A 72089-nucleotide genomic window follows, 5' to 3' on the forward strand; every position below is an offset into this window, starting at 1 on the left:
TCATGCAGGTGTTGAGAGACATGCCAAAATTTGGACTCCAAATTTTTGACCAATGATTGACAAGCAGTTTTATGCAAATTGATGTCTGTGTAAGCTCTCAGTCGTACAGGAGTGGTCCCTCGATGAGAAGGTTTCTTCAGCCGTCATCTGTACAAATTTGAAGGTTTCGGACGTTTCGCCTCCTATCCAAGAGGCTTCGTCAGCGAACTAGGGTCTGACTGGTCGTATTGATGATCTGTGCAATGTCCAAGAGGGATCGTGTTCCGCGCAAACACGTTCCCAATTGACAAATTGAGACTTTTCATGTCTCAACAGGGGGGAATGGCAATAGCCTAGATCATCATTGCCAAAATTTTAACTTTTGGTGTTGAGTGATGTTAGCTGCAATATCATTCCCACAAGAAAGTGGTGCCCTCCAGAAATGCAGACTCACTAACAACTAACATACACTAACCAACTAAAATCTAACAATAACAATGTCTGCCATTTCTGTGAGAGAATGCATTACAGAGCCTAAACGATGAGACAGATTTTGATAGGGAAAGAAACCCCAAGAAAGTGATGTGCAGAATGATACCATCCTTTCGACATGTGACTTGGCACAAGTCTTCTTTTAGTCTCCACAGGACAGAGCTGCGGTTTGAAGAAGATGACGTGGGCCACGCCAAAGTGGGATGGACCGGTTGCGGAGCTGCTAGCCGTCTTAGCAGCTACAAGCTTCATCTGGATTCGCGAGGACACCACACCGTTCGTCAAGAAGATTCCCGATGCACAACTGGAGCCGAAGATCACACACCTTTTCCCATTCACCAGCTCGTCTGTACCACACCCTGGGGCCTGCTTGCGACAAATGCTACAAACAATTTTGTTCCTACTCGTCATCCTGGTGATCACCATCCAGGATCCCATGAAGATTTGACTATTGTAGCTAGAGAATGACATGACTTTGATTTGAGAATGTTTCCATGATGATTTTCTTTTCTGTTCACCTCGACCGATGTTAAAAATGTTCGTCAGGGGGGAGATGTTAGGGTAATTTGCCATACAAACATCTCTAAACATCGCTCTGTAATCTTTGTTTACATTTTGAACTTCCTCGTGTGTCATATCCTGCCTTCCTTTACACGATGTCGCATTTTATTACGTCACATCCTGTCGCGTCATTACTATGCGCCGCATAAATACTCCTGCAGCCCGTTCGTCTCTCTCTCTCTCTCCATGCTCGCTCTTCCGTCCGCACCACAATGCCCGTGCTCTCCAAATTAAATCAACTTTCTGTTCAAGTCCTGGCTCCCTGATGATTTAACCATCGATCTCCATCAACACCCGTCGAAGCAATGAACCAAGGGCGAACGATAAAAAATAACCCAACAGGAGGAGTTTCTTTATCAGCGGCTATCATTGAAGATAGCTTTTTCATTTTTCCCAGTTTGCTTAAATTGGTTAACATATGCGGAATCCTCATCAGCAGATTCAGGAATACAGCTTGGGTTTCTGAAAACACTTTCAAAGCGTCCTCTGAAAATGTTTTACATCTTCCCCACTTTTTTTATGAATTTCGTATCCTGGTGGATTGGGGTTTTCTTAGAAAAACATTGCACCCATTTTTTTAATTCACTACAGTTCACTAACAATTCCTGCTGTTGCCTTAAGTCCAAGCAAGGCACACAACCGCTGTGTTAACTCAAACCTCAAAGAAGACTCCGGCTGTGTCAACGTCTCCAACCAAGAGACACACTCACATACACACACAATGAATGCACATACACACAAACGCATACGCGCACGCACTCATACGCACACACTCTCACAAATGGCTCGAATGGCCCCACGCCCAACCCCCTTTGTTCAAGATATTTCTCTCAGACAAACTTTTGTAGCTCACCACAAATCAGCCAAAATGAATGTATTAATATCACGGAAAATCTATGATCAATTGCAGCTGCATTTAAACAAAAAAATGAACATATAATCCCCTGGGTCAAAATTAATAAATTTTTCAGATTTGGAATTTTTCTTCCCAGTCCTCGCGCAAAAGTAAATTCCAGGAGTTCACCCCTCGTGAAGAATCTCTCACTGGAAGATTCCAGTCTTATATTTCTTTCGCCGGCGTGCGGCATCAGACACAGTGATCCGTGAAGGCGTCACTTGTCACGCGCCAAAACGATGTTTTACGCATCGGCTCGAATTAAGGTGGTCCGCCGTGACCTGACGAAAAGTTGATTACTCGCCTTAGATACGTGGATTAACCGTGAATAGAATACTTCTGGCCACAAAGAATCCCACAATACATTCAAACAAAATGGCTGCGTACTGTCGTCACCCACCTTGAAAAACTCGTGAACTCGTCCGTGCGGTCAGAACAGGATGAAGAGGAGAAAGCCCACCACCTCACCACAAGCAGGTGCCACCAAAAAGAGAAGAATCGTATTGTCTCCTGATGCCATAATCTCAACCAAGCCTCTAAGCAATGGGAAGAGAGTTGGGAGAACATTAGACTGAAAATAAATACTTGTTACACTCTACATACGCAACAAGTTAACTCATAAGCTACATACATCCATATAGACTAAACGAAACATGAAATAACATAGGATGTTTACGGATGTATATAAAAACACAATCGAACACAATCAAAAATATCTCTCCAGGTCACCACCGTATAATTCTTAGATTCTAGTCACAGTATTGTATTTGATCTTACCTTGGTTTTCTGATGAACCCCATTTCCCCCGTCTGGAGTCTCAAACCGTTGATACAAACCTTCCGTCCCTGGCCACTCAGTCTGCAGTCCCCAACTCAGGAATTCACCCAAACGGTCGGCAAGAAGGTGGTTAACGTGGAAAAATAAAAAATAAAACAACAACAAAAAAATATATGCTATATTTCCCCTTAAACATTAAACATCTCCAACTACATCGCCTGAATCAGCATAGGAGTTGATCTCCCAACAACTGCTTTCTCCAGCAACTTCAAAAACCCTTACCATCTCTTTGGCTAACCCGTCTCCTTCTAATATTCTAATCAGGAAACAATTCATACACAACATCAACAACTGTTCATCCTACTTGAATATCATCGACAACTGCACCCAATCTCCCCTCTAACTGTTGCAACTTTAGAGTTCAAATTGATAAGCACCTCTCGTTCTACCATTCCACCCAACACCCAACTTACCAAAACCGCATTCTTCTACCTTAAAAAAAAACCTTTCTCATCTCCGCTCCCTGTTTCCTCACACTGCTGCACGCACCCCCATAAATACCCACACAATCAAGGCCTCATCTGATCTTTCCTGACCCCCACCAAAACAGTCTGCAGCCCCCAATCCTCTAACACAAATCTCACAACTGCCTCAAAACAAAACGTCTGCGGAAAAGTGGTCAACATCGCTTCTCTCTATCCCCTGTGATTGAAAGGGAAAAAAATGCAACAAGTTAAGTCAAACCTCAAAACATCATTTTTTTTACACTTTCACTTTACCAAAGCATCCCGTCCTCACATCTCTTCCCACTGAGGCAATGATGAATTATAGACCTTGTCTTTGTTGCTATCTTAGCTGCCCAAGAGAGGCAGTCAAAAATCAACAGTACACAAAAACATTCCAGATGAAACGAGGAAAACACAAATAAAAATGCCTTCCCCCAAAAATAATTTCTAATTATTCATCGTATTGTTTACTTTATTTTGGAGCATATTTCCTCGAACCATCATTATCCTTCTCCATGTATCAATATCTATCACAATTGCACACAACACGCATTCCAATAGAATGCCATCCATCACTAATATGATTTGTGTCTCTCTCTTTCCTGATATGAAATGTAAAATCTAACTCACGTTACCCTCAAATCTGAAACCAAATACATTGGGACTTTTTTGGACTCAGCTTGCATTTCTCTCAGTGCGAAAATGCGGTCCGTGTCCGTTTCAAAATAGTTTTGGAAGTTTTCTTGCCTTCGGGCACTTCTCTTTGCTTACAACCATACGGCCATAATATGCTAAATTTTCTTTTTGCCCAATCTTTATATTTTAATAATGTTTTAGTTCCGCCAACATCTCTTTCAGAGTAAAGTTACTCTCTTTTTATAGGCACAATTATATCGCATTATCGATTTTGTGTTTGCCATCGACGAGCATTAATTCATCAACCTTATTTCGGCACCTCAAATCGAAGGCAGTTTCATTTCGAATGTCAGAGTAGGACTGACCACATTCCAACACTTCGTCCGTCCAAAGCAGAAACAACTGTGTTGTCAACTTTTTATACATTCGGGGCGCCCCTAAATACTGCCTGAGATCTGCGGGCCGAAACACGCATCGGGCAACCTTTCCCCCCTTTTTTTCTTGTCTGGTCTTCCATCTCTTTTTTTTCGGTCTCGTAAATATTTACTTGAACAAACAGTGTCGATCGTTCAACGTCAATATCAACCAATCGTTTTTCTCAACAAATTCTTCTTCATCGAGGCAGACTGGCAACTGATATGACTTAACTCGTTGCCCAAAACGGGAAGACTTCCGTGTAGCCATGTCGGTGCCTCGACTTCACTGTAATTTACATCAAATCGATATCTCGTTCCGGCGTGGTTTTTTGAAATAAATTATTTAGGTGCCGGCGCCGAATTAAATTTTCATTAATACTATCGAAGCAGAGCGAATTATTAGCGTTCAATTTTCATGACGTCCCCCTTCTCTCTCTCTCTTTTTTATTGCTCATATGAATTTGGTCCAGTACTTCAACGCATAGGGCGGACTCTACAACTGGGTACGTTCAGTAGGACAGCAATTCAAATTTACATTTGTGGTTTCTCCTTCTTCAACCCCCAATCGGGTGAGGAGAACTTGCGTATTGCATCCACAAAAGTCTGCTGTTTGAATCCCACTGTATATTATATGAATTACGACACGTTATCGCAATTCCAATCACGCACGCGACAGACACAATCAAGCTCGCAAGCTTTACTCACAGACCCGCATGCTCACACATTGACTCACAGAGGCACAGACACACGGACACACAAACACAAGGATGACCAGTCCTTGTGTACCCAAAAATTAAGCTCAGTTCAGCACTCTCACTACCACATAAACTAGCTTAATTTTTCTGAGCCAACCGGCTCTTCCTTTTTCCTAAAATCAGTATCTGACTGACCTTCCGTACGGTTTTTCCATGGCGCACTGGCCCTTTAAAACATTCTCATTTTCCTTAAATCAGTATCCGACTGACCTTCTGTACGTTCTTTTCCATGGCGCACTGGCCCTTTAAAACGTTGTCATTTTCCTTAAATCAGTATCCGACTGACCTTCTGTATGTTCTTTTCCCATGGCGCATTGGCCCTTTAGAACATTCTCATATACTTCCAAGCTTGGACTACTTTTTTCACTCTTCCCGCTGTACTGTCGTTTATCTTCCAAGACCCAAACAAAAGAACTTGTACTATCTTTTATTCTTCCAGCATTATCTTCCAAGACCCAAACTAAAGGGCTTGTACTATCCCAAATCAGACTGACCTCAATTTTCGGAGAAGATCCTTCCGGTCCGTAGCCCGCCCAGGTTCATTGGGAGGGCGTTTGTGTCTCACCCAGCGAGCAGGCCTGGCTTTTGGCCCCAAGAAAAGGAGGTCCTCTCGAAATCTTGATGGCTTCGCCGGTGCACTGCTTCTTGACCGTCGCCGTAGACCCTTCATCGCAGGAGACGCGTTGCCATCCCGGATGAGCCCCCAAAATGTCAGAGATATGATAGTCAGACACCGTGGACAGAGACTCGGAACCAGAAAGATCGTCCCCACTGCCGGCAGGAGACGAAGTCATCAAATGACATACGTCTGAATTCTGCGCCTCTTTGCCAAGCTATTTATTGAGAGTATATGTAAATTAAAGTGATATATTAGTAAAACAGTTTTCTTTATTTTAATGCCACGCCTCTGGGCGTTCTGAGCAGCTGCAAGCAGTAAAACATAGACATTTTAATTGGTTGTCTTTTCCATGAATTGATAAGTTTGTAATCTGGCGCGTGTGCAGGATGTTTAAGCCGTAAATAACTTTGGTGAAAAAGGAGTATCTAAAGCCCTAAATTCTGTGCAAAGCCGGACCTTCTAGAATCTAGATGGAGACGACAGTTCACCTTGCCGTGTCTGTTTCACTCAGATTCACTGTGGCCACCTGCGCTTTGACTGTGGGCCCATTGTTTAGTTGGTCAGCAAAGCACGGCACTTTTAAACATGATAAATTATTATTCTCCATCATCCCGAGAAGTGAGAGGGTTGTAATTGGTGGAGACTTCAATGGACATGTTGGCGCAAGAAACAAAGATGATGAGGAGGTGATGGGCAGGTTTGGACTCCAGATGAGGAACGCTGAAGGTGGTTAACTTTGCTAAGAGAATGGAAATGGCTATTGTGACAGGAACATAGGGTGACCTATAAGAGTGGAGGCAGAAGTACACAGGTAGACTACATTTTGTGTCAACGGCGCCATCTAAAGGAAATCAGTGACTGCAAAGTAGTGGTTGGTGAGAGTGTAGCCAGACAGCATAGGTTGGTGGTGTGTAGGATGACGCTGGCAGTGAGGAAGACGCTGGCAGATGAAGAAACTAAAGGCTGAAGTGAGGACAAAATGGTGGAAGTTGAAAAAGGAAGAGTGTTGCATGACATTTAGGAAGGAGGTAAGACAAGCACTGGATGGCAAGAGGTCCTTCCAGATTACTGGCAAACTACAGCGAACATAATCAGAGACACAGGTCGGAAAGTACTTGGTGTATCGAGTGGAAGAAAGGCAGATAAGGAGACTTGGTGGTGGAATGGGGAGGTGCAGGAGTGTATACAGAGAAAGAGGTTAGCAAAGAAGAAGTGGGACACTGAGAGGACGGACGAGAGTAGACAGCAGTACAAGGAGATACAGCGCACAGTTAAAGTAAAGGTGAGAAGGTGAGACTGATATTTACAGGCTGGCGAGACAGAGAGACAAAGATGGTAAGGACCTGCAGCAAGTTCGGGTGATTAAGGATAGAGATGGCAATGTATTAACACGTGCGAGTAGTGTGATGGCAAGATGAAAAGAGTACTTTGAAGAATTGATGAATGAGGAAAATGAGAAAGAACAAAGAGTAGAAGATGTGACTGTTGTGGACCAAGACATAGCAAACATTAGCAAGGATGAAGTGAAGAGGGCGCTGAAGAGGATGAAGAGGAAAAAGGCACTCGGGCCTGATGATTTACCAATCGATGTATGGAAGTGTCTTGGAGAGGTGGCAGTGGTGTTCCTGACTGGGTTATTCAACAAGATCTTAGATGGTGAACAGAAGCCTGAAGAATGGAGACGAAGTGTACTCGTGCCCATTTTTAAGTACAAAGGAGATGTGAAGAGTTGTACTAACTACAGAGGAATAAAGTTGATCAGCCATACAATGAAACTCTGGGAAAGAGTAGTTGAAGCAAGACTAAGAGCAGAAGTGAACATTTGTCAGTAGCAGTATGGCTTCATGCCAAAAAAGAGTACGACGGATGCAGTGTTTGCTTTAAGAATGCTGATAGAGAAGTACAGAGAAGGTCAGAAGGAATTGCATTGTGTCTTTCTAGATCTGGAGAAAGCGTATGACAGGGTGCCCAGAGAAGAGCTGTGGCATTGCATGAGGAAGTCTGGAGTGACGGAAAAGTATGTCAGAGCGGTACAAGACATGTATCATGACTGTAAGACAGTTGTGAGGTGTGCTGTCGGTATGACTGAGGAATTCAAGGTGGAGGTGGGACTCCACCAGGGGTCAGCTCTGAGCCCCTTCTTGTTTGATATGGTGATGGACAGGTTGACAGACGATGTTAGACAAGAATCTCCTTGGACCATGATGTTTGCAGATGACATTGTGATCTGTAGCGAGAACAGGGAACAGGTGGTGGAGAAACTAGAGATGTGGAGATATGTCCATGAAATGAGAGGAATGAAGATCAGTCGCAGCAAGACGGAATGTGTATGTGAATGAGAGGGATCTAAGTGCAAGAGTGATGCTACAGGGAGATTAAATAAAGAAGGTGGAGGATTTTAATTACTTGGGGTCAACTGTCCAGAGCAATGGAAAGTGTGGAAAAGAAGTGAAAAAGCATGTCCAGGCAGGCTGGAGCGGCTGGAGAAAAATGTCAGGTGTGAAGTGTGATAGGAGGGTTTCAGCTAAGATGAAAGGAAAAGTGTAGAAAACAGTGGTGAGACCAGCCATGATGTTGGACTGGAGACATTGCCACTGAAGAAAAGACAGGAAGCAGAGCTGAAGGTGTTGAGGTTTTCTTTGGGAGTCACCAGGTTGATAGGATCAGGAATGAGTACATTAGAGTGACAACTCATATTAGAGGCTTTGCAGAGAAAGTCAGAGAGGCCAGACTGAGATGGTTTGGACATGTCCAGAGGAGAGAGAGTGACTATATCGAGAGAAGGGTGCTGAGCCTTGAACTGACAGGCAGAAGACCGAGAGGAAGACGGAAGAGGAGGTTTATGGATGTGGTCAAAGAGGACATGAAGGTAGCTGGTGTGAGAGAAGAGGATGCACAAAACCGGGAAATATGGAGGACAATGATTCGCTGTGGCGACCCCTGAAGGGAAAAGCCAAAAGGAAAAGAAGAAGAAGTGTTAAATACTGACGCATCCAATGAAGGTCTGGTGGCTGTGCTTTATCAGCAGCAGGAAGATAAACTTTGCGTTGTTGCTTATGGATCCAGAACACTCTCACCTTCAGAAAAAAAATACCATATCCATTCTGGAAAGCTTGAGTTTCTGGCGTTTAAGGGAGCAATCTGCGACAAATTTCGAGATTATCTCTACTATGCGCCCACATTCACTGTGTACACAGACAATAACCCCCTCGCGTACGTCCTAAGCACGGCCAAACTCAATGCTGCCGGACATCGCTGGGTGGGTGAATTGGCGGATTTCCACTTCACAATAAAGTACAGGCCAGGCAAGGCGAATGCTGATCCTGACACACTGTCGTGATATCCAGTTAAGCTGGAGGGACACACAGAGGAGTACACTGAAACTTTGCCCCCAAACGTAGTTTCCACCAGATGGCAGGGGGACAAAGCTGTGGCTGAAGAGGATGTGCCATGGATGGCTGTGTTGCAACTCACCTCTGATGGTGAGGATGTTCTTCCGGTGACAGTCCCCGTTCCCACTCCAGATGACATCAGAGCTGTTCAGGAAGAGGATGCATCAATCTATGAGGTAATAACAGTGAAGAGGAGGGGAAGGAACACCAATGACAAAGATAAAAGACGAATGGGACCAGAGGCAAGGAGACCAGTACACGAATGGAATAGACTTAAACTGGACACGGGAATTTTATACAGGCAGTCGGGGAAATGGAAACAGCTCGTTGTCCTTAGTAAGTTGAAGTCGACTGTGCTCAAACACCTGCATGATGGATGGCATGGCTCATGTCGAAGCTGACAAGGTGATCAACCTTACAACGCAGAGGTTCTATTGGCCATTCATGCAGCACGAAATAGAAAACTACGCAATTCGCCAGTGTTCCTTCATTAAACAGAAATGACCCACGATTCCGGAAAAAGCACCCATGCGCTACATCACTACTAGTGCCCCATTTGAGCTCATTTCTATTGATTATCTCCATCTTGAGCCAAGTAAAAGAGGCTACGAGTATTTTCGAGTCCTGGTAGACCACTTTACTCGTTTCGCACAAGCCTACCCGACTAAGAATAAGTCAGGCAAGACTGCTGCTGAGAAAATCATTACTGATTTTATTCCACGGTTCTCTTATCCAGAGAGACTACATCATGATCAAGGTCGGGAGTTTGAAAACAGTCTATTCCAGCGGCTTCAACAGTTGTCCAGCATTGCGCATTCTCGAACCACACCATACCATCCACAGAACAACCCTGTAGAACACAGGTGTCAAAGTCAAGGCCCGCGGGCCAAATCTGGCCCGCCACATCATTTTTTTCGGCCCGCGAAAGCAAATAAAACTTGTTAAATTCCATGATGATTGCTAAAATCTGAGCCAAAATTTCATATTTTGGATGTCAACCACAATAAAAGTCATTATTCTTGACTTCAGATTTTAAAACGAGTTATTCATTAATTTGCTGTGTGCTCTATATGTAATATTTGTAGGGATTTAAACATTCTAATGGGTTCCCCAAATTCATAACGGCACTCGAGAGGAAACCATAACTACAATGTGGCCCGCGGCAAAAAATGACTTTGACACCCCTGCTGTAGAATGTCTGAATAGAACACTGTTACAGATGCTCCACACTTTCCAAGAAGAAAGGAAAGCTGAGTGGAAAGACTATTTGCCTCATGTAGTTCATGCGTACAACTGTATGAGACATGAGTCCACTGGCTATTCGCCATTCTTCCTCCTCTATGGAAGATCCACCCGGTTGACCATCGACTGAGAGCTGACCAAGAAGTAAAAAGCCGACAGGAATATGCACGTAAGTGAGCCTGTCAAATGCAAGATGCTTACAGCCCTGAAAAAAGGAAGAAATACTATGACCAGGGTGTCAAAGGCATTGCACTTCCGCCAGGGGATCGTGTGCTTGTCAGGAACCTATCTGAGAGGGGTGGACCTGGCAAGCTCCGGGCTTATTGGGAGGAAAGAGTCCACAGGGTCGTTGAAAGAGTGGGAGATTCAGGTTCGGGCAGAAAACGGAGACAAAACTATCCGGGTGTTGCACCATAACCTCCTGCTTTCTGTCAATGATTTGCCAGTTGAACAGCCCTGTAATGTGCAAAATAAACACAAACACAGGGTGCAAAATAAACAGAAAAAATGACTAGACAGACAGGCTTATAGCGGAGAAGCAGTTTGGCAGGAGTCTGAATATTCAGATGAAGATGAGGGATGTTCATACAATCTCCGACGGCTACCTGTGTATACAAGGAAGACAGTCAGTGATCAGGCGTCTCCACCTGAGCCGCACAATCTCAGAGCTGTAGCACCAGAATTCCAACCCCAGGCACAAACTACGGAAGCAGAGGATGTGCAGCAGCTAGAGGAAGCTGTTCCATTGGTCATACCAGCACCATTACCAAAACCAACACCAGCTGACACACTGCCCGCTGAGGACACAGAGTCACAAAGTGGAATGGAATCGTTTGCAAGAAGGTCTACTCGTACTCTAAGACCCAGAGAAATATTCACATATGAACACGGGTCATCCATCATACCAGCCCTGGAGACCTGAAGCAAATGTCTTGTATACTTGCATGCCTTACCCCATGACTTATTATCCAGTGCGACCTGAACCGTATTACTACCCTACCCCAACGGTATGGACTTATTAGACAGCAGACTTGCACTTGACTGTGACTGACACCACACGACAGAGACCAGACAGATGACTGTTCTTTTACTTGTACTTGACTACTACTTTTTGTTGGTGTAGTTCCAGATGTCGGGAGACATCTCTTAAAGGGGAGAGTGTAGGGGTCTAGAAACGACCTCCGTTATTGTATGGTTATTCGATTCGACTACCAAGTCAGTAGAGGGCGCTACGCGCCTGTGAATGGATCAAAAGAAGATAATGTTGGCTCAGCTCACGCATGCGCAGTCAGTCATAAATCGCTGTCGCTGTGTAAAACTGAGTAACACACATTTGTCTTGTGTCGTCGCTTCCTTGTCGTTCACAGGTATTCAAAATAATTTCTAGACATCCTCATGATGCTAAAGTAATCGGGGACATGTTGGATGATGCTACATATGAAACTGTAGTTTTGTGGCTTTGATGAAGTTGGGTTTTGGATGTCGATTGGTAGTTCACAGCACAACACACACGAGCGTGCAGACGTACATACACATGCGAATAAGGAGGATATATACTATGGATAGATGTTGAATGTATAGACCTACACAGGGATGTTATATTGACATTAGGAGCCGGTATTATTGCAAGTTGAACCGAATTGTATTTTGACATTGAGATTGCCGAATTGATGTGTAAAGCTGAGTAACACACGTTTCTCGTGTCGTCTCTTCCTCGTCGTTCAGTGCTACCTGCTGAGGCCAGTTACAAACGCTTTAGCTCACGAACCTTTGGCCTAACGAACATTAAATTGGCGAGAATATAGTCTTGGTTGACAAAGTAGTTTTTGGCGGACGAACCAAACCACACAGCGCAACGGTGGCTGGCGAATTAGTTTTCGGCGGATGTAAATGCTGTTGTTACATTTGACTATAACTGCTATCCCATAGTTGACCAGCAGGTGGCTGTGCATTATTTTCATTATAGTATCAGTTTGTTGTCACCTCCAGTACAGGTTTTACTTTCCGCGTTTCTTTACTTAAAGGACAACCGACGTCTCCGGACAAGATTTGTCCATAATTTGTAAAATTACTTCAAATGACTTCTACTGAGCGTATTTTACAAAGATTCCATCGCATATATCTATATTTTACGTTTTAAGACTCGCGCTAAATATTAAGTAAGTCTTGTTTTTGAGTTGGTGACGAAGATGGCGGCACGTGAACACGCAGCGGCTCCCCTCTCCCGGCAAATTGGCATTTTTATGTTTATTATGTTTGTTAATGTCATTATAAGTGCCTTGCGTGCTGGGTCCGAGAGCACAGTAATGTCATCTGTGCTGTATGTCATGCATATTAGCATATTTGACAATAAAGCTGACTTTGACTTTTGACTTTGACTTTGAGTCCTCACCCTACGTCACTGAAGGAACGGCCCTGACCGAGAAATGACATACCTTGTGTTGGGGTAATTCGCTATACAAACATCTATAAACATTGTTGTATTAAGTTCATGCTGTCTACTTGATATATAATGTAAAACAGATTCTTATCTTACAGACAGTGTATTGTCGGTGTTCAAAAACCTGACATGTTTCATGTTTCTCTGACGAAGGCGAAAGTAGACGGCGAAACATGTCAGGTATTTGAGCACCAACAATACACTGTCGGTAAGATAAGAATCTGTTTTAAATGGCAATTTTTAAACATCGCTTCCTAATCTTTGTTTACGTTTTGGACTTCCTGAAATGTCATATCCTGCCTTCCTTTACATGACGTTGCATCTACATTACGACACATCCTATCGCGTCACACACTGTGCGCCGTACAAATGCTCTCCCATTGCGTTCGTCTCTCCCTCTCCTCTCTGCCCCCCACCTTGGCCGACACCGCAATGTCTCCGCTCTCTTCAACATTAAACCAACTTTCTGTTCAACCCCTGGCTTCCTGATGATTTAACCATCCTCTGCCATCAACGCCCGTAGAAGAAATGAACCAGGGAAAAACGATTAAAAAAAACCATTATTATTGGTGCCTTTGACCCGGATCCTAGCTGCTGGGTTTAAGAGGGGGGGGAAGGAGTGGGTCATGTGTTGCTTCCAGTGAACTAAGCTCTGTTTTTCCTTTGAGAGTGTTCGAGTGGGCAGCCCCTCCCTTCTGGTGTCCGTAATTCAGGGATTGTTTTTACAGGTGAGTTTCACCGCTAGCATGCAGCTATGTTGAGTGAATGTATTGTGGAATTCTTTCGGCAAAAAGTAATTCTATTTACGGTTAATCTGCGTATCTTTGGCTAGTAATGCGAATTTCGATCGGGTCAAAGCGGACCATCCTAATTGGAGCCGATGTGCGGAGTTTTCGCCGTTGACTGATTGATGCTATTTCGGGTCATATCAAGTCTGATGCCGCACGATCTTCCAGGAAAATATTTTTCAGAAGGGGTGAACTCCTAGATTTTTTTGTTAGAGGGCTGAAGAAAGATTTATTTATTAATCTGATTCGGACGATTATGTGTTGTTGTTTTTTTGTTTAATTGCAGCTGCAATAGATCGTGGATTACTGTAACATTAATGCATTCACCAACACTAGTGCGTGCTCAGCACTGCTAGCCGTTGCTACGAGGTTTCCCAGGGAGTTTCATTGTCCAGGTGACAGTCCGTGGAGACAGAGAGGGGTCGGCTGAGGGGGGGGGGGCTTTGGAGGAGCCGTCTTTGTGTGTGTCTTTTGTCTTCCCTTTTGTGTCCTTTGTTTTTTGTCTTTTTGTGTTGCATTGTAATTGTGTATTTTTGTGTGTGTGCGCACGTTGTGTGAGCTTTGCTAAAACAAAGGGGGGGGGGGCTGCCAGCAGAGAGATCAGGCAGCCCAGTCCTCCCTCCTTCCTTCTCTGCCTGAAAGAGGGGGGGGGTAAATTCACAGCCGCATTCTCGGATCGGCAAAATTGATTCGTTCGCGAATAGGTTAATAAACAGAAATAAAATGAATAAGGGTTGTGTTAACATTCACAAACGTATTGTGCAAAAACATTGTTCCAGCCTGCATAAAATCTGCCGCGCAGTTCTCTTTTCTCCTTTCACAGGACGAGAGAATGTGCCTTGGGGAAAGAGCATTGTCATTACAAGAGGACTTGATGGGGGTGCTATGCAGACGACTATCCTGTCTCATCGGGAAGCCTGTCCGACCATGCAGCGAGGAGACTTTCGTCTCTGCTCGACGTCCTCATGAATGACATAACACTGTTTTTCCCATAGCTTCTTGAAACATCTGTGAAAACTCTCAGTCATACAGGAGTGGTCCATCGATGCGAAGGTTTCTTCAGCCGTCATCTGTACTTTTTTTAAAAAAAGTACAGATGACGGCTGAAGAAACCTTCTCATCGACGTCGACTTTAAACAAAAAACTGAATTAAATAGGCAGGCAGATTAGACTGAGTGAGCACATAAATAAGCCAACAAACAAATGAATAAACAGAAGCCGAATTTGAGTGAATTTGAAGGCAAAAGTAATTTGTTAGATTGGATAAAGTGTCTTCACTAAGAGAATTGAACACCTTGAAGTCAGAATTCCAATGTTTTTGTCTGCGATCGGGACAACTAATGTTGAAATCCTGATTTGGGTGAATGCAAAATGAAATGGATATTGTATAAAATGACATAGTCAATAGAGTGAATTTATAAAATTATAGGATTAGTTTTGTTATATTGAGCTAAACCTTGTTCTGTCTACAGCTTGTTTATGCCATTTAAAAGAAGCCAGTTATTTACGATGCCTCGAAAAGGGTTTTGTCAGCACAAAACGTCAAAGAGGGGTTTAAAACGCAGCGGCAATTCTGTGAAATACCACATTCCACTGTGTTGACCTCTCGTAAATGACAGTTCAATTGGAAAAAGTAAATAAAATAGTCAGTAAATTAGGCTAAATGACAGGAACGTTTATCTTGAATCGGATGAAATTGGCAAGGTAAATGTAACTAGATTCGCTGGTGATTAATTACTTGAAAGAGCTTCACCAGTTAGTATTGGACTTTTCACAAAGAGAAGTTTATGGATTTAATAGATTTATTGAAATAATTATTGTGACATGATCATTTCACTTGTTTTGACCTGACAATTGTCATGCCCCTGAAATCACTGAACGGATGATTTGATTCATGTATATGATATACATATTGAATTTGATGATGATAACAAATTGGATAAGGTTGAGTTGCAAAATTTGATGACTAAACTTTTTTTTCATTACGCTTTTATGCAAATGATGTGGACCGCAACAATTCGCAAACAGACCTGGGATGGTGGTTGAGAAATTCTTCAATTTGCAGGACGAATTGATGAATTGTGAGATGCACAAGCCATTTGCATCCACCCATCCTGTGATTTTCTAGGCAGACGCTGCTGAATCACAGTCGTAGCATCGAACTGCATTTTGATTCTTGATGTTTTTGGAAACAAAATTTAATCTCTGTTTCCATTGTCATAGGAGATCCAACAAGAGAAGCCGCAACAGCTGGTGTAATTCACTGGCACATCTGGAGTTTGGCACACTGAACTGATGATTTGGGATCGATGACAAAGCCCCTATTGATAATAGTTTTGATTTCCATAAGTATAGTTTTTGTCATTTATTCAAATGCATGACAATTTTTATTTTGCACATATTTCTCATCCGACCCTCTAGCGAGCAAGGAATTGTTACAATTCGGCTTGATCGTACGAAAAATATTCTACGTTGGAGATGCGATGGCAGAAATCCAACGTTTATTAAGACAGCCGCAAATGCTAATTTATCTTCTGGCTGCCTTTGCATACAGTGATGACATTTGTCTGTTCAAAAGTACTTTATGTTTACGACTAAAAAGGCAGGGTAACCTGTTGAGATTAATTTGATTATGAGTTATCATTATTATTATGAATTGAATGCAGTGCACATTAAAGTAATTTACTGCGGTGCACATTAGAGGAATTTCTCGTGGTTCAGGTTGGTAAGATTGAAATTGGCAAATGAGTTGAGTGGGCACCGATGTCAGTGAGAGATTCAGGCGGAATCAAATATTATATTGTATAGGGTCTGTGTTGCTTTGTGTAAGCGGGTTTGGTAAATGATACAACTTCTGGATAGAGTTGAGGTTCTTTATTAGGACGGCTGTGTTGGTTGGAGGGAGAAGGCAATTGACATGTGTGGCTCTCATAGGCTCTCATCAGACTGACTTGCAGCAGCGCGCATGCTCCTTTGATCTAAAGCCAGGCATCACTAGTAGAACATGCAAATACGATTTGCTCATATCATTAAATCTCCCTTTCTTAATTGAATTCTTTACTTTTAACAAATGTAATGAATTTAATTACGTCAGTAATTAGCAAACTTAAACTTGAATAACGTCTTTCTAAATTTTGCAACAATAAATGAAGCATTCACATGAAACATTCACATCATTTTTTTCACCATGATCACTTAGGAAAACATGTTAAATGGTTTCAATCAGTCTCTCAGGTGGTTTCACTTTCCTTGAGGATTTTCGGATAGCATGTCCTGGGTTTAGAGGTGTTACAACAGTCTCTGTTACAGTCTGTTCGTTGACTTGCTATGGTTGGTTCTTTGAGAAGATCTCGGCGGTTTCTTCTTAAAACAGCACCTTCCTCTGTCTGAATGTTGTATGACCTTGTTTGGACCTGACACAGAACAGTTCCTTTCTGTGACCATGTGTCTGTTCTGTCTTTGTTCCGTACTTGGTCACCGGTGTGTAGTTCAGGTAGGTTCCGTGTTCCTCTATCATGGTAGAACTTTTGTTTTTGTTTCTGTTGTTCTTTGATCTTCCTCACTTTCTCCCCTTCCTTTGTCTTCACCAGGTTTTCCGGGACGGGTAAGTTGGATCTCAGCGCGCGTCCCATGAGTAGCTGGGCCTGGGACATACCACACTCGAGCGGCGTTGTGCGATACACCAGCAAGCTATGGTAGAAATTCGTTCCACTGTCTGTTGCCTTGTACATCAGCCTTTTCACAGTCTTGACAGAACTTTCCACCAAGCCTTTGGATTGTGGAAAATGTGGACTTGAGGTTATGTATTTAAAGTCCCACTCCTTCGCAAATTTTCTGAACTTCTCATTGGCGAATTGTGGACCGTTATCAGAAAACACTTGTTTTGCAATCCCGTTTCTAGCAAATATGGCCTTCATGTATATTATCACTGCTTCTGCTGTTGTACCTTGCAATCTGCAAACCTCTGGATACAAGGAGTAGTCGTCTGTGACCAAAAGATAATCTTTACCTTTACACGAAAACAGGTCAGCACCAACCTTCTGGTATGGTCTTTCTGGTGCTTGGTGTGGGTGTAGTGGTTCTGCCGGTTGATTTGCTTGATATTTGAGGCAAATTATACATCTCGACACTTGATCTGTGATGTCTTGATTTATTCTAGGCCGGAACATCAGTTGTCGTGCTCTTTTCTTGCACTTTTCAATTCCAAGATGTCCTTCATGGATCTTTTTGAGCATTTCACTTCTCAAAGTCTTTGGAATGACAATCTTACTGCCTTTGTATATGATGTCATCCACTACAGATAACTCCATCCAGTAGTTCCAATATTCTGCTGCGTCTGGTGAACAATTTTGTTTTACTTCGGGCCATCCATTTTTGATGATTTGTTTCATCTTTGTTTGTTTCCATCCGTATAATCTCCATCTTTGCATCTGCAACTGGCAATGCACTTGTGATCATGTGTACGTAAGCTTCGACTTCTTCATCCAGTTTAGCCTCCGAGTGCTCTTTCGGGTCAACAGCTCTGGATAGCGTGTCAGCTGTATACATCAGTTTTCCAGGGGTGTATGAAACCTTCAGTGAGTAACGTTGCAGCCTGATCATCATTCGCTGTATACGGAGTGGACAGTCATTTAGTGGCTTTTGAAACAATGCTATTAAGGGCTTGTGATCAGTCTCCATGCTGATTTCTTGTCCGGACACAAATTGATGAAATCTCTCACAGGCATACGGAATGCTGAGCAGTTCTTTTTCAATCTGTGCATAACGTGTTTCCGGATCCGTCATCGAACGTGATGCATATGCTACGGGTTGCCAGTCTTTATGTTTTTGTAGAAGTACTGCACCAAGCCCACTCTGTGATGCATCCGATGATATTTTGATTGTTTTTTCTGGATCATAGAATTTCAGTACTGGTTCCTCTGTGAGCAGCTTCCTCAGTTCATTCCATGCCTTCATGCTTATGATTCCATTGCCATTCTATCTTCTTCTCAGTTAGTTGTCTCAGTGGGGGCATCTTTTCTGACAGGTTGGGTATGAATTTTCCCATTAAAGTGATCATCCCATTAAACCGTTGCACATCTTTTTTGCATTGAGGCCTTGGCATGTTTTCTATAGCAGACACTTTTCGTGGGTCTGGTCTGATACCTGCACTGCTTAAGATATCTCCCAGAAATGTCAATTATGTTGCACCTAGCTGACATTTCTCTTTATTCAGCTTCAGGTTTGCTTTTCTTGTTGCTTCTAGCACAACTTTCAGTCTCTCGTCATGTTAAGCTCTGGTGGCACCCCAAACGATGATGTCATCCATCGAGGTATCAACTCCTTCCAAGTACTCATATATCATGTTGATTGTTTTGTGATAAACTTCAGGAGCTGAAGCAATTCCAAAAGGTAGTCTGAGGAATCTGTATCTTCCAAACTGAGTGTTGAAAGTACATAGTTTGGAACTTGGCTCATCCAGCCAAAATCCTGAAGAAGCATCTAGCTTGCTGACATACTTTGCCTTTGAAAACTGTGCCATAATCTCTTCACAAATAGGTAGCTTGAAGTGTTCTCTCTTGATGGCTCTGTTTAGATCTCTGGGATCCAGGCATATTCTGAGTTTGCCGTTCTTTTTCTCTACGACAACGAGGGAACTCACCCAGTCAGTCGGCTCATCAATTTTCTTAACACATGCCTGCTCTCCATGTTGTCCAATTCTGATTTTAGCTGCTTTTGAAGAGCAAATGGGACTTTCCTGCATGAATGTATCACTGGTGGCACACTCTTGTCCACTCTGATTGTGTTTTTTCCTGGTAGGCAACCTACCTTGAAACAAGTCTTTGTACTGCTCCATCAGTTGATCATATACTGTCTCTTTTTGTCTATCCACGACAAAAACTCTCTTCACTAGGTGTAGTCCCTCAGATGCTGACAATTCTAGTAGACCCTGCACATCCTTTGGAACTATGATGAAATATAGCTTATGTAATTGGCCTTTATGTGTCACATTCACAATGCATTTTCCTTTCATTGGTATGACTGCACCCGCATAAGCTTTCATGTTTGCTTTATGTATTTTTGGTCTCGGTCTGATCTTCATGAAATCAGTCTCTGAAATGACATTCACATTGGCTCCAGCATCCAATTTGAATTTTAGATGAATGTTGTTCACTTTCAGCGTAGTGATCCAATCTATTTCTTCTCTTTCATCTTTTACAGCATTCACATAAAATTCCTCTACTTCATAATGATCATCTACTGCATCTACCTTGCCTTTGATTTCTTGGTTCCTGCAGCAACGAGCATAGTGATTTGCTTTGTCGCAGTTTTTACATATTTTCCCATATGCTGGACATTGCTTTGGGGGATGTTGCGTACCACGAGTACAACATTTTTGTTTGAATATCCTATTTTTGTTGGGTTGTCTCACTCTTGCTTTCATCTCAGCAGTCTTGTTTTTGAGGAATCTGTGTGCATTTCTTTCCACTGAATCCACGTTGCAGCTAGCGTCATTTAGCAACTCTTTAACCTGTGACTTAACAGTCTCAGCGGCTCTACACAGTGCTAAGGCTTTTTCCAGGTCCAGATCTGATTCTCTGAATAGCCTTTCTCTCAGTTTATTATCTGTAATGCCACACACTATTCTGTCTTTGATCAGTGATTCTGTTAATCCACCGAACTCACGTGTCTTTGATCTGTTTCTCAGCTCATTTGCATATTGGCCAATATTTTTCCAACTGTCTGTACACATGTGAAGAATCTGTGCCTTTCAAACGTCACATTGCGTTTCGGAATGCAGTAAGCTTCAAACTTTTCCATTATTTTTGAAAGCTTCATCTTGTCATCCTCAGCATCAAATGTGAAGTTATTGTAGACCTCTAGAGCTTCCTCTCCCACAACGTGCATAAACATGGATGCTTTCATCTTTGAATGGCTTTCATCAGCTCCAATTGCAGACAAATACAGTTCAAAACGTTGCTTAAATCTCTTCCGATTTTCAGCCACGTTACCTGTTAGCTGCAGAGCTGTGGGTGGACGTAAAGCTTCCATTTCTGCCGTTTCCTGCCGTGGGTGGTGCTCAATGTCTTTCCTCCATGGAATCTCTCTTTCCAAGTCCTTTTATCGTCCTCTTGTCTTCCAGACCAGATTGCCATAATGTTGTCCATAATGTTGCTGACCATGTCAACTTGTGTTAAAGAATTGTGGAAGGCTGTCCTCCATCCAAGCAATGTGGCGACATGCCAAAATTTGGCCTCCAAAATTTTGGAACAATGATTGACAAATGGTTTTATACAAATTGATAATCTGTGCAATGTCAATGATAGATCGTGTTCCACGCAAACACGTTCCCAGTTGGCAAATTGAGACTTTTCATGTCTCAACAGGGGGGAATGACGATAGCTCAGATCATCATTGCCAAAATTTTCACTTTTGGTAGTGAGTGATGTTGGCTGCAACGTCATTCCCCAAGAAAGTGGTGCCCTCCAGAAATGTAGACTCACTAACTACTGACAACGTACTAACCAACTAACATCTAACAATGACTTACTGCTATTTCTGTGACAGAATGCATTGCAGAGCCTAAACGATGAGACAGACTTTGATAGGGAAAGAAACATCAAGAAAGTGTGATGTGTAGAATGAAACCATCCTTTCGACATGTGACCTGGCACAAGTCTTCTTTTGTTCTCCACAGGACGGAGCTGCGGTCTGAAGGGAATGACGTGGACCACACCAACGTGGGATGGACCGGTTGCGGAGCTGCTAGCCGTCTTAGCAGCGACAAGCTTCATCTGGATTCGCGAGGACATCGTTCGTCAAGAAGATTCCCGATGCACGTCACTGGAGCCGCGTCGACAGATCACACACCTTTTCCCAGTCACCAGCTCATCTGTATCACACCCTGGGTACTGCTTGCGACAAATGCTACAAACAATTTCATTCCTCCTCCTCGTCCTGGTGATCACCATCTAGGATGCCATGAAGATTTGACTGATGTTGAAAATGACATGACTTTAATTTGAGATTGTTTCTATTTTGTGATTTTCTTTTCTTTTTCTTTCTTCTTTGTGTTCACCTCCACCGATGTTAGATATGTTCGTCAGGGGGGAGATGTTGGGGTAAATTGCTATACAGATAAATAAAGGTATATAGGTAAGGTATAAATAAAGGACGAATAAAGGTATTCTGATTCTGATTCTGATTCTGATTCTGATTCTATACAAACATCTTTAAACATCGCTTCCTAATCTTTGTTTATGTTTTGGACTTCCTGATATGTCATATCCTGCCTTCCTTTACATGATGTCGCATCTACAATACGTCACATCCTATCGCCTCACACACTGTGCGCCGTATAAATGCTCTGCCATTGCGTTAGTCTCTCCCTCTCCTCTCTACCTCCCTCCTTGGCCGACACCGCGATGTCTCCGCTCTCATTAAGATTAAACCAACTTTCTGTTCAACCCCTGACTTCCTGATGATTGAACCATCGTCTGCCATCAACGCCCGGAGAAGCAATGAACCAGGGACGAACGATCAAAATAAACCCATTACCTTGCCTTACCTCAATGCATTTTGCGGTACTTTGTTTGGTCTGAGAACTTCGTGTTGTTCCGTGTTGATGGCGAAATTAGAAGGAAAACATAAATAATGCAATGGTGAATCGTTCTATGTTACAGCGAGACAACTCTGATATTCGTTGACAAAAATTCCAAGCTGAAAAATAAGCCCATTTCCAACGGAGCTCTGGCGCCATCTTCTGCACGTTCTGTGATGCTACACATCAGTCTTGATCCCTCAAAATGACCCGGAAGACCTTCTTTAATCGATTGTAAACATTTATACTCTCCTCTTCAGAACTATTTGAATCATATGCATAACTGGATGTGTCACAAGAAAGCATATTCTCCAAATCTGAAGCCATTGTTTTGATTCTCCAGCAATGCAAGACGTGGCATCACTAAGTGGGGGCGGGACTTTCTGAAAATGCCCAATTCGCAGCTCAATTTTTTTCAGATTTTGGACACTAAGTCATTTTTATTGGTGTTTTGCATTTGAATAAAAATATCAGCCTGCATTTTTTGGGTATTTTAGATGCTATAAAACGTTTCTCTGATGTCAGTTAGGAAACAAAAAAGTGACATCGGTTGTCCTTTAAAGCAGGTTACAGCAGCAGCGCCACTGGCTCCCTGTTAAACATCGAATTAAATTCAAAATACTTCTGTTTACATTCAAAGCCATCCATAACCTTGCCCCTCCCTATCTGTCTGACCTGCTTCAAATATCCGTTCCCTCTCGGTCCCTCAGATCCCGTGCCGTCTGCCCGTCTCACCACAATGGGATGCAGAGCTTTCAGCCGCTCTGCTCCCAAACTCTGGATTTCATTTCCACCAACATCCGTAATATTGACTCCCTCCCTGTTTTCAAGTCCCACCTTAAAACCCGTCTGTTTAAAATGGCTTTCAATGTCTCCTTCAATCTGCTATTTTATTATTTATCATTTTACTTATGGTTTTATTGTTGTGTGCTTTGTTTTTATTGTTTTTATTGTAAAGTGTCCTTGGGTGTTTTGAAAGGCGCTTGAAATTAAATATAATATTATTATTATTATTTCAGTAGGTCTTCCTCACAAAGCTCGATCATCTCCAACTCAGCTTCATCTGTGAAGCCATCATTGTTTCTTTACATCTATGCCACAGGTTGTCTTTGAATGGCACAATAGCAAGGAGTTCTTCTTGGATCACACAATCCTTTTTCACAGACCATGCAAATATTGCTAAGTGATGCTTGTCTTGTATGTCACAACTTTCATCCAATGCGACACTTAAATACTCATACGCTTGAAGGTCAGAGTGTAGCTGTGATTTAATAGCGGTGATAATGTCTGATATAGGGCGGCCCGGTAGTTCAGTGGTTAGCACAACGGCTTCACAGTGCAGAGGTCACTGATTCGCGTCCCGGTCCGGCCTCCCTGTGTGGAGTTTGCATGTTCTCCCCGGACCCGCATGGGTTTTCTCCGGGTCCTCCGGTTTCCTCCCACACTCCAAAAACATGCATGGCCGGGAGATTGACAACTCCAAATTGTCCCTAGGTGTGAGTGTGAGAGTGACTGTTGTTCGTCTTTGTGTGCCCTGCGATTGGCTGGCAACCAATTCAGGGTGTCCCCCGCCTCGTGCCCGAAGACAGCTGAGATAGGCTCCAGCACCCCCCGTGACCCTAATGAGGAATAAGCGGTACGGAAAATGGATGGATGGATGTCTGATATTCTGCATTCAACAGTATGGCGGGACAGTTAGACATCTGTTACCATTCGTTTTAGTTTGTCGTTTTCAGGAGACAAGATTTCAACAGCGTCACTGAGGCATTTCTTAATAAAGTCCCCTTCGTTGTATGGCATTTTAGCCTGTGCAATGTTCCAAGCCAGTTGGTATGATGCAAGTGTTATGGTCTCTGGGTGCTTCGTAAAATTGCGGGAAAAAATTATCTGCTTTTCGGTCTGAGTTTTCAAAGTAACCAACTTGTGCTTGCGAAGTTCAGTCCTTTTGGGAAATTCCTGGTCGCCTTTCGCGTGGAGTGAGCTGAAGTGGCGCTGAAGATTTGACACTTTGAAATGTGATAATGATACCTGACAGATAAGGCAGAATGGCTTGCCTTTACGCTGAACAAAAGAGATGACGTCTCCCACTCTATTAAAAACGTCCTGTGTTCGTCTTCATATTTTCGTTTAGATGTGCATTTTTTTTCCCTGCCATTTTGAGAGCGAACGTGACACAAATTGTTTACGTCGTAAATCATTTATGTCAAGTCTGACTGGTTGGCCAACTCTGGTTTACGACATAGATGATTGATTTTCATCCCACGTTCATGCGTGTTGATGTCACATGGTCAGCTTGATAGCGTATTTTCACGACTATAAGGTGCACTTAAAAGTCTTCACGACTATCGGGTGCACTTAAAGGACAACCGACGTCTTCGGACAAGTTGTGTTCATAATTTGTAAAATGGCTTCAAATGACTTCTACTGAGTGTATTTTACAAAGATTACACCGCATATAGCTGTATTGTACGTTTTAAGACTTGCACTGAATATTCCGGAAGTCTTGTTTTTGAGTTGTTGACGAGTCCTCAACCCACTGAAGCAACGCCCCTCAGCGAGAAAGGACATACCTTGCATCACCTCAATGCATTTTGCAATACTTTGTTTGGTCTGAAAACTTCGTGTTGATCCGTGTTGATGGCGAAACTAGAAGGAAAACACATAAATAACGCGATGGTGAATCCTTGTGTGTGGCTTCGTGTTGATCCGTGTTGATGGCGAAACTAGAAGGAAAACACATAAATAACGCAATAGTGAATCCTTGTGTGTGGCATCAAGCATCTATTTGATATTTAATGAGAAAAATTGTAAGGAATTAATCAGCCCGCTTCCGCGTAGCTTTCCACGGGGCTTTGTCGCCCTCTTCTGCCTCTTTTCGGTGCTACATCACCCCCCCCCCCCTCAGATGACACACATTTAGTGCTACATTTCCCCCCTCAAAATGACATGAAATAAATTCTTTAATCGATTGCAAACATATTTTAAACCAGATTCTTTTCTTCCAGACAGTGTATTTTAGGTGTTCAAATACCTGACATGTTTCGGCGTATACTTCCGCCTTCGTCAGAGTGTCACGGAAGTTGTTGTGGCGGCCTTTTTCAGTTGGTGTTACTATAAGGGCGTGACCAACCTGTCAGATGTTGACGAGTGGACAGTGGGGGGCGTGACGCCCCCCGCTGTCCACTCGTCCCTCCCTGATGCTTCTCCAGGTGGTAGACATCATGTAAGTTCCCTCATCCCTGTTGATGGTCCTTGGTTCTCGCTTCCGGATTTCAATGAAGAAGTCACACAAAATGGCAGAGAGTGGGTCCCCCATAGCGAACCCTTCTTTTTGTCTGTATATGGTGTTTCTGAATTGGAAATATGTGGATGTGGCAATGAATCAGAATCAGAATAATCTTTATTGCCAAGTATGTAGAACATACAAGGAATTTGTTTCCGGTAGAACACGCTGCACTAGTATCGTCATCAAAAAAACTGCTAAGTGGCACTATACAGTTCCATTTTGGCTACTGTTGAAGAGTTCAAAGAGTTAATGGCTTGGGGGAAGAAGCTGTTTAAATGTCTGCTGGATTTGGTGCGCATGGATCGGTAGCGCCTGCCTGAGGGGAGTAGTTGGAAAAGGTGGTGGGCAGGGTGCGGAGGGTCCAGTAGGATTTTCCGTGCCCTTGTTCGGATTCTTGCAGTGTGCAAGTCCTCGAGAGTGGGTAGGGCGATGCCAATGATTTTTTCCGCCGTCCTAACTGTCCGTTGAAGTCGGATTTTGTCCATTTTTGTGGCGGCCCCGAACCAAACGGTGATGGAAGAACACAGGATGGATTCGATGACAGCCGTGTAGAAATGTTGCAGCACCTCCTGTGGCAGGCCATGCTTCTTTAGCAGCCTCAGAAAGTACATTCTCTGTTGGGCCTTTTTCAGGATAGAGTTGGTGTTGACCTCCCACTTCATGTCCTGGGAGACTGTGATTCCCAGGCACTTGAAGGTCTCAACGGTTGACACCAGGCAGTTGGATAGTGTGAGGGGTAGCTGTGGTGATGGATGTTTCCTGAAGTCCACGATCATCTCAACTGTCTTGAGCGTGTTCAGCTCCCGGTTGTGACGGCTGCACCAGAGCTCCAGCTGCTCCACTTGTTGTCGGTACGCAGACTCGTCGCCGTCTTTGATAAGACCGATGACCGTGGTGTCGTCTGCAAACTTTATGAATTTGACAGCTGGGTGCGTTGAGGTGCAGTCGTTCGTGTAGAGAGAGAAGAGCAATGGGGAGAGGACGCATCCCTGCGGGGCTCCAGTGCTCGTGGTTCGTGTTGTGGATGATATATTTCCCAGTCTGACCTGTTGTGTCCGTCCTGTCAGGAAGCTGAGGGTCCACTGGCAGATCGTGGGGGACACACCAAGCTGGAGAAGTTTGGGGTTGAGGAGTTCTGGGATGATGGTATTGAACGCAGAGCTGGAGTCCACAAACAGGATCCTTGAGTAGGTTCCTGTGTTGTCAAGGTGTTCGAGGATGTGGTGCAGTCCGATGTTGACTGCATCCTCCACAGACCTGTTTGCCCGGTAGGCAAACTGAAGAGGATCTAGCAGAGGTCCGGTGATGTTCTTTAGGTGGTTCAGCACGAGGCGTTCAAAGGACTTCATGACCACAGACGTCAGAGCGACAGGTCTATAGTCGTTCAATCCCGAGGGTGCTGGATTCTTTGGAACTGGGACGATAGTAGACTGTTTGAAGCAGGATGGGACTTCACACTGCTCCAGGGATCTGTTAAAGATTTGTGTGAAGACCGGAGCCAGCTGGTCAGCGCAGACTCTCAGGCAGGAGGGGGACACTCTGTCAGGTCCTGCAGCTTTCTTGATCTTCTGCTGCTTGAAGAGCCGTCTAACGTCCAGTTCGTGGATCTGTAGGGCAGAGGGCGGAGATACGGTAGTTTCTGGTAATGGTGGGCAGACCGGGGAAATGGTGTTGTCCTTTTCAAATCGGCAAAAGTATGTATTTAACTCATCAGCCATACTATTGTTGTACACTGCTTGGGGGGAAGGTAAACGATAATTTGTTATTGCTTTCAGGCCATTCCACACCGATGCAGAGTCGTTAGCGGAGAACTGTTTGTTAAGCCTCTCCGCATAACTTTTCTTTGCGATGTTAATTTCCTTCGTCAGCCTGTTTCGGGCGAGTTTGTAAACTGCTCGATCGCCGCTTTTAAATGCGGATTCTTTCTCTTTCCTAAGTTGCCTGAGTTTGGGAGTGAACCATGGCTTGTTGTTGTTGAATGAGCGGAAGGACTTTGTTGGTACACACATGTCCTCACAGAAACTGATATATGATGTTACAGTGTCTGTGTATTCATCCAATGTGCCCGTTGAAGTTTCAAAGACGCTCCAATCAGTGCAGTCTAAGCATTCTTGTAGCGATAACTTTGCTTCATCTGTCCATTTTTTAACTGTCTTGACTACCGGTTTTACACATTTGAGTTTCTGTTTGTATGTGGGAATTAAGTGGATTAAATAGTGGTCAGAAAGACCCAATGCTGCATGCGCAACAGACCGGTATGCGCCTTGAGTGCTGTGTAACAATGATCTAGAATGTTTTCTCCTCTGGTGAAACAGTCAATATGAATGAATCTAGCTGGCTTATGTCATGTGCTGTTAGATTTGTGCGTTTTTTTTTAGTGTCCTGTCTGCTTTTAGTCTGTCCTGTACAATCTGAATGGTGGCTTTGGTGGGTGTTTTAGTGAAAAGTGAGATGACGTCAAGTGATATGAACATTTCATCTTTCTGTACTTTTATGACGGAGAGTACTGTAGCGAGCTGCTTTGAGTTCTCGCAGTGTTGGTCCGTGTGTCCCAGTAATGGTTTTATTATTTCTAATAGTGCTTTTGAGAGGTTGTACGTGACTGATCGATCCTATGCTGTCTACCATGGGGCGGAGAGGTGTATCTGGTTTGTGTACTTTTGGTGTGCCATAAATCCCGGAGAAGATGTTTGCTGTGGGTACCAGGTGGTTGTACGACTGTTTGTTTATTATTATTTTTTTTTGATAGGGGTTTGAGTAGTGCTTTAAGTTTGTTTTTCTTTTCTTCTGTTGGGTCTTTCTTTAATATTTCATAGGCGTCATCCTGTAATAACGGCTGCATCTGTTTTTCGTATTTTTCCGTGTTCATAATGACGGTTGTTCTGCCTTTGTCTGCAGGGAATATTGTGATGTATTTTGTTTTTTGATAGTGTTATCATGGCTCTTGCTTCCTCTTTAGTAATATTACTGGGTGGTGGTTTGGCCGATTTTAATATTCCTGCTATTTCGTTGCGTAGTGCTGCTTTTTGTCCTGGGTTCTGTATTTTTTCACATGCTAATTCCGTTGCGAGAATTAATTCGTCATATGGTATTTTCTTGGCGGTGACTGCGTAATTGAGTCATTTTGATAATATGCTGCGTTCTGCCTGTGTGAGGTTGTAGCGTGACATGTTATGTATCCATTTACCGTTTGTCTGAAATTTGTTTAATTCGTTCTTTTTCTTTTGCGCAATGAGTTTGTCTAAGTTCCGTATGTGTCGGCTTTTGGTCGCGGTGAATTCCTGTTCGTGTATGTTGTCCAAATGTTCGGGTAGTGTTGTTTTTGGGTCCTTGTCTAAGGGGAACCGGAGTTCGAATTGCTCCGTTTGCTGCTGTAGATCACTGCTAATGTTGTTGAGTTTGTTTGCTGTGCATCGTATTCGTTCTTTGATCGGAGTCATCTTTGGTGATCCGTTCCGTGTTCCTGGTTGGGATCGGGTTTTTAATCCTCAGACTGGCCGGTACGACTTCTTCGTCCTGGCAGCGCAGGTTGAATCTCAGGTGGTTTCGATAGCGAGCCCATTTCCTTGACAGCTTTTCTAGGAGGCGAAACTCATTGACGCAGGTCTCTCCAAAACGTTCGCGTAATAGTTGTGTTAAGTTCATCCTGTCTACTTGATATCTAATTTAAACCAAATTCTTTTCTTCCAGACAGTGTATTATAGGTGTTCAAATACCTGACATGTTTCGGCGTACACTTCCGCCTTCGTCAGAGTGTCACGGATGTTGTTGTGACGCGCCTTTTTTAGCTGGTGTTACTATGAGGGCGTGACCTACCTGTCAGATCTGACAGGCAAGTGACGCCCCCCGCTGTCCGCTCGTCCCTCCAGGATGCCATGGAAGCTCCCTCATCCCTGTTGATGGTCCTTGGTCGAGAACCAAGGACCATGACAGGATTCAGACAGGATGAACTTAACACGATTGCAAACATGTATGCTTTCCTCATCAGAACTATTTAAATCAGATGCATAACTGGATGAGTAACAAGAAAGCATATTCTCCGACTTTGAAGCCATTGTTTTGATTCTTGAGCAAGGCAAGACGTCTTGCCGTGACACCACCAACATGGGGGCGGATCCTTCTGAAACTGGCCACATCCAGTTTCAAATTGAAGTTCTTTTTAGTCAATTTAAGTCATTTTTATTGGTGTTTTGCATTTGACTAAACATATCTTACTGCATGTTTTGGGTATTTTAGATGCTATGAAACGTTTTTCTGATGTCAGTTAGGAAACAAAAAAGTGACGTCGGTTGTCCTTTAAAAGTCGTAAATTTTCTCCAACATGCGCAGCGCGCACAATGGTCGTGAAATTACGGTGCATAGGGGATGAATGGCAGCGCCTGCGCCAAACATTTTTATACTTGTCATGTGGACGCCCCTTAAGAGCCGCATGAAATAAGCCAAAGAGCCGCATGCGGCTCGGGAGCGGTGGGTTGGCCAGGCCTGGTTTCGGTTGTTAATGATGATGGGGGAAGAAACTGTTGAAATGTCTGCTGGTGCGCATGGATCGGTCGTATCTGGAAAAGGTGGTGGGCAGGGTGCGGAGGGTCCAGTGGGATTTTTTCCGCACTCATCTTGATTCTTGCAGTGGGCTCGTACTCTCTTTTTCATCAGAATCAGAATCATCTGTAAAATGTGTCTCCGTTAGAACACGCTGCACTAGTATTATTAGAAAAATGGAGGCACTATCCACAGGTTACTATTTAGAGTTAATGGTTAAGGGAGAAAAGAAGCTGTTTAAATGACTGCTGGATTTGGTGCGCATGGATTGGTAGCGCCTCTCTGAGGGGAGGAGTTGGAAAGGTGGTGAGCAGGGTGCGGACGGGCCAGTAGAATTTTCCGTGCCCTTGTTTGGATACTTGCAGTGTGCAAGTCCTCGAGAGTGGGTCAATGATTTTTTTGTCCTGCCGCCCTAAATTTCCGTTAAGGAGGTATTTTGTCCATTTTTGTGGCGGCCACGAACCAAATCGTGATGGAGGAAGACAGGATGGATTCGAAGACAGCCGTGTAGAAATAATAATAAATTTCATTTTAAGCCCCTTTCAAAGCTTTCAAGGACACTTCACAGTCACAGACGATCATAGGTACTATAATAAATAAAATACAATCACAAATAGAATAAATACAATACGTTGTTTGTGAAAACACTTGTTTTGTAAAAACAAGTGAAAGAGCTACACAGAAAATGTGATTTTAAATAGGTGGGTTTTGAGAAATTGAACACAGAAAACAATTCAGTATTCAGGTAGCGCGTGCCCCAGGGTAGTGGCTGGAAAAGGTGGTGAGCAGGGTGCGGAGGGTCCAGTCGGATTTTCCACGCTCTTGTCATGATTCTTGCACTGTCCAAGTCGTCGAGAGTGGGTAGGTCAGCGCCAATGATTATTTTTGCCGCCGTCCTAACTGTTCATTGAAGTCGTATTGTGTCCATTTTTGTGGCGGCCCCGAACCAAACCGTGATGGAAGAAGACAGGATTGATTGCATGACTGCCATGTCAAAATGTCATAGCAATGATTTTGCTGGCCAGCTAAACACACATGAAATAGTACCCCTGCAGGATCACCTAGGAACTACAGAGGACTGTGGGGCTGATTTGCCGAATAAAGAATAATAATACATTTAATTTCTAAGCGCCTTTCAAAACTCTCAAGGTCACGTTACAGGATAAGTTTTTCTGTGGGTGAGCAGCGGCAGCCACACGCGCCAGCGTTCACTCAACACGGAATAACTCAAATAGATCGAAAGCTAGCTAGATAGCTAATAGATAGTTAGATAGATAGCTAATAGCAAGATAGATAGCTAATAGCGTGCAAAGAGATAGCCAGTAAACTAGCTAATAGCTAGTTAGCAAGCTAGCTAATAGATAGCTCAGTAGATAGCAAGCTAGCCAGATAGATAGCTAATAGCCAGCAAATATATAGCCAGCAAACTAGCTCATAGCTAGTTAGCAAGCTAGCTAATAGGTAGCTTGCTAGATAGCCAGCTAAACTGCTAATAGACACCTAATACATAGCTACCTAGATAGCCAGCAAGATACCTAATAGATAGCTCGCTGGATAGCCAGCTAGATAGCTAATAGCCAGCAAATAGATAGCCAGCTAGGTAGACAGCCAGATAGTCAGCGAGCTAGATATCCAACATTGGAGATGCGATGGCGGACATCCAACGTTTATTAAGACAGCCACAATTGCTAATTTATCCTCTGGCTGCCTTTGCGTACAGTGATGACATTTGTCAGTTCAAAAGTAGTTTATGGTTACAACTAAAAAGGCAGGGTAACCTGTTGAAATTAATTTAATTATGAATTATCATTATTATTATGAATTGAATGCAGTGCACATTAAATTAACAGACTGCAGTGCACATTAGGGGAATTTCTCGCCGTTCAGGTTGGTAAGAGTGAAATTGGCATATAAGTTGAGTGGGCGCTGGTGTCAGTCAGAGATTCAGGCGGAATCAGATATTATATTGTATAGGGCTTCCACGCTAACCATCTTCTTTCAGAATTGGGTGTCACGTCCACTCGAGGCGTAGTGACAAGACTCGAGGGACGACGGAAGGCGGAAAGGGTTGGATCCAAAATGCACGGTGAGACAGAGTTCCAATAAAGAGTCTTTTAACAACGAGGGCAATAAACGATCAGACCGGGTGGTGTGGTAGTAGCGGGGAACTTCCTGAAATACTCCGACAAAGACAGTAAGCTAGCAGTGGCTTTTATAGCCAGAAGGCACAATCAAGGGGATAGAAAACAGGTGCGGGACCCGGGTGGGTCAGGAAGGGAGGGGCGCGCTCAGGGCGGTTGTTCGTTTCAAATTCTTGTTTCTCTTCTGGTTCGGTGTTCAACGAAGTTCAGTGATAAAAATATCAGTGATGATGATAGATGGTGAACAAAAACTACTTTATTCTAGTGAGACAGAAAAAGCACTTCTATCGTCTAGGCAGGAGCGAAGTCCGAGCACACGAACGAAGATAGGAACAAAGAGGGGAGAGCTCCCGCTCTGACTAGTTTTTGAACGTCCACAGCAGCGATCTGTTGTCCAATCAGCTACGGACAACTCAGTGTTGGCTGGACATAGACGGAAACTTGTTACATCCTGTTTTCATACGGTTCGACTGAATTGAACATGCAATAACATAATATGTACTAAACTAACATGGGATAACATAATACGTTTACTAATGTGCATAAACACTCTATCATTCCCTCCTGTTGCACATTTCAACATCAGTTCATACGTTTCCAAAAGTTTTCATGCATGCACGTCATACTAACTGCACAGGGAACCACTTTATTTTTACTTTACTCATCTAGTCTAATCTAATCTATCTAACATTATCTAATATTATCTAACCTAATCTAACTAACACCATGGAGAAGGCGAAAAACCTCTATCACAATTTTGCTGCTGTGATATATAACCTCTCCATTTGTGAGGGTTTTTAAATTTTAATGAGGAAAACTCCTTCTCGGCTCTCCGTTTCTTTTTTTGCTTTTGTTTGTTGGAGCAAGCACACTCTGGCCATGGTGTACTATTCCTAGCTACAACACAGGGCCCCCTTCACGCATTTGTTGATACAAAACCTTTGCGTAATTCACCTGAGAATTCGTTATCATATTCATTAGCATTGCTATTGGATCCAAGATGGCGCTGCGGATGGCAGCCTCGGTGACACGCTCCCTAGTATTGTTCCTGGTTTTGTCATTTTCATTTGTTTTTTGCGATCCTACGCGACTCAGTTACACGAGGGAAGAGTTACTGAGCATTGGGGAATCCACTCTTGGACTATTTTCACCGACACACCAAAATCTACAAGGTTTTTCGGGGCTGCTCGCGAGCGGCGTAGCAGCTCTGTACGGAGCTTTGAGACGCCGGCGTAGGAGGGGGAAGCGAGCCGGCGTTCTCGTCAAGCTTCGGCAGCGTGGATTTCGAACGCCGCTCCCATCGATCCACCTCGCTAATCTACGCTCACTACCAAACAAGATGGACAAACTTCTGCTTCTCACAAAGACCAATAAAACGTTTGCCCGCTCTGCTGCGCTGTGCTTCACTGAGACTTGGCTCAGTGACCGCCACCCGGATTCCGCACTACACCTACCCGGATTCCGTCTCCTTCGGGCCGACCGTGATACGGAGCAATCGGGGAAATCCAAAGGCGGTGCACTATGCTTCTACATCAACGAAGAATGGTGCACCGATGTCACGATGCTCGACGCACACTGCAGCCCTGGTTTGGAATCGCTGTCTCTCAACTGCAAGCCATCTACTCGCCACGTGAGTTCGCTTCCTTTATTCTCGTTGCCGTGTACATCGCGCCACAAGCTAATGCTAACGCGTGTAAACAAACGCTAGCGGACCATGTAAACCATCTCGAACTAAAATATCCAGAATCACCCCTGATCATTTTGGGCGATTTTAATCAAACACGTTTCAACCGTGAACTTCCCAAATATAAGCAGCATATTGACTGTTTCACCAGAGGAGAAAACATTCTAGATCATTGTTACACAGCACTCAAAGGCGCATACCGGTCTGTTGCGCATGCAGCATTGGGTCTTTCTGACCACTATTTAATCCACTTAATTCCCACATACAAACAGAAACTCAAATGTGTAAAACCGGTAGTCAAGACAGTTAAAACATGGACAGATGAAGCAAAGTTATCGCTACAAGAATGCTTAGACTGCACTGATTGGAGCGTCTTTGAAACTTCAACGGGCACTGTAACATCATACATCAGTTTCTGTGAGGACATGTGTGTACCAACAAAGTCCTTCCGCTCATTCAACAACAACAAGCCATCGTTCACTCCCAAACTCAGGCAGCTTAGGAAAGAGAAAGAATCCGCATTTAAAAGCGGCGATCGAGGAGTTTACAAACTCGCCCGAAACGGGCTGACGAAGGAAATTAACATCGCAAAGAAACGTTATGCGGAGAGGCTTAACAAACAGTTCTCCGCTAACGACTCTGCATCGGTTTGGAATGGCCTGAAAGCAGTAACAAATTATCGTTTACCATACCCCCAAGCAGTGTACAACAATGGTCTGGCTGATGAGCTAAATACATACTTTTGCCGATTTGAAAAGGACACCCTCTGTTGTCCAATCAGCTACGGACAACTCAGTGTTGGCTGGACATAGACGGAAACTTGTTACATCCTGTTTTCATACGGTTCGACTGAATTGAACATGCAATAACATAATATGTACTAAACTAACATGGGATAACATAATACGTTTACTAATGTGCATAAACACTCTATCATTCCCTCCTGTTGCACATTTCAACATCAGTTCATACGTTTCCAAAAGTTTTCATGCATGCACGTCATACTAACTGCACAGGGAACCACTTTATTTTTACTTTACTCATCTAGTCTAATCTAATCTATCTAACATTATCTAATATTATCTAACCTAATCTAACTAACACCATGGAGAAGGCGAAAAACCTCTATCACAATTTTGCTGCTGTGATATATAACCTCTCCATTTGTGAGGGTTTTTAAATTTTAATGAGGAAAACTCCTTCTCGGCTCTCCGTTTCTTTTTTTGCTTTTGTTTGTTGGAGCAAGCACACTCTGGCCATGGTGTACTATTCCTAGCTACAACACAGGGCCCCCTTCACGCATTTGTTGATACAAAACCTTTGCGTAATTCACCTGAGAATTCGTTATCATATTCATTAGCATTGCTATTGGATCCAAGATGGCGCTGCGGATGGCAGCCTCGGTGACACGCTCCCTAGTATTGTTCCTGGTTTTGTCATTTTCATTTGTTTTTTGCGATCCTACGCGACTCAGTTACACGAGGGAAGAGTTACTGAGCATTGGGGAATCCACTCTTGGACTATTTTCACCGACACACCAAAATCTACAAGGTTTTTCGGGGCTGCTCGCGAGCGGCGTAGCAGCTCTGTACGGAGCTTTGAGACGCCGGCGTAGGAGGGGGAAGCGAGCCGGCGTTCTCGTCAAGCTTCGGCAGCGTGGATTTCGAACGCCGCTCCCATCGATCCACCTCGCTAATCTACGCTCACTACCAAACAAGATGGACAAACTTCTGCTTCTCACAAAGACCAATAAAACGTTTGCCCGAAACGTTATGCGGAGAGGCTTAACAAACAGTTCTCCGCTAACGACTCTGCATCGGTTTGGAATGGCCTGAAAGCAGTAACAAATTATCGTTTACCATACCCCCAAGCAGTGTACAACAATGGTCTGGCTGATGAGCTAAATACATACTTTTGCCGATTTGAAAAGGACACCCCCATTTCCCCGGTCTGCCCACCATTACCAGAAACTACCGTATCTCCGCCCTCTGCCCTACAGATCCACGAACTGGACATTAGACGGCTCTTCAAGCAGCAGAAGATCAAGAAAGCTGCAGGACCTGACAGAGTGTCCCCCTCCTGCCTGAGAGTCTGCGCTGACCAGCTGGCTCCGGTCTTCACACAAATCTTCAACAGATCTCTGGAGCAGTGTGAAGTCCCATCCTGCTTCAAACAGTCTACTATCGTCCCAGTTCCAAAGAAACCAGCACCCTCGGGATTGAACGACTATAGACCTGTCGCTCTGACGTCTGTGGTCATGAAGTCCTTTGAACGCCTCGTGCTGAACCACCTAAAGAACATCACCGGACCTCTGCTAGATCCTCTTCAGTTTGCCTACCGGGCAAACAGGTCTGTGGAGGATGCAGTCAACATCGGACTGCACCACATCCTCGACCACCTTGACAACACAGGAACCTACGCAAGGATCCTGTTTGTGGACTACTGCTCTGCGTTCAATACCATCATCCCAGAACTCCTCATCCCCAAACTTCTCCAGCCTGGTGTGTCCCCTACGATCTCCTCAGCTTTCTGACAGAACGGACACAACAGGTCAGACTGGGAAATATATCATCCACAACACGAACCACGAGCACTGGAGCCCCGCAGGGATGCGTCCTCTCCCCATTGCTCTTCTCTCTCTACACGAACGACTGCACCTCAACGCACCCAGCTGTCAAATTCATAAAGTTTGCAGAAGGACACCACGGTCATCGGTCTTATCAAAGACGGCGACGAGTCTGCGTACCGACAACAAGTGGAGCAGCTGGAGCTCTGGTGCAGCCGTCACAACCGGGAGCTGAACACGCTCAAGACAGTTGAGATGATCGTGGACTTCAGGAAACATCCATCACCACAGCTACCCCTCACACTATCCAACTGCCTGGTGTCAACCGTTGAGACCTTCAAGTGCCTGGGAATCACAGTCTCCCAGGACATGAAGTGGGAGGTCAACACCAACTCTATCCTGAAAAAAGCCCAACAGAGAATGTACTTCCTGAGGCTGCTAAAGAAGCATGGCCTGCCACAGGAGGTGCTGCAACATTTCTACACGGCTGTCATCGAATCCATCCTGTGTTCTTCCATCACCGTTTGGTTCGGGGCCGCCACAAAAATGGACAAAATCCGACTTCAACGGACAGTTAGGACGGCGGAAAAAATCCTACCCACACTCGAGGACTTGCACACTGCAAGAATCCGAACAAGGGCGCGGAAAATCCTACTGGACCCTCCGCACCCTGCCCACCATGTTTTCCAGCTACTCCCCTCAGGCAGGCGCTACCGATCCATGCGCACTAAATCCAGCAGACATTTAAACAGCTTCTTCCCCCAAGCCATTAACTCTTTGAACTCTTCAACAGTAGCCAAAATGGAACTGTATAGTGCCACTTAGCAGTTTTTTTTGACGACGATACTAGTGCAGCGTGTTCTACCGGAAACAAATTCCTTGTGTGTCCTACATACTTGGCAATAAAGATGATTCTGATTCTGATTCTGATTCTGACAAAGAGGGAAGAGCTCCCGCTCTGACTAGTTTTTGAACGTCCACAGCAGCGATCTGTTGTCCAATCAGCTACGGACAACTCAGTGTTGGCTGGACATAGACGGAAATTTAATACTCGTTACATCCTGCTTTCATACGGTTCGACTGAATTGAACATGCAATAACATAATATGTACTAAACTAACATGGGATAACATAATATGTTTACTAATGTGCATAAACACTCTATCAGCGGCGACGACGATGTGACAGTGCCTCGCCATCAACGGGCGCCTCTTGGCGGCCCACCTGGTTTGGAGGGGTGAGTCGCATGGAATGCCCGGGTTAGAGATGGGTCGAGGATCCAGGAACGGGGGACCCACTGACGTTCCTCTGCCCAGGGGTCGGCAACCTTTACGACTCAAAGAGCCATTTGGACCCATTTCCCACAGAAAAGAAAACACTGGGAGCCACAAAATCCTTTTGACATTTAAAATGAAGACAACACTGCATCTTTTCATCATAGTTTTTTTACCTTTATCTATGCATAAACAAACTATAATGTGTTGCATTTATGAATCAATGAACTGTTACAGAGAAGCAACATTACATTTCTGCACACAACAAAAACATTTTAAACTCCGAAAAAAAGACGTTGGGTTGAAGATTACTTTGAAATACAGTGAGACCTCAATTTACGAACTTAATTGGTTCCCAGACAGTGTGTAAGGTGAAAAGTGTGTATCTCAAAAAAAATTCCCATAGGAAACCATTAAAATGGGAATAATCCGTTCCCAGGTTTCCATAAAATATACTTTTCAACTAAATAAGCCTTAAAACTCTGGAATTCTCTTCCACCCAACATCCGCAATATTGACTCTCTCCCTATTTTCAAGGCTCACCTCAAAACCCACTTGTTTAAAATTGCTTTCAATGTATAGTTCTATCTGCTATTTTATTATGTATCATTTTACTTATGGTTTTATTGTTATGTGCTTTGTTTTATTGTTTTTATTGTAGAGTGTCCTTGGGTGTTTTGAAAGGCGCTTGAAATAAAATGTATTATTATTTATTATAAAACTACACACAACATACCTTATTCTATGTATAATAAATGTGCTATTGCATTGTAATGAAAGAAATACACTGCATTGTATCATAAAGTCACTTTATTTACATCATTTATGGCTTGATGGAATGGCGTTGAAGGTCAAAGGGAATTGCTGTTTGGAAAGAGGCGCATTACATGTGGACTATAATTAAAGAAATAAACTGTGCTGTAAAATAAAGTTTTATTTACCCTTTTGATTGTCGTTGATGGCTTATGGAAGGAGAGTCACCTTCCATAAGGACTGTTGGTAACTTAACCTCTGATGCTGTTCGGTCGTGTGCTTCCGCCGAAGATCACTCCGCCAGCCGTGGTGGGTGTGTATTATGAAAATAGTGTTTATTATAAGGTTTAATTTTCATAAATTTGACATTTGTAAGACGAAAAGTTTGTAAGATAAGGTGTTTGTAAGTTGAGGTCTCACTGTATAATACTCAATGTCTATTTGAAAAAAAAAAGAATATTTGCAAAATGGCAAATACAATATTTATCACCTGGTTAATGTTATTTCTCCTCCTGCACCTCAGTGCACAGCCTCTGCACATCAGGGCTGTATGACATTACCTTCATCTTCACACAGGACTGTAAGCTGTCGTCTGTCAGGTGTGAGCGATGTCTGTTTTTAAGGGGAACGAATCTGCCCACGTATCATTAAACGTTCTGTTTTCTTCAGACACTTTTCTTTTCTTAGATGTATCCATAGTTGGCCGACCTGGGGGTCGAAAAATTCAAGAAACCATGCGCAATTTGGCGGTTGTGACCGGATATACGTCCACTGTCGATGGTTGTGATGTATATTATGAGCGTCAAAAAAATTTAATACGTTTTATTTTGTATTATTTATAATCACCATAATCCTCAAATTTAGAATTACATTTTAAAAACGAACGAACTAAAATAATATACATTGAATTAAATACTCATTATTTATTTTCTGAAGCCGCACGGAGCCGCAGCAAGGGGGTGAAAGAGCCACATGCAGCTCTGGAGCCGCGCGTTGCCGACGCCTGCTCTGGCCCATAGCCCTCCCAATCGACCGTGTACTGCACTCCCCTGCCCATGCGTTATTTATATATCCCTAATGTCCTAGATGGTGATCACCAGGATGACAAGGATGAACGAAATTGTTTGTAGCATTTGTCGCAAGCAGGCCCCACGGTGTGGTACGGATGAGCAGGTGTCTGGGAAAGAGGGTGCGATCTGTCGGCTCCAGTGATGTGCATTGGGAATCTTCTTGACGAACGGTGTCCTCGCGAATCCGGACGAAGCTTGTGGCTGCTAAGACGGCTAGCAGCTCCGCAACCAGTCCATCCCACGTTGGCGTGGCCCACGTCATCTTCTTCAGACCGCAGCTCCGTCCTGTGGAGAACAAAGGAAGACTTGTGCCAGGTCATATGTCGAAAGGATGTTTTCATTCTACACATCACACTTTTTGGCGTTTCTTTCCCTATCAAAATCTGTCATAATTTAGGCTCTTCCAATGCATTCTCTCACAGAAATGGCAGACATTGTTATTGTTAGATGTTAGTTGGTTAGTATATGTTAGTGGTTAGTGAGTATGCATTTCTGGAGGGCACCACTTTGTCTTTGACATTGCACAGATTATCAATGTGCATAAAACCATTTGTCAATCATTGGTCCAAAATTTTGGAGGTCAAATTTTGGCATGTCGCCACATTGCTTGGTAGGAGGACAGCCTTCCACAATTCTTTACCACAAGTTGACATGGTCAGCAACATTATGGCAATCTGCGTAGATGGTCATCATACTGGCCTTTTGTCATTCAGTTGGAGGGCACGAGTTGACAGTCAGTTTCGCTTCTGCATAGGACATCCATCGCACAACCCAGCTTCATCTCTGACCACCCTGGCATGGACTCTTCAGGAGCTTTCCTGAATAATCTCCTTCTCCCAATTCTGAAAGAAACTGGTTAGCGTGGAAAACCCTATACAATATAATATTTGATTCCGTCTGAATCTCTCACTGACATCGGTGCCCACTCAACTCATTTGCCAATTTCAATCTTACCAACCTGAACGGCGAGAAAATCCTCTAATGTGCACCGCAGTCAATTACTTTAATGTGCACTTCATTCAATTAATAATAATAATGTTAATTCATAATCAAATTATTCTTGACGGGTTATCCTGCACTTTTAGTCATAACTATAAACTACTTTTGAACTGACAAATGTCATCACTGTACGCAAAGGTAGCCAGAAGATAAATCACCATCGGCGGCTGCCTGAATAAACGTTGAATTTTCTCCATCGCATCTCCAACGTTGAATATTTTTCATTCGATCAAGGCTAATTGTAACAATTCGTCGCTCGCTAGATGCTTGGATGAGAAATATGTGCAAAAAATACACATTGTCATGCATTTGAATACATGCCAAACACAATACTTTTGGATATTCAAAACTATTCTCAATAGGGGCTTAGTCATCAATCCCAAATCATCAGTTGGGTGTGCAAACTCTAGTTGTGTGGGTGCATCCCACCAGCCGTTGCGGCTGCTCCTTTGTTGGATCTCCTAAGACAATTGAAGCAGAGATTAAATTTTGTTTCCAAAGACATCAAGAATAAAACTTCAGCTCGGATGATACCGTGATTCAGCAGCATCTTCCTAGAAAATCACAGGATGGGTGGTTGCAAGTGGTTTGTGCACCACACAGTTCATCAATTTGTCCTGCAAATGGAACAATTTCACAAACACCATCTCCCAGCTGTGCCTGCGAATTGTTTCGGTTCACCACATCATCTGCATAAAAGCATAATGAAAAAAGGTTAATCATCATATTTTGCAAATCAATCTTGACCTCTTCAAATTAATTTCTTCGCTTAGAAACGTATAAAGGTGAATTCGATCAAATTAAATTTGCTATCATATATATATATATATATATATATATATATATATATATATATATATATATATATATATATATATATATATATATCTCAAATCATCTGTTCTTTGACTTCAGGTGGATGACAATTGTCAGGTAAAAACAAGTGTAATGATCATGTCACAATCATTATTTCAATAAATCTATAAACTCCTCTGTAAAAAGTCCAAATACCAACTGGTGAATCTCTTTTAATGAATTAATCACCAGCGAATTTAGTTATCAATTTCATCCAATTCAAGATAAATGTTCCTGTCATTTAGCCTATTCATTGACTATTTTATTTACTTTTTCCAATTGATCTGTCATTTACGAGAGGCCAACACCGTGGAATGTGGTGGGGGCCTCTGGGTGTTAAACCCCTCTTTGAAGCCCTGTGCTGACAAAACCCTTGATAAGGGGCATCGTAAATAACTGTGGCAGCTGTAGCTTGATCAGGCAAATGGCCTAATCAAGCCAAATACAGAAAAAAAATTAGCTTAATCTAACAAAACTAATCCTATAATTGTATAAATTAACTCTTTGACAGTCATTTTATACATATATATATATACATATATATACACATACATATATATATTTCCATTTCATTTTGCATTTTCCCAAATCAGGATTTCAAAATTATTTGTCCCGATCGCAGACAAAAACATTGGAATTCTGACTTCAAGGTCTTCAATTGTCTTAGTGAAAACACCTTATCAAATCCAACAAAAATATTTTACTTTTGCCTTCAAATTCACTCAAATTCAGCCTCTGTTTATTCATTTGTTTGTTGGGTTATTTATTTGTTCACTCAGTCTAATTTGCCTGACTATTTACTTCAGTTTTTGTTTCAAGTGGACGGTATTTGTCAAAAAGCTATAGGAAAAAAGAAACAGTGTTATCTCATTCATGAGGACGTCGAGCGGAGACGAAAGTCTCCTCGCTGCATGGGTGGACAGGTCTCCCGATGAGACAGGATAGTCGACTCCATGGCACCCGGTCGAGTCCTCTTGTAATGCCAAGGCAGCCCCTCGTCCTGTGGAGAAGAGAGGCCTACGCGGCAGAATCACATTCGGCAGGAACAACGTCTTTTTTACACAACACAACATTTGTGAATGTTAACGCAACCCTTTATTTTCGTTTATTAACCTATTCGCGAATGAATCAATTTGCCAGCAGAATGCGGCTGTAAATTCACCCCCTACCCCCCTCTTACGGGTAGAGAAAGAAGGAGGAGTAGGGAGTGGGCTGTCCGCACTCTCTGCTGGCAGACCACCCCTCCCTTTGTCTTAGCGAAGCTCACACAACGCGCGTACATACACAACAATACATAAAAGCACACAATGCACGCACAAAAAGACGAAGACAAAGAACACGAAAGGGGAGACAAATACACACACACATAGACGGCTCCTCCAAATGCCCCCATCCAGCCGAACACCCTCTGCCCCCACGGACTGTCCCCTGGAAACTCCGTAGCAAAGGCTAGCAGCGCTGACCACACGCCCATGTTGGTGAATGCATTGAAATTACGATAATCCATGATCTATTGCAGCTGCATTTAAACAAAAAAAGAACACATAATCCCCTGGGTCAAGATTTAAAAAAAAAAAAAAAAACATTTTTTTTATATATTACCAGTCCTCGCACCCGAACTTCATTCCCTTCTGAAGAATCCCCTTCTGAAACTTTCCCGGTCTACACTGCCGGAGGCGCGGAAGCAGACATATCTCGACCAGAGATGGTGTCGATCAGTCACGTACGAAACCTCCGTACATAGGCTCGAATTAAGATGGTCCGCCTTGACCCGATCAAAATTCGATTACTAGCTTTAGATACAGATTAACCGTAAATAGGATTAACTTTTGGCCAGAAGAATTCCACAATACATTCACCCAACATAGCTGCATGCTAGCGTTGAAACTCACCCGTGAAGCATTCCTGAGAGACGCACGCCAGAAGGGAGGGGGCTGCCCTCTCGAACACTCTCGAAAGACACAGGGCCCACACCACCCCGCGCTCCCTGAGCCATCACCTAGGACCCAGAGATTTTGGCACCAAATGTTGGATTATTTTGATCGTTCGTCCTTGGTTCATTGCTTCGATGGGTGTGATGGAAGAGGGTGGTTAAATCATCAGGGAGCCAGGTGTAGAACAGAAAGTTGGTTTAATCTTGGAGAGAGCGGAGGCATCGCGGTGTCGGCTTTGGGAGGAAACATGACGAAGAGAGAGAGAGAGAACTAGAAGGGAGAGCATTTTATACGGCGCGCAGTGTGTGACGCGAAAGGATGTGACGTAATGTAAATGCGACATCATGTAAAGGAAGGCAGGATATGACGTATCAGGAAGTTCAAAATGTAAACAAAGATTGCAGAGCGATGTTTAGAGATGTTTGTATGGCGAATTACCCCAACATATCACACCAGTGATGAGCCGAAGATTGCTCAATTGTTCTGGCGGCATGTACCACCTCATTCCGGGGGATTATGGTGGACACATCTGTCAAATGAGCTTTCACAAGATGCTTAAAGGACAACCGATGTCACTTTTTTGTTTTTTAACTGACACCAGAAAAGCGTTTTATAGCATCTAAAATATCGATGAGAAGGTTTCTTTAGTCCGCTGACGAAGCCTCTTGGATAGGAGGCGAAACGTCCGAAACCTTCAAATTTGTACAGATGACGGCTGAAGAAACCTTCTCATCGATGGACCTCTCCTGTACGACTGACAGCTTACACAGAAGCATCTAAAATACCCAAAACACGCAGTATGATATTTTAGTCAAATGCAAAACACCAATAAAAATGACTTAAAGTGTCCAAAATCTGCTAAAAATTGAGCTGCGAATTGGGCATTTTCAGAAAGTCCCGCCCCCAGTTCATGACGTCACGCCAAGACGTTTTGCATTGCTAGTGAATCAAAAAAATGGCTTCAGATTCTGAGAATATGCTTTCTTGTTACACATCCAGTTATGAATATGATTCAAATAGTTCTGAAGAGGAAAGCATACATGTTTGCAATCGATTAAATAATTTATTTTTGCCATTTTTAGGCAACATTGGAGGAAGATCTCTCACTCAAAAAACAGGCCGATTCCACAGGCTGATATATTCCTTATATAGAGCTTGGACACTCTTTTCTGGCCTCCTGGCGGCTTTTGGGTACAACACGAGGTCCCTAGACCAAACAGGTACAGCAAAATACCTTGACGTGATGGAAGGACCGCTACAATGCGTCTTTTTTACAGTCAAGGCGGTCCTTTAGTGACGTCACGTACGGACTCGTCACCAACTCAAAAACAAGACTTCCTGAATATTCAGTGCGAGTCTTAAAACAAAATATAGCTATATGCATTGGAATCTTTGTAAAATACGCTCAGTAGAAGTCATTTGAAGCCATTTTACAAATTATGTACACAACTTGTCCGGAGACATCGGTTGTCTATTAAGCGTCTCCGAACGGTTCAGTGCGCTGCTGAAGCGTGTCAGATCCACCTGCCAAGGCAGCGACAGGGCTTACCATTGCACAGCAGACAGCCGGTTCGTCCAACTGAAATTTGTCAATCGAAACGATTGATTGTGCCAGGTAAACAGATGCACGCCCCATAAACATCCGGAAAACGGTGTCGTTGGCAACTGGGGATGTGGGTTCACTGTTGCTACACAAATAGAGTGGGGCCCTATCTGATATAGCAAGTCCTCAAGTTTCTCCACATTCCAATCACACAGTGCCGTGTCATTCGTAAAACATGGGTCTCGATATGTTTGCATTTGTAAGCATGCAGTCCCTTTGTCCATTACGTCACAACCTTCCAGATCATAAGTCAGATTAGTCTGTGGACTAAACCAATCTCCATGCGTCTTCAAGAAATAATAATGGTTTCCCACTATTAATGGCAAAATCCAATATTTGCATATGGTCGTGGATCGGGTTACGTTTACTTCCAACCACATTCCTTGACAGTGTGTTTCATTGCACTGAGTCAGGCTAGGTTTCACATGTAACCATATGCGGTCCGATATATTCCATAAGTGTCTCCACAGCTGTACTGCTGAGAAGGTCAATGTTCTCAACAGACGTTCTTGCTGAACTTTAACATTAAGCATTTGCAAGGTACATTTGGTACTATTCAACGCCCTTGTAACATTGTGAAAACCTTCTGATGTTGCATCCCACATGTCAATGTTCCAACCCAGAAATGCGTCTATTACATGAGCTCTTTCTATGTTTCTACAGTTGTAGGCATCCATTGTGCCGCCCTGCGGAACCCATGAGCTGTCGCCTGACCTGTGGATGATAATATGGATCGTGTAACTTCTCCATCAATGGTGTTGGATACTCCTAACAAAGTTGCTGTTCCCCCTAACAGTGTGTCATACCACGCACACTTTTTCCTTCGTGGCCTGCAGGTTGGTATCGATGGTAACCTTATCTCCCAGTGAATCTCATTATGTGTCATCTGGTGAGCCAAGTGTATGCATGATGTCACTATTGGCATTACCATAGTGTGTGTCACCTGCTGATGTTGTGGTACTACCAAAATGACCAAAACCGTCAATGGTCGTCCTGTGACCTCAGTTGAGTTCGAAATCCAAATATCCATGTCACTTGTTGTCACCATCCATTGCGTCCCATTGGTCGATGAGCATGGTACAGTTCCATCTGACGTGATAGGATTACCCGTCAGTCGACAGAGGGCTACTTCAGCCGCAACAGTAACGTTGCATTCCGCCCTCAGGATTATGGACCACTTGTGTCGTCCTCTGTAGATGTCGCATTCCAAAGTGATGTTTTCGATACGACAGGCAGACCCCGCGGGACAGTGGAAGTCATCCTGCATACGATCATTGGCGCTGCTCCTCCATCCCGCTCGAACCACGCGAGGCAAGAGAGGAGCTCCTTCCACCGGTGTCACCCAAAAGTGGCCGTTCCTCAGGCCGCATGCAAGCACTTTACCTCTCTTTCTGTCAATTGTATGTCTTTTTAGCCACGTTATAAGTGCCTTGCATGCCGGGTCCGAGAGGACATTAATTTCATATGTGCTGTATGTCATGCATATTAGCATATTTGACAATAAAGCTGACTTTGACTGACTTTGACTTTGACAGGACAGCCAGGAGAGTGCCCCAACATCCGACATGGCCATCTCCTGGGCGGGACCCCATGTTACGACGATCCTCGGGCCCCTTCCGCCGGATGTCCCACCAGCAGCCTCAAAATCCACGCCCCGGCGCTTGCCACCAGGCTGTGAACACAGATATGAATCATTCTGAAAAAACAAAACACGTGATTAGTTTTCTCTCCTATAACATTTATGGATGGGCACATTGACACATTTAGTCTCTCCGTCATAGAGAATGGTCACTACTTGATCATTCCCTTGCGCAATGATTCCTACAGGTCTCGGCGGGCCTTGGGTCTGTTTGACCCAAATTTTAGCCCCTTTGTCTGTCAATCTTGATTTTGTCTTCTGTCATTCTCACACCTATGCTGTTACAAGTTGTGTATTACACGCCTTTCCAGTTCACTCATCAATCTGTCAAAAACTAGTCTCTTGTTCCTAAAGCCATACCTATCCTCACCATTTGTCACTTTCGTTTTCTTGCTTGTCATGTAAATCACATACATCAGCATCTGTTCCTGCTGTATCAAACATGTCAACTTCCTCTTTCACTTTCTGTCTTGACCATGCCGTGGCTCTCGGCCACTTTTACAATTTAAACGTGTACATTTCAACATACCTGTACCTGCTTTGTGACTTTCAATCTCCACATGCTCTTTAAACTTAAAATTTTCCATTTTTCCTCCAATAAACGTGACTATGAGACATTTGAGACGCTTTGGCGTTTCTGTCATACTGTCTTCATGTCTGAGGTGTGTCTACTTGAGGTGGGGGTGTCATAGTCGAGCCACATTGATCCTTTCGCACTCTGTAATCATTAGCAATCGGAATGGGAAAAAGTTGCATTAACACCTTTCCCACCGTCACTTTGTGCACACTCTTCACTCCAAAGGAATACCTCCCTAAAGCTAAAACTAAAGCTCTTACTTCCTGATCTGAGCGTTTCCAATAAATAATGATATTTACATGAGGCCTAGGGTCTTCATGCGACCAGCGGGGTACACATTTGGCCGCTGCCTCTGGGGCTTGACCCCCATCCTATTCTAGCTAAGGAGGGGTAAAGACCACCGCTTTCCAAAAAGGGGTTCTTATTCTGTGTCCCCTTTCAATTCTGTTTTTCGGCCTTCCTCTTTTCCTTTCTTTCTTTGCGTGCTCACTTTAATGCAGCTATTTCATGCATTTCCCGTTCGCCTTCTGATATAGTTAAGTCTGAATCAAAATCATCAAAGCTTCTAACAGTCACACATGCACTCCTCCTTCCTCGGTGGCGGATTGGCAAACATCCATTTACACAGTGCATCGGTCAATCCTTTTACAGCAACCGCATCCACAGACACAAGCCCTGACACACACACCACCTTAATCTTTTTCTGCTGACATTTCTCTCTCAGCTGATTAGTAGGCAGCCCATCTATTTCCGTTACCGGAGTACCAGGCTTAATCAGACCCTCCAGTAATCCTGCCTGGACGGTCCAGCGGACGGTCCCGAAGAGGGAGGGTCCCTTCCCCCTTTCTGTTGCGGTTGCTTAAAATCACGCTCCCGTGACTGGGACTCTCTAGGCCTCTCCCACATCCCGAGCGAGCCCAGATCTGTCAGCAAAGCCAATATCTTACTAAGGGGCTGTTCCGTGTTGCCCATCAACACAGTCAGAACGGTGGTCTTATAATGTGAAGATGCCGTTCGAATCATCAAATGCCTCACATTTTTCGGGAGCGTCGTGTCATATACTTGGTCCAACTGCCCTATGAACAATGATTCTCTTACCATGAGACGGGTGAGGCGCTGCTTTGCTTCCTTAATGGTTTGCCAGCCGTGATCTAATGGGGGCCAGTCTGATGGCATAACGTACTGGTTGCCCACAGCTTGTGCATATAAATGCCCTACCGTAGTATTCTCGGCCATTCGAGTTAGCTGTCTATATTCTGAGTTAACCGGCACTAAGCGAGACAGCCCTGAAAACCTCGGCCCATCGATTCTATCTACCGAGGTCTGCCAAGCCCCTTCTTCCATTATTCGTATCAGCCAGAGATCTAGAGGTTCCCCCTCCTGCTGTCTGAACTTTCTAGTGAGGTATTGCACCTCATCAGCATTGTAATCCTCCAGTATCTCCCAGTATATCCCAGATCGTCATACAACTGCTGACCTTGAGCATCGGTCTCCCTTTCCTCAGCAGGGGGCACCGTTCTCTGTATGTGTCGCAGACGCTGTACAGGTCTAGCTACACGAAGCTCACCATCACCCTCCCTCTGCAGGATACAGATCAGGGAAAAACTTATCCCAATCCTCCTCTCGATCCCAGGCATCAGGAGTATCCTGCCCACTTACTACAAAAGCCGTATTTTCACCTCATCACCCCTGAGATTTTTCCTCTGCTTGCGAGTGACATGCCTCGTGCTAGCAACAGCCTTCTCACACATCCGCTGTAAATGGGCTTTTTTGCACTCCAGCAATGTTATTTTGGTTTGTAACATCTGATTCTCTATTTTAACTTTATCAACTTGTCCTCTCAGTTTCAACGTTTCATGCTCCAGGCTAGTGTATGTTTCTGTCTGAATTTTCCATGCCTGTGCGCATGCCCACATGCACTTAACAGCTCCTCCAAGCGGAGATTTTGGTTTTACCACTAGCCCAGACAAAACCTTAATCAAATCATGAACACCAGCGGTCTTTTAGGCCCATGTCTCAGGACTGGAACTCCCGACTCCCAACAACTTATCAGCTACCGTTTACCACGGCATTGCCCCCCACCCCGGAACAGCTCTGCTCTCCGCGGCGGGAGATTTTTCCTTTTTCTTAAACATTTCTCTCACTGAGTCTCTCCTTTTCACAAGAGAATCCTGTTCGTGACGCCAAAATGTTTTATGAAATGCCTTGTTGCTGGTTCGGAGAGATCGCAGCAGAGAAATGACCACAAACAACGACTGTATACATATTAGTGACGTTTAATGATAAAATACACAGCAGTTCACAACATTTCCCATCATAAGTTATTATGCTAGACACAAGCTGTCACCCCTATGCCCCCACATAACACTCCAATCAGCAGAGTTCATGAGTTACTATGTTAGACACAAGCTGTGACCCCTATGCCCCCACATAACACTCCAAGCAGCACAGTTCAGATCCAGAATAGTATACCTTACCGTTGACAGGGGGCGGTGAGCCAAAATACCCCGGCAGAGTAATCTGGAAACCGAAAGCTTGACACTCGTGCACAGTTCACAGCAGACTCTAACCTGCATCGAGGAAACTCCTTGTCTTATAGACTCACTCATGCGAAAACAAGTGGCCAGCTTGTCTCCGCAGAAGATGAGTTATTTCTCCCCCCTCCCTCAGCCTTGGGACAAGATGTTCCAGAGAAACATGTTGTGTAAGATTAATAGTCCGCCAAGATTAAACAAACACATGCACTGCACACAGTAGCATACAATTGCATCCAACAGCATACAATATGTTCAACAGCATTCAATGACATTTAACAATTACCCGACAACGAATGGTCGTGCCAGGTGTCCTTTTATGTGTGACTGATTGGAAACGACCGGCACCTGTGCAGGTGCAGGCGGGGACGACAGCGCCACCCGTTGGTCGCCGACCACATTATGACAGTATCGGCCTTATTTATATATCACTAATGTCCAGACATGGCGGCGCCGGACACAGCTATGATAGGTCCCTACTCTCAGGTTGGGGGGAGCAGAGGACCACTCCCTGTCTGGTGGGGTGAGGTTCAATTTGGATCGTTCATACAACAGCCTGCTTAAGCAAAACAGGTTAGACAACATTCGTAATGCTGATGAGGTGATACCGGTGGGAGTGGGGCAAATAGGCCAGTCGTTAGTCAGGAATGTAGGAACAATCAGTGGGGCCACAGGGAGTGGTCCTCTGCTATATAAATAGGGCCGATACGACCAGTCAGACTTTAGTTCGCTGACGAAGCCTCTTGGATAGGAGGTGAAACGTCCAACACCTTCAAAAAGTACAGATGACGGCTGAAGAAACCTTCTCATCGACCTTATTTTACGAACTTTTCATCTTACGAACGTCAAATTTATGAAAATTAAACCTTATAATAAGCACTATTTTCATAATACACACCCACCACAGCTGGTCCATCAACCACACGACCTTCGGATCTGGCGGAGTGATCTTCGGCGGAAGCACACGACCAAACGGCGCTCCAGCCGGCACTACTTTCCACACTCCCTCTCATTGAATGCACACGTCGATTGCCTTTATGGAGCTTTTTGCTAATAATTTTACTATGATGGGACCGAAAAAAAACACCACAGGCTTGTGTTCAGCTCAAGAAGACACAAAATAAAATCACTGTCGCTGAGAAGAAGGAGATAATTGACAAACACGAACGAGGTGTGCGTTTGTGTTATTTAGTGGCCGAGCACGGCTATGCTAAGTCAACCATTGCTCCCATTCTCCAGAACAGAAAAGCCATCTGTTGCAAAAGGTGTTTCCGTGCTCTCAAAGCGACGGTCTCGGGCAATCGAAGAAGTTAAAAAACGTCTGTTAATTTGGATTAACGAAAAGCAGCAATCCGGCGACAGCGTGAGTAAAGCTATTTTATGTGAGAAAGCACGGCTAATTCACGCCGTAATAAAGGCAATGTTGGCAAAGTGGAATGATGTGGAGGCTTTTACCGAACAGTTCCACTCAGAAAAGACTGTGGCTATGACAATCATCAACATGATGAACAATAATGTGATGCCTCAAGTTCGTAAGACCTTACAAGTCAGAAAGCAACAGGTGTCAATTAAGAGGTTTTTAATCAGCAAAAATGATGAGGAGTCTCCAAAGAAAAAAGAAGAGAAACCACACCAGAGGTTAAGTTACCAACAGTCCTGATGGAAGGTGACGCTCCTTCCATAAGCCATCAACAACCATCAAAAAGGTTAATAAAACTTTATTTTACAGCACTGTTTATTTCTTTAATTACAGTCCTCATGTAATGTGCCTCTGTCCAAACAGCATTTCTCTTTGACCTTCGACCTCCAACGCCATTCCATCAAGCCATCAATGACCATGACAAATGTCAATAAAGTGACTTTATGATACAATGCAGTGTATTTCTTTCATTACAATACAATAGCACATTTATTATACATAGAATAAGGTATATTGTGTGTAGTTTTAAGGTGTATTTAGTTGAAAAGTATATTTTATGGAAACCCGGGAATGGATTATTCCCATTTTAATAATTTCCTATGGGATTTTTTTTTTTAGATACACACTTCGCCTTACACACTCTGTCTGGGAACCAATTAAGTTATTAAATTGAGGTCTCACTATAAGGCCAAGCAACACGAGAAAAAAAAATGACTCCATGGTTGCACTTAACTTGCTCACTGTTTCCTGTCGCTTGCTGTCACTAATTCTATTATTCTGCAGCTGAGAAGTCGCAAAAAGAATCTCTGGAATCACCAGCGCCCACTGTCATGAGGCAGGAGAACTGTGTGCCTCACATATGCACACAGTTTTGATAAAAAATAAAATAAAATAAACACTGTAGTACATTGTTTATAATGTACAGTGACTGTATATTATATACACCTGCTAAACTGTAGAAATTTACTCCATATACTAAAAGTGTTTGAACACTTTAATAGCGATATGCAGAGGGACAGCAAAGCGGTCTCACTGCAGAGCAAGCCAGCACAGTTAGAATAGTTATTGCGCAATCCATGGTAAGGCTCAGCCGGCTGCTGCCTCACCGCTCGTCTCTACTTAGTACAGGTATTTTAACGGTAAATGTGAAAATCAAGCGATTTTGAAAAAAATAAAATAAATGGTGAGGTTCAACGGAAAAGAACTTTAAAGTTAAATTCACTAAATGAATATAACTGTTTAATTTGTTTCATTTGATATTTCCATGATGACAGGTGAGGCATGGCCTCACCTGCCTCCCCTGACTGCACGTCACTGGTGGCCGGTGTATTCTTTTTGTCCTCGTCGGACAAATACAATACATTCAATCAATGAGTATAACATGTATTTTGTTTTTGACATGTTCTTTTGTTTCATCTTACAAAGGAACTGTCTGTATTGTGTCAATGGTTTCTTTATAAAGTATATAAAGAATATTGTGCGTTTTGCGATCAAAATCGATCGGGATATTTAACATGTATGAGTCGAATATTGTATAGCGTTGATTTTAATCTCTCCCACCACTTCCTGTGTGCGAGTGTATAGTTTTTATTGTGAAATGTATACCACCATTTCCTGCGTGACATTTCACGTGGTTTGGCGCTAGCGGTAATGGTTGGTGTGGACGGGTCGCAGGTGATTTGGAGGAGGAATTCACAGGTCGTCTTGGAATCGCATTCGCAGGGTGGAAATCATTGAAAGCTCATCGCGGCCACCTCGCGGCGGTGAACGTTAGCCGCTAGCAGCTCCGATTTGTGGAAATCCGCCCGGTGTCTGTTGGGATGAGAGCAGACATTTGAAAACTCGCTCGGATTTAGACTGCGAACGAGGAGGAAGGAACGCGTCGTTGTACGGTTGCGTGTGAGTGGGTCTTCGGTGAGTGAGCTGTTCAACTAACTCGACGTTCGCATGAAATCTAACCCTGCCCTGCTTTCCGTTTTGGGATTAGTGAGCTAGGCTACTGTTAGCGGGGCTCACCCCAACGCGGATCAAATCTGTGGAGATTATCCGATGGAAAGAGCAAGACTGGCTCTCCTTTTTGTCTTTCGCCCCCCTCACCAAGCGATGTTGTTGGAAGCATTCAGATGATTTGCTTCACAACCAGTCAAAGTACGTACGAGTCGAGTCGGCACATTAACTCGATTTTGTCCCATGGAGGAAAAAAATACAATTCAGGATTTGAAGTGTGTTATCTGAGTTGGTGTGTACAAACAACCATTGAATGATAAGCCTTCCAAGTGATTCACACATACCTGCTCGTATTTTTAGCTGCACTCTTCTTAATCTCTCTCAAAGTGTGAAAAGCAACAGGTGCTGCAAGTCAGGTGACCAATTAGCTGATGTCAACGTTTATGTTGACCAAAATGTGATATTGATGATTCATCCCAGCATTGATTGGAGTAACCAAATGCATTGTTGTTTTGTTACGCACAAAACTTTGACGGACGATGGATGTTATTCACCATATACAGGTAACATCCGAGTTACGATCACCCGTAATTAGGACCACGACCGCCAGACCCTTTTTTTAAATCATACGCCTGGCACCGCAAGGTGTGAGCGGCGAGCAACGCGTACTACAATTTTGGCCAGCCAGCATGTCACAGCAATCTACTTCGTGACGACTCTCAATATAGTAGTTATACAGTGCAGATAACATCTCCTGCAGTACACTGCTTTTTTCCTTCGGCGTCCGCCTAAGTCGGAGCGTGTATGTCGGGGGATCTCTTCTGGCTGTTAGCAGAGCGACCAGGGAAAGTATAGCGTTCATAAATGAACTGTGCAGTAAACAAATTTGTATACATTACAGGTACAGTTATACAGTAATAAAAATCGACAATGCAAAATATAAAATTATAAAAATGACACAAAAAGTGATCACATTTATAAACAAATTGTACAAGGTTTGGTATATAATAGTAGTCAATAGAATATGTTGTTTAAAAACAACTGATTGACATCAAATTCTATCCTGTCGTGTAAACATCACGTCGGCCATTTTGAATGGATTTCGACTTACGACCGTTTAACTTACGGCCGTCTTCTCAGAACGGAACCCGGTCGTATCGGATGTTACCTGTACTTTGACGAACAATTGACAAGTTGTCCACCTTGTATTTGTTCACACATGATCCATCTCCACCATGACGACGCTTCATGAGCTCTTGTGTAAAATAATAATACATTTTAACCTTTCAAAGCTCTCAAGGACACTTTACAGTCACAGACAAGCATAGATCTTCAATCTTCAGAATGATCTTCTTTTGGCAGGTGACGCCGGTTTACTCTCCATCCTCGTCCTTCTTGACCTCACTGCAGCTTTTGACACCATTTCTCATCCCATCCTCCTTGACAGACTTTCCTCCATAGGGATCACTGACACGCCCCTACGCTGGTTCCACTCTTATCTCTCTCGCCGCTCTCAGTTTATCCAAATTAACTCCTTCACTTCACACTCCTGTATCTTCTGGTGTGCCCCAAGGCTCTGTCCTCGGACCGCTCCTCTTTATCACCTACCTTCTTCCCCTTGGCAATATTCTCAGTAAATTTGCTATACAATTTCATTGTTATGCGGATGACACCCAGCTCAATCTCTCCAGCAAACCCGACGCATCTCTTCCTCCTTTTTCCCTTTCACTCTGCCTCTCTGAAATGAAATCCTGGTTTACCCATAACTTCCTCAAACTTAATTCTCTTCGTTGGTACCAAATCCACCTCGAGTAAAGCTAACACTTTCTCTCTCACTATTGACAATTCGGCTGTTTCTCCCTCCCATCAGGTCAAAAGCCTTTGTATCATTCTTGACAGCACACTATCTTTCCACTCCCATATTAATAACTTAACCGATCTGGGTACTGCCACCTACGCAATATCTATCGTCTTCGCCCGTCTCTCACCCCTCACACCACTGCTATCCTTGTTCATAGTCTTGTCACCTCCCGGATAGACTATTGCAATGTACTCCTCATTGGTGTCCCTCAGAAACTTCTCCACAAACTTCAACTCGTCCAGAATTCTTCAGCCCGGATCGTTGCCAGAACCTCATCCTTTCACCACATCACCCCGTCCTCCAAGAGCTCCACTGGCTCCCGGTCAAATATAGAATCAACTTTAAAATTCTTCTTTATACTTTCAAAGCTATCCATAAAATTTCCCCCCATACCTATCTGACCTTCTTCAAATTTCTATTCCTTTTCCTTCCCTCAGATCTTTTTCCTCCCTCCACTTATGTGTGCCCCCCCGTCTCAGCACGATAGGGGACAGAGCTTTCAGCTGCTCTGCCTCCAAACTCTTCCTCCCAACATTCGAACATCGATTCTCTTCCCATCTCAAAACCTACCTATTTAAAATTGCTTTTTTCTGTGTAGCTCTTTCTCTTGTTTCTATTTATAATTCTATTTTATTTATTGTATTCTATTTTGTGATTGTATTTTATTTAATATAGTACAGTGAGACCTCGGCTTATGAACTTTTCGGTTCACGAACGTTACATTTATGAAAATTTTACCTTGGAAGACGAACTATTTTCCTTCAATACGCATTAAAATATCTATCGTCTTCGCCCGTCTCTCACCCCTCACACCACTGCTATCCTTGTTCATAGTCTTGTCACCTCCCGGATAGACTATTGCAATGTACTCCTCATTGGTGTCCCTCAGAAACTTCTCCACAAACTTCAACTCGTCCAGAATTCTTCAGCCCGGATCGTTGCCAGAACCTCATCCTTTCACCACATCACCCCGTCCTCCAAGAGCTCCACTGGCTCCCGGTCAAATATAGAATCAACTTTAAAATTCTTCTTTATACTTTCAAAGCTATCCATAAAATTTCCCCCCATACCTATCTGACCTTCTTCAAATTTCTATTCCTTTTCCTTCCCTCAGATCTTTTTCCTCCCTCCACTTATGTGTGCCCCCCGTCTCAGCACGATAGGGGACAGAGCTTTCAGCTGCTCTGCCTCCAAACTCTTCCTCCCAACATTCGAACATCGATTCTCTTCCCATCTCAAAACCTACCTATTTAAAATTGCTTTTTTCTGTGTAGCTCTTTCTCTTGTTTCTATTTATAATTCTATTTTATTTATTGTATTCTATTTTGTGATTGTATTTTATTTAATATAGTACAGTGAGACCTCGGCTTATGAACTTTTCGGTTCACGAACGTTACATTTATGAAAATTTTACCTTGGAAGACGAACTATTTTTCAGGATACACACAGCTGCCACAATGAGTGTTGTGTCGTTCATGAACGAGCCCGTTCTAACAAGAAAATGGTGGCCACCGTGTTTGTCCTCTTCTTCCCCGCCCCCAGTCTTCGGTTAAAGCCACGTGATTGGTCAAGAACGCAACAGTGGGGGATCAGGTTACAGACAGAGAGAGAATACAATACCTACAATAGACTACATCACAGCTACTGAGTCGGCTATTAAAAAGAACAAACTTTCGTATGCAGAGGCAGATTGTTTACTGTAAGGTTAAAATATTACAAGCTAATATTAGCATTTTACGGTTATCTTTAAAATTGTAAATATTATGAACGGAATTAAATATTTACCTTATTGCGCAACGTTGTAACCTAACAATTGGCATGTTCGTTGTGAGAGAGATCACCAAAGAAGCCGGCAAGTTACTCACAGATGATTTATTCCTAACAAATTGATCTAATGCAGAATTCTGGGTCTCAGCTCCCTGACACAGAAAATATTTGTGTGCCCCAAATCAGTTAGAGAGACGAAAGACAAAGACTTCGACTGAGCAGCCCAGATTTAAAGGTGTACCACATGAATATTCAAATTTGGCTCAAACAAAGAAATCAGCAGTTGATTGGATCCCTCTCCTCTGATGTTGTCATCCTTTTGGTGGGATGTCGTGGAGACGTCTCGAGTTGCTCCTGCCAGGTCAGCGTTTTGGTTTATGTTGTAACTTTTCACCTCCTTTGTGCAGCGTTGGCTAAGTCGTAACTTTTATCTTTCCTTGGGTGATGAGGACCAGCTGACCCCTTGACATCCTGAACAGACACAACTCCACAAACAAACATGCAAACCTTCCATACCCGCTTGCACATCCTCCTGTTGAAAGCAAAGCACTATCTATGCTGAATAACTCAATTGTTTTACCCCTTATCCTACACAGTGCCTAACATGGCTAAGTAAATTTATTACTTCCTTTATTGCAGACCAGCCGACCCCTTAACCCCCTGGTATCTAAACAACCACAACTTCAAACATGCAAACATTCCACATCTGTTCCTTCACCCATCCACTGAAAACCAAGCACCATTTATACTGATTAACTCACTATTTTAATGTTCATCCTACAATGTTAAAAATGGCTAACTAAATGTATTTATTTCCTTCAATACGCATTAAAATATCAGCCCATCTCAGTAGTGCCAAACCACCTCCATCCAACATAACATTAGGAGAGAGAGAAAGGCGTTAACTACTCTACAAAAAGACACAAATATTACTATTGTGCCAGCAGACAAGGGCAGATGTACAGTGCTTCTTAACACATTGGATTATGAAGACAAAATAAATAGGTTAATCAGTGATTCTAGCACATATGAGCAACTAAAAAGGGACCCTTCCAATAGATACAAGAAATAAATGATAGAATGTCTCCAAAAGTTAGAGAAAGGAAAACATATAGACAAACAGATGTATTTTAGATTATACCCAGGAGAGGCCACGCCATGTATCTATGGCATGCCGAAAATACATAAAGAAGGGTTTCCCCTCAGACCCATTATTTGTAGAATTGACTCCTCTACATACAATGTTGCCAAATATCTAAAAACTCTTAGCTCCGTTGGTTGGGAACACAGAATATCACAGAGAGAACACCACAGGGTTTGTAGGGAGGATCAAAGACCTTATATTGGAAACTGAGGAAACTTTGGCATCTTATGATGTGACTTCTCTCTTTACATCTGTTCCAACCCCAGCAGCAGTATCAGTGGTGAGGACGAGACTGCTGGCGGACGTTTCTCTGCATGAAGGAACCAAACTTAAACCGGACCACATCTGCCAATTATTGGAAATCTGCCTTAATACTACGTATTTTCAATTTAGGGAAACATTTTACAAACAAATTCATGGTTGTGCTAGGGGCTCACCAGTTTCACCCATAATGGCTAATTTGTACATGGAAGAGATGGAGAAACAGGCCCTCACATCCTTCCCGGGGACAAAACCTAGACACTGGTTTAGATATGTGGGCGATACTTTGGTCATAATTAAAAAACAAAGAAATTCAATCCTTCACTGATCACCTTAACTCGGTAGACATCAACATTGAATTTACTCGCGAGGACATTGAAGAGAACCAACTAGCCTTTTTGGATTGTAAAGCAATTTTAAAAGAGGACAGAGCGCTAAAAACAGAAGTCTTTAGGAAGGCTACGCACACTGACCAATACTTACTTTTCGATTCGAACCATCCTCTACAAGACAAACTAGGAGTTATCAGAACCCTCCAGCATAGGGCTAAACTAATACCAACAAGTGTTGAAGGTAGAGAAAAGGAGTCAAAACAAATCAGGAGAGCACTCACAAACTATGGGTACCCTCAGTTGTCGTTTAACAAATGTCAGAAAAAAAGAATAGGGAATGAAACCAAAAATTCTGAAGATACAAAAAGGAGAGGAGTAGCAGTACCTTACATTGCAGGAGTTTCTGAAAAAACTACAGAGTACTTTGGCAACACAAAATTCCTACTTATTTCAAAAGGATCAAACGGATCAAAAGATAGGCTGCCAAATGAAAAACAAAGTAATGTAGGTTATTCAATACATTGTAAGAATGAAAATTGTAAAGAGCAATACATTGGAGAGACTAAACAAATTCTCAAAAAAATACTTGATCAACATCGCAGAGATAATACTAGTGGGCCTCAATCGGCAGTGCATATGCACCCAAAAGCTAGCAACCACTCATTTGATGATCCAAGATGGCGCCGCGGATGGCAGCCTCGGTCACATGCTCCCTAGTATTGTTCCTGGTTTTGTCATTTTCATTTGTTTTTCGCGATCCTACTCAGACTCAGTTAGACGAGGGAAGAGTTACTCAGCATTGGGGAATCCACTCTTGGAGTATTTTCACCGACACACCAAAATCTACATGGTTTTTCGGGGCTGCTCACGAGCGGCGTAGCAGCTCTGTACGGAGCTTTGAGACGCCGGCGTAGGAGGGGGAAGCGAGCCGGCGTGCTCGTCAAGCTACGGCAGCGTGGATTTCGAACGCCGCTCCCATCGATCCACCTCGCTAATCTACGCTCACTACCAAACAAGATGGACGAACTTCTGCTTCTCACAAAGACCAATAAAACGTTTGCCCGCTCTGCTGCGCTGTGCTTCACTGAGACTTGGCTCAGTGACCGCCACCCGGATTCCGCGCTACACCTACCCGGATTCCGGCTCCTTCAGGACGACCGTGACACGGAGCAATCGGGGAAATCCAAAGGCGGTGGACTATGCTTCTACAGCAACGAAGAATGGTGCACCGATGTCACGATGCTCGACGCACACTGCAGCCCTGGTTTGGAATCGCTGCCTCTCAACTGCAAGCCATTCTACTCGCCACGTGAGTTCGCTTCCTTTATTCTCGTTGCCGTGTACATCGCGCCACAAGCTAATGCTAATGCGTGTATACAAACGCTAGCGGACCATGTAAACCATCTCGAACTAAAATATCCAGAATCACCCCTGATCATTTTGGACGATTTTAATCAAACACGTTTAAACCGTGAACTTCCCAAATATAAGCAGCATATTGAATGTTTCACCAGAGGAGAAAACATTCGAGATCATTGTTACACAGCACTCAAAGGCGCATACCGGTCTGTTGCGCATTCAGCATTGGGTCTTTCTGACCACTATTTAATCCACTTAATTCCCACATACAAACAGAAACTCAAATGTGTAAAACCGGTAGTCAAGACCGTTAAAACATGGACAGATGAAGCAAAGTTATCGCTACAAGAATGCTTAGACTGCACTGATTGGAGCGTCTTTGAAACTTCAACGGGCACATTGGATGAATACACAGACACTGTAACATCATACATCAGTTTCTGTGAGGACATGTGTGTACCAACAAAGTCCTTCCGCTCATTCAACAACAACAAGCCATGGTTCACTCCCAAACTCAGGCAGCTTAGGAAAGAGAAAGAATCCGCATTTAAAAGCGGCGATCGAGTAGTTTACAAACTCGCCCGAAACAGGCTGACGAAGGAAATTAATATCGCAAAGAAAAGTTATGCGGAGAGGCTTAACAAACAGTTCTCCGCTAACGACTCTGCATCGGCGTGGAATGGCCTGAAAGCAATAACAAATTATCGTTTACCTCCCCCCAAGCAGTGTACAACAATGGTATGGCTGATGAGTTAAATACATACTTTTGCCGATTTGAAAAGGACACCCCCATTTCCCTGGTCTGCCCACCATTACCAGAAACTACCGTATCTCCGCCCTCTGCCCTACAGATCCACGAACTGGACGTTAGACGGCTCTTCAAGCAGCAGAAGATCAAGAAAGCTGCAGGACCTGACAGAGTGTCCCCCTCCTGCCTGAGAGTCTGCGCTGACCAGCTGTCTCCGGTCTTCACACAAATCTTCAACAGATGCCTGGAGCAGTGTGAAGTCCCATCCTGCTTCAAACAGTCTACTATCGTCCCAGTTCCAAAGAAACCAGCACCCTCGGGATTGAACGACTATAGACCTGTTGCTCTGACGTCTGTGGTCATGAAGTCATTTGAACGCCTCGTGCTGAACCACCTAAAGAACATCACCGGACCTCTGCTAGATCCTCTTCAGTTTGCCTACCGGGCAAACAGGTCTGTGGAGGATGGAGTCAACATCGGACTGCACCACATCCTCGACCACCTTGACACCACAGGAACCTACGCAAGGATCCTGTTTGTGGACTACAGCTCTGCGTTCAATACCATCATCCCAGAACTCCTCATCCCCAAACTTCTCCAGTTTGGTGTGTCCCCCACGATCTGCCAGTGGACCCTCAGCTTCCTGACAGGACGGACACAACAGGTCAGACTGGGAAATATATCATCCACAACACGAACCACGAGCACTGGAGCCCCGCAGGGATGCGTCCTCTCTCCATTGCTCTTCTCTCTCTACACGAACGACTGCACCTCAATGCACCTAGCTGTCAAATTCATAAAGTTCGCAGACGACACCACGGTCATCGGTCTCATCAAAGACGGCGACGAGTCTGCGTACCGACAATAAGTGGAGCAGCTGGAGCTCTGGTGCAGCCGTCACAACCTGGAGCTGAACACGCTGAAGACAGTTGAGATGATTGTGGACTTCAGGAAACATCCATCACCACAGCTTCCCCTCACACTATCCAACTGCCTTGTGTCAACCGTTGAGACCTTCAAGTTCCTGGGAATCACAGTCGCCCAGGACATGAAGTGGGAGGTCAACACCAACTCTATCCTGAAAAAGGCCCAACAGAGAATGTACTTCCTGAGGCTGCTAAAGAAGCATGGCCTGCCACAGGAGGTGCTGCAACATTTCTACACGGCTGTCATCGAATCCATCCTGTGTTCTTCCATCACCGTTTGGTTCAGGGCCGCCACAAAAATGGACAAAATCCGACTTCAACGGACAGTTAGGACGGCGGAAAAAATCATTGGCACTGCCCTACCCACTCTCGAGGACTTGCACACTGCAAGAATCCAAACTAGGGCGCGGAAAATCCTACTGGACCCTCCGCACCCTGCCCACCACCTTTTCCAGCTACTCCCCTCAGGCAGGCGCTACCGATCCATGCGCACCAAATCCAGCAGACATTTAAACAGCTTCTTCCCCCAAGCCATTAACTCTTTGAACTCTTTCAACAGTAGCCAAAATGGAACTGTATAGTGCCACTTAGCAGTTTTTTTCACGACGATACTAGTGCAGCGTGTTCTACCGGAAACAAATTCCTTGTGTGTTCTACATACTTGGCAATAAAGATGATTCTGATTCTGATTTGATGACAATGAGGTTAAAATCCTAGCAAAAGAACATAGTTTGAAAGGGCAGTAAAAGAAACAATTTTCATAAAAAAGCCGATATGGTGGGGTGAGGTTCAATGTGGATCGTTCGTACAATAGCCTGCTTAGGCAACATAGGTTAGGCAACATACCATAACAGACATACCGGAGGGAGTGGGGCAATCAGGCCAGTCGTTAGTCAGTAATATAGGAACAATCGGTGGGGGAGCAGGGAGTGGTCCTCTTCCTCTCCCAACCTGAGAGTAGGGACCTATCATAGCAGTGTCCGGCGCCGCTTTGTCTAGACATTAGGGATATATATATGTAGGGCCCAGTGACGTGCGGTGAGGTTCATGGCTGGTGAGGCACTGACGTCATCATAGTCAGATTTACAAACATATGAACTCTGCAGAGTAGTTTATTCACCATTTGATTGGCAACAGTTAACGTATTTTTTTTAAAAATTTAATGTCAGCATTTTTTATATATATATAAACTGTAGCATAGAAAAAAATAATTAAAAAAAAAAACGTTTTTATCGTGTTACCTTTAGTCCATGCGCCGCTCCTTCTGAAGAAAGGCATCGATAACTTCTTTGTAGAAGCCTTCCTTATCTTTCTTCAGTTTTAAAAGTCTCTCTGTCTCAACGGAGATCACTGCCAGTGAAGAAAGTCGTCCTTGATCAGTCCTGTTCCGACTGTATGTTTTCAGTGCTGAGAATGACAATCTCGTCTACTTCTACAGCAACAAATGGGGCTGCACCGATCTCCTTTTTAATGTCATTTCTAATGACATCACCAACTGCTTCAATTAAATCGTTCTGTATTCTGTTTCACAGGCTAGAAAATATAGTGGATGTCCCAAAATGACTCGCTAGCCTGTCATCTTTCTGAGCGAAAGCATGTAATAGTTCAACATAGTTGCCACGATAGCAAAGCCCTTACTTTCATCATTTCCACGAAATGCCAGCTGTTGTTTGGCAAGGAAGCAGGTGGCATTGATGAGATCTTTTAAAATCTCCCGGTTCTCCTTTACCTTAGCATTGTGGATGCTGATGTTGAGTCTTCGCTCATTTTTGATGAGGCTCCGTTGTAAAATTTTCAGGTCACAATATCCCATTTGAGTCCAGACATTGTCACAAATTGAGAACAGAAGAAAGGAAAAGCAGAAAAGGCGGTTTCTTGCTGGACATCCACACAGCCAGCCTTTTCGTGTGTACCAGTCCGCCTGAAAAGAGCGATTATTGTGTCCTGTTGTCTGAAGCAAACCTTTTAGCTCCGGTGTTGGTCTTCCTTTAATTATTACCTCCTGCTTCGATTGAAAGTCCAGTTTAGAAAATTCTTTCAATTTAGATATGTAATCCTCCATTCTGAAAGTGAGGCCTAGCAACACGAAAAAATGACTGCAGGGTTGCACTTTACTTGCTAACTGTTTACTGTAGCTTTCTGTCTCTAATTCTATTATTCTGCAGACGTGGAGTAAGAAGTATCTCTGGAATCACAAGCGCCCCCTGCCTGTCATGAGGCGGGAGAACTGTGTGCCTCACCTACGCACAGCGTTTTGATAAAAATAAAACAAAATAAACACTGGAGTACAGTGTTTATAATGTACAATGACTCTACATTATATACACCAGCTAAACTGTAGAAATTTAGTTCATATACTAAACGTGTTTGAACGCTTTAATAGTGATATGCAGAAGGACAGCAATGCGGTCTCACTGCAGAGCAAGCCAGCACAGTAAGCATAGTGATTGCGCAATCCATAGTGAGGATCAGCCGGCTGGTGCCTCACTGCTCGTCTCTACTTAGTATTTGAACGGTAAATGAGAAAATTCAGCGATTTAGAAAAAAATCCTAAAACGGTGAAGTTAAATGGACAAGAACTTTAAAGTACAAATCACTAAATACATATAACTGTTTAATTTATTTTTTCATTTGATATTTCCATGATGACAGGTGAGGCACTGCCTCCACTGACTGCACGTCACTGTTAGGGCCGATACTACCAGTAAGACTTTAGGTCGCTGAAGAAGCATCTTGGATAAGAAGTGAAACGTCCGACACCTTCAAAAAGTACAGATGACGGCTGAAGAAACCTTTTCATCGAAAGACAGAGAGTGAGGCCGTTCTCCAAAAAACAAAATGGCGTCTTCGGTTTAAGCCACGTGATTGGTCAAGAACTCAGCAGTAGGGGGGCGGGGGGGTTAAACATTAAAGAGACAGTATGAAAACACACGAAAAAGAGATGACAGAGCTTGAAACAAAAAAAACTAAAGTGTGAGAGTGTGATAATAGTGAGAAAATGGATAGAAAACAGTTAAAATACAGTAAAGTCTCGTTATATCGATATTCAAGGGAGTCCGCAAAAATATCGATATAACCGGGACTATCGATATATCCGACCCTGTTTGCATGTAATTTTCTCCGTGCGTGCATAGAATTAGTATCGATATAACCGGGACTATCGATATATCTGATATCGGTATAACGAGACTTTACTGTATATGGGATATTTTAATATATATATATAGTAAAGTCTCGTTATATCGATATCGGATATATCGATAGTCCCGGTTATATCGATACTATTTCTATGCACGCATGGAGAAAATTACATGCAAACAGGGTCGGATATTTCGATAGTCCCGGTTATATCGATATTTTTTCGGACTCCCTTGAATATCGATATAACTTGACTTTACTGTATATATATATATATATATATATATATATATATATATATATATATATATATATATATATATATATATAGGGCCGAAACTACCAGTAAGACTTTAGTTTGCTGAAGAAGCATCTTGGAAACGTCCGACACCTTCAAAGAAGTCCAGATGATGGCTGAAGAAACCTTTTCACCGATGTACCATTCCTGTACGACAGAGTTTACACAGACGCTTTGTGATAGTAGTTGTCAATGGATGACAAACTTCCAGTTTGCCTCTTGATGATATCCGAGTGAAGTTGCCGTGCTTTCTCTGCGATAATGCCCTCACTTACACTGTCCCCTGCTATCTGCATTTCATTAATCCAAATCAATCAGGTTTTCAACCTCTTCTCTTGCCTGAGACCATTGCTTAGACAACACAGAAACACCCTTAATAGCTTCCTTGTTCTTAAAGATGGCATCAATGGTCGACTTAGCATACTGGTACTGGGACGCTAAGTCACAAAAACGCACACGTCATACTTGTTTTTCGATGATCTTCTGTTTTCTTTTGTGTCTTCTTCGGCTTAACACTAGTCTATGGTGGGGTCTGTTTCGTTCCCATAGTAGCAAAAGTACTCCACTCGATAACAAACCACGTCTGCACTCAAATAAAGGGGGTGACGAAAACTAGTCCGCCAGCCACCGTGGCGCTGTTCGACCGTGTGATTTGGTTCGTCCGCCGCAAACTAGTCTGCCAGCCAAGACTATATGCTCGCGAATTTAATGTTCTCGAGAAGAAAAGTTTGTTATAGAAAGCGTTCGTAAGCTGAGGAAAGAAAATGGATGTACTGGGGAATCTGAAAAGAAATGTGATATAATAATAATACATTTAATTTCTAAATGCCTTTCAAAACTCTCAAGGACGCTTTACAGTCACGGGATTTTGTTGACATTTACCATCCCCACGTCGTACCGGTCACTTGAAGTCTCAATGAACGTATTTTTGGTTTGTAGGTTAGTGCAATGGAGCAGCAGCAGCGACAGAGGGCTCTTTCGACGTCAGGAGAATCGCTGTACACTGTGCTGGGAGTGGACAAGAATGCGACTACAGAGGAAATCAAGAAATGTTACAGGTGATCAATACCGGAGAGAGCCATTGAGTCTTTGTCACCAATCAAATCACCCAGCGGTGGGGAATTGACCGTATAGCAGTGGCGGGCCGTGGATTTCAAACATGGGGAAAATCGTTACAATACAATTGTCCATGTTTTTATGTTCCTGTTGTGTTTATTATTTTACTTTGTGTTGACTATGTTGTGAAGCGCTTTATTACAGCTGCAGTTTTTGTGAAAGCGCTATATAAATTAGGATCTCTCTCTCTCTCTCTCTCTCTCTCTCTCTCTCTCTCTCTCTCTCTCTCTCTCTCTCTCTCTCTCTCTCTCTCTCTCTCTCTCTCTCTCTCTCTCTCTCTCTCTCTCTCTCTCTCTCTCTATATATATATATATATATATATATATATATATATATATACCTACTGTCCAGACATGGTGGTGCCGGACACTGCTATGATAGGTCCCTGCTCTCAGGTTGGGGGGAGCAGAGGACTACCACCTCATCAGTATTACTAATCCTATGTTGCCTAAGCAGGCTGTTGTACGAACGATCCAAATTGAACCTGACACCACCATGTCGGTTTAGTAGGATGTATTGTGTTGGATTTCATCGCTAGGCCTTCAGTAGTGCTATGTTTGAATCAATCAGCTGTGAATGTGGTGTGACATTACCACACGTCCACTAGAAGGTGCCATTAGCCAGGAAATATCTGAACCACCTTTTTTAATCATGCCCATTTTTTCTTGCAATATGTTTTTGCGATTTTTGGCCAGCTTTGGAGCTGTCCAACCTTAATAATGTCCATTTTTTTTCTTCAAAAGTCAGTCTTGTGAATGACTAACTGTAAATCTGCAACCAAATCCATTTTTGTCCTCCTTCAGCTATTGTGGCTTCACAAAACCGCTATTAATTCAACACAATACTATATTTGCTTATGCAGCTCGCGACTGATAGTGTGTTAGCTCTGGCCAGTACGCTCTTATGACTAGCGGCTAGTGATACTATGATTGGCTAGTGACTAGCCAATCATAATTTGCGAAAATGCTGACGTTTCCAGCGCCTTCCAGCAGGCCTTGGGTTGCCAACTCAAAATCTGATTGCTTACGGGAGCTGTTTGATCGACACTTATTAGAGGCAACAGGGCCTGCAGAAGTGATTGTGAAGGCGTCCACGTGGATTCCCGACCCTGGTAACGAATGATGGCTTAAATGTGATTGGTTAAATGGTCATAATACGTTACGGGTCAATTTGACCCCTTTCCATTTTTGTTTTGACTAAAGCACTGAATATCCTTTCTTTTTCCATTCTTCAAAACAATTCTAAAATATCCCAATGGGATACAAAATATGTTGTCTCTCTTTTCAAGTTTTTTTATAACATCTTGTCTGTGTAAGCTCTCAGTCGGTCCATCGAGGAAGAGGTTTCTTCAGCCGTCATCTGGCCTTCTTTGAAGGCGTTGGATGTTTTGCGCCTCATTCGGAAAGCTTTGTCAGCGAACAAAAGTGGTGCTGGTATCTCTGGCATGATATACAGGTAACATCCGAGTTACGATCGGGTTCCGTTGAGACAAAACGTTCGTAAGTCAAACAGTCGTAAGTCAAAATCCATTCCAAATGGCCAACGTGATGTTTACACGACAGGATAGTATACAATGTCAATCTTGTTTTTAATCAATGTTTTCTATTGAATACTATTATATACCAAAATGTTGACAGTTCATTTATAAATCTCATAACTTTTACTGTCATTTTATTTAGTATTATCAATTTTTATTACTGTATAACTACCTGTAATGTATACCAAACTGTTTACTGTACAATTCATTTAAAAATGTTATACATTTTAGTGTAATTCTTATCATTTTATATTTCATATTATCGATTTTTTTTCTGTATACCTCAACCTGTAATGTATACCAAACTGTTTACTGTACAGTTTATTTATCAATTATATTTTAGTGTTGGCGCACACGCGTACTGCTGACCCAAATACGCACGGCTTGCTGCGCATGTGCACTGTTGAAAAGTCACCAGAAGAGGTCGTCAAGGACAAAAGCAGTGTACAATACTACAGGAGTAGTACAGGAGATGTTGTAACTATTGTACTGAGTGTAGTCAGGCAGATGATTGCTGTGCGAGTGTGTGACATGCTGGCTGGCCAAAATTGTAGTACGTGTTGCCAGCTACTTGCGTGTTGCGGTGCCAGGCGTAGAATAAAAAAAAAAAGGTCTGGCGGTTGTGGTCGTAAGTACAGGTTCAATGTTGTTGTTCATACTTGTTCATATGTTTACATGTGAAATTTGGTCCATCAAATTGTGCCATGAAGTAGGGATATATAAGGGACTACAGCTACCAGCGACATTTTAGTTCGCTGACGAAGCCTCTTGGATGACAAGCGAAACATCCAACACCTTCAACGAAGTACAGATGGCGGCTAAGTAAGTCAGAAAAAATTGTGCCGTTCGTAAGGTCAGAGTGTCGCTCTTGCATGTTGACAGCCATGTCATTTGTACCGTCAGTATGGAAAGTTGGCAGAACATAGCATCTAAGTTTCTGTCTTTGTTCTCGTCAGCTCCGTAGCGTCGTCCAGAACCTGGAGTGTCGCAGTCCCCCGGATGCTGGCTTGTCAATCACTGAATAGTCGTGATTTGGCTTTGAGGAGGAATTTCTTCTGTAGCACTTGCTAGAAAATTCACACATGTCAATCATTGGACTGACAAAGAAAGCTGAAGCCTTGTGCTGGCTTTGACTCGATGGATTTGGTTTGTGTTTGCAGGAAACTGGCGTTAAAATTTCACCCCGATAAGAATCCCGACAATCCAGAGGCGGCAGAGAAATTCAAAGAGATCAACAACGCCCATTCCATCTTGAGCGACGGCACCAAGAAGAACATCTATGACAAGTACGGCTCCCTGGGCCTCTACGTGGCCGAGCAATTCGGAGAGGAGAACGTCAACACCTACTTTGTTCTCTCCAGCTGGTGGGCCAAGGTAAAAAAATATTTGATTCACCTCACTTTTTAATGCCTTTGTATAACTCATTCACTGCCATTCACAAATTGTTTCAAGAATTGAAAAGCATGATGTAGAGCGCCATTCCCCAATTTGTTCGGTTTTCGGTTTTTCATGCTTGAGTGCCGATAGTGTTGGTGATGGCCTCTGGTGACTTTTTTTGCCTTCCACAAGGGGGCAGCATTTGCCTTTTGTCCATGTTAGCGCTTTGTTCCAGTTTCAGCTGTTGTGAAAGCGCTCTAACAACCAATATGGATGTTTTGCATTGTATTTTGTTCGCCTTACCCCTATTTCAAACTCAGATAACTCCAGAACCATATACAGGTAACATCCAACTTACGACCGAGTTCCGTTCCGACTAAACGGTCGTCAGTCAAAATGGTGGTAAGTGGAAATACAGTGAGACCTTGGCTTACGAACTTAATTGGTTCCCAGACAGTGTGTAAGGCGAAAAGTGTGTATCACATTTTTTCCCCATAGGAAACCATTACAATGAGAATAATCAGTTCCCAGGTCTCCATAAAATATAATTTTCAACTAATTAATCATTAAAACTACACACAACATACCTTATTCTATGTATACTAAATGTGATATTGTATTGTGATGAAAGAAATACACTGCACTGTATAATAAAGTCACTTTATTTACATTTGTGATGGTCGTTGATGGCTCTTAATTGACACCTGTTGCTTTCTGACTTGTAACATCTTACGAAACTGAGGCATCATATTATAATTCATCATGTTGATGATTCTCATAGCCTTTTCTGGATGGAACTGTTCAATAAAAGCCTGCACATTAACTCCCGAATGTCCTGCTTCTGCTTGTCCTCTTGAAGGCAAATCAAATCCTCTGTGTTGAGGACCTCATTATCGTCAGCAACAAGCTCCTCGATGTTATCTGCATCCACTTCGAGTCCCGTAGGTGCTGGCAGAGATTTTATTACAACAAAAGGCACGAGTCCGATGATTCCACGGACGCGGAATAAAACGCGACAAGAGAAGGTGGGCGTGGTGATCCGTCCAGCACATTCGCGATCCCAGAAAGCACCCAACTTACGTGATCGCGGCTAACAATCACCTCGGGCAAAGCAAACTCTTGAACTTGCCAGCACAAGACACAGCGAGGCGTCGTAATCATGTCACGAGTGAGGTGACAGCGACTCGTTGAAATGAAATTGAAGTGTCTTCTTCGGCTGGCGCAGGTCTCGAGCGGCAGCCCCGCCCCAGCTGTCAACTCGCATGTGACAATTTGGTGTCATTAGTCACGTGAAAGCATCGACTAAATAACGCCTTTGTGTAAAGCTTTTAGGCGAAGGATGGTAGCAATGGTGGACAGTAACAGGCTCTTTATTTGTAAAATGGTCGTAGAAAGTTATTCTCAGGGAAGTGACACACAGTGTGTGTTGCGTTCTAATTCCTGTTTCTCATCTGGTTCGGTGTTCAACGAAGTTCTGTGATGAAATACCAGCGGGGATGATACAATGGTGAACAGAAAAAAACTACTTTATTCTCGTGAAACAAAAGGAGCACATCTCTCGTCGGAGCGGGGAGCCAAGAGCACACGAACACAACAAGAACAAAAAGAACGACAAAGCCCGCCCGCTCAAACAGTATAAAAATACACAGCAGCAATATGTTGTCCAATCAGCTACGGACAAGTATTGGAAGTCACACAACAGCGATCTGTTGTCCAATCAGCTAGGGACAAGTGTTAGGAGAACATTTAGACTGAAAGTTGATACTTGTTACATTCTGCTTTAACAACTTACCAACTAATAAGCTTCATAAATCCATGTAGACTAAACTAAACATGCAATAACATATGTACTAAGCTAAACATGGATGAGAAGGTTTCTTCAGCCGTCATCTGTACAAATTTGAAGGTTTCGGACGTTTCGCCTCCTATCCAAGGGGCTTCGTCAGCGAACTAAAGTCCGACTGGTCGTATCGGCCCTATTTATATATCCCTAATCTCCAGCCAGTCATACAATAGCCTGCTTAGGCAAAACAGGTTAGGCAACATTCGTAATGCTGATGAGGTGATACCGGTGGGAGTGGGGGAAATGGGCCACTTGTTAGTCAGGAATGTAGGAACAATCTGTGGGGCCACAGGGAGTGGTCCTCTGCTCCCCCCAACCTGAGAGTAGGGACCTATCATAGCTGTGTCCGGCGCCGCCATGGCTGGACATTAGGGATATATAAATAGGGCCGATACGACCAGTCAGACTTTAGTTCGCTGACGGCGAAACGTCCGACACCTTCAAAGAAGTACAGATGACAGCTGAAGAAACCTTCTCATCGATGGACCACTCCTGTACGACTGAGAGCTTACACAGTCGTAAGCTAAACATGGAATAACATAATATGTTTACTAATCTAAGCATGAAATAATATATGTTTACTAATGTGCATAAGCACTCTGTCATTCCCTCCTGTTGCACATTTAAACATCGGTACATATATTTCCAAAACGGTTTTCATGCATGCACGTCACACTAACTGCACAAGGAACCATTTTTTTTTTTTAACCATGGAGAAGGCGAAAAACCTGTCATAACTTTACTGTTGTGATATGCAACCTCTCCATTTGCGAGAGTCTTGAAGGTAAATTCAATTCAATCAAAAATATTGACGAGGAAAATTCCTTCTCGGCTTACCGGCTTGGTTGGAGCAACCACACTCTGTCTATGGTGTACAATTCCAAGCTACAACACAGGGTCCCCTTCACGCATTTGTTGATACAAAACCTTTGCGTAGTTCACTTGAGAATTAGTTATCATATTCATTAGCGTTGCTCTTAAGCATGGAATAATACAACCAATGACTAAGAAAATAAGTACGATCACGATCGCGATAGGGATAAACAGTCTGAGCAAAGTCGTATACCAAGGGCCCCCAAAGAGCATGTCAAAACTCCACGGGTGATCAATCCGTCGATCCTTGGCCATAGCATCTCTGAGATCCCATAGCACAGACGCCCCCTTGTGGAGCTGTCAAAAGGTCCAAAACCATTCTATTTTGCAGCACCATTTGTCTAATTGCTGCAATTCCTGTGTTTTGCATTTCATCCACTTTCAAGCTGGCATTTACAAACACTTGAAATCTGTAATTGTTTCAATTCGTAGCATGTTTTTAGCCACTCCAATTTGTGGAAAAAGAGCTAACATTACCTTACTACCCGTGCTATGGTGTTTGAATTGATCTGGAACATCAGTTCCCCATATCGAATCATGGGGCTTAAACGATACTCTTCTTTTCACATGATGGTGCGCTGGACGACTGGTAACGATGAAAGTATTGTC

The 72089-nt window shown here is 43.4% G+C and overlaps 2 long non-coding RNA genes across 4 annotated transcripts; both read right to left on the reverse strand.

Moving 5' to 3' along the window:
• Positions 1-37688: 37688 nt before the first annotated feature.
• Positions 37689-41191, reverse strand: LOC148903531 (uncharacterized). Its single transcript, XR_016116012.1, has 2 exons — positions 40926-41191; positions 37689-40852 (listed from the first exon to the last, which is right to left on the reverse strand). It is a non-coding gene; the product is annotated as an uncharacterized LOC148903531 (long non-coding RNA).
• Positions 41192-43360: 2169 nt separating this feature from the next.
• On the reverse strand, positions 43361-49630 carry LOC148903532 (uncharacterized). 3 transcript variants are annotated; one of them, XR_016116015.1, is made up of 3 exons: positions 49477-49630; positions 44730-46455; positions 43361-43413 (listed from the first exon to the last, which is right to left on the reverse strand). It is a non-coding gene; the product is annotated as an uncharacterized LOC148903532 (long non-coding RNA). The 3 variants fall into 3 exon arrangements; XR_016116013.1 differs by having other exon boundaries at positions 43361-46455; XR_016116014.1 differs by having other exon boundaries at positions 43361-46479.
• Positions 49631-72089: the final 22459 nt, after the last annotated feature.

The sequence above is a fragment of the Hippocampus bargibanti genome, linkage group LG01 (genome assembly GCF_051943395.1).
Source record: "Hippocampus bargibanti isolate YZ-2025 linkage group LG01, ASM5194339v1, whole genome shotgun sequence".
Lineage (NCBI taxonomy): Eukaryota > Metazoa > Chordata > Actinopteri > Syngnathiformes > Syngnathidae > Hippocampus > Hippocampus bargibanti.